Raw genomic sequence first — 72089 nt, forward strand, 5'->3', positions numbered from 1 at the left:
TCCCAATTTTGATTGGACAAGAGATGGGGAGAGGTCATCACACCATACTAAAATGACACTTTTACTTTTGAATATTAATGTTTGCGTTACCGCCCATCCATTTATTTTCCCATGTAAGTTTTATTCCACCCAACAATGAATGTTCCAATATTGCTTACATTTTAGTTCATGAGAATTCTGCTTCCTCCGTAGAGTTCAGGAGGTGAAGTTCCCAGGCGAATCTTGGTCGAGTCATGGCACTCTTTCAATGCCATGACTCAATGGTTTTCAGACTCTGGTGTGCAGGCTCAAAAGTTTCAATATGGAGTGCAGTGGGTTTCAAAATGGAGTCACAGATACATTTCAGGCCCAAACACGAGCTGATAGTAAAGCAGAAAAGAAACAGTTTTAGAACAAAGAATAAATGAATGTACTGTATACCACTTATCTCTACTCTATTCCCATTACTTTATTTTAACTATTGCATTAGAAATGAGGCAAAACAAACAGCTTAGCAAAAGCAGCAGTGCAAGCTTCTTGCATGTCAGGACATAGAGCAGCCATCTTAGTTCTAGTGCGCAGAAGCAGAAGATTCCCTATAAACGCAGAAAGTACGTCATATCACGTGAGTGTGACAGATGCATGCGCAGTAAGAAATCCCACGAAGCAGCGGCCATATTTAGTGCAAGCGGTTTATCGTTAGTAGAAATACAAATGCAAGCTTCTTCTAGATACCCAATGTGTCGTGAAATGCAATATTAATAAGACAAACATGTTCATTAGTGCGTTAACGTTATGTCGCGAAGACTGAATACAAGCAAGTCGCATTACGTGCAAATCCTTGCTCCATCACCAGCACAAGTAATTTTATCAGCCTGCAATTTTACTGTGGGTCTCCAGGCTTAATGGTGGTCAGCACTGCCTGTCTCCGGGTGCAGATCTCTCTGTAGTTGAAATGAATTTTGAGCAGCTCAGACCTTTTCCCCATCAGGTCTTTACAAATACATGGCAAGTGCGCCAATCCTCTATTCCTTTGCCGCACAGGCAGCAGGAGAACGAGGTTCCCTCCCTCTGCCAGGGTGGAAGATGCTGAGCAGATAGGAGTATTCCCAGGTGGTGTTTTATATATTTTTCTTTTGTGATTCTGGAGCAGCCTAGGCCATAATATTTGAGGGGCTAGTGTGCAGTCGAGATTTATTATCATCCAGGCATTGCTACTACCTGGGAACGTGGCCTTGTCTTCAACCACCGAGATCCTTTTTATTGATTTCCAAACCAGTTTTTTAAAGGCTGCATGGCTGGTTCCAAAGCTGGACCAGCGTGGTTTTTACAAAAGATTCCTAAAGATAGCTTCTGGCGGGCGATGTATTCCTGTTATGCATTTCTTGCCAGAGGAGATGGTTTAAGGTTCTTGGGACGGCATTTCTGATCTTATGTCAGCAGATAATAAAGGATCCCAGCCTTGCCAGAGACTGTTTTATTAGGATGGACTCCAGCTAAATATGTGCCACAGAAGAATAATTTGGACAATTAACCAAGATTCTGTATGCCTTGACCAGCGCGCAATCCAATATTTTGGCATCTGTGCCTCTCAGGGATTTGCTGCCATAAGTGATTGTGGGTAGTATTTTAGCTTGTGCCTCCCAAAAGAGAAGGAGCAGCGTCGGTCCTGTCTGTTTTAATTTGATATTTTTCAGTGTCACTGCTAACGCCAACCCTTTCCTTTTAATCACAACTTTCTGGGAGGCGAATGCGCCTTCTTTGTCCATGTTTATGCCTGGGTATTTGTAATCGGCTGCAGTCTGGATTTGTTTGCTCCCCAGGTACCAGGTTAAAGGCTTTTTCCTTTTGTTGTTTTAGACATTGTTCATGTCTTCATGAGGTTCGGCATAGAAAAAGCTGGATAGTGTTGTGCTCCACAACCTATGAGCATGCAAGCTGCAGGTATTGAGTGCCTGCATCATATCCGCCTTGTAAAGAATGGATATTGTAGGGGAGAGCACACACCCTTGTTTTAGCCCTTTAGTAGTTGGAACTCACCTGGAGACATGTGTGCCCGTGCCCAGTTTAACCTGCACCCATGTGTTTGTGTGAAGTAGGATCAGTATGTCCATCAGAGCCCTTGAAATGTTCCAACAGGTCAGCTTCTTCTAAAGTCTTCCATTGTCTATATTGTCAAAGGCTGCCATAGAATTAATAAAAGTGGTGGAGAGGTAGCTTGGAGGACTTTGCCATGTCTATAATTAGTGACATGGCTGAATGTTTGTTGTTATACCAGTTGTTTTGGAGAACCCTGTCTGATTGAGTGAGATGATTACATTCACCGATGCCCAAGATGTAAGTTCCTCTAGCAGTGTTCCTGCAAAGTATTGTACCTCATTGTCAATCAGGGCAACGTATAGGAGAGATTATTTAGCCTTTCCAGGAATCTGAAAGCTTTCCAGAGATCTTATTTAGAGGAAACGAGGGTGTAGGGCTGATGCCCAATATTCAGTCCTTTGTTTGAAGTGTCTTGATGGGATAACATTGGGTCCCGGGCACCTTCTCTCATTCCTTTAGCTATTTGTCACTTGATTAGGGTTGTAAGGGAGATCCTGAAGCTAAGCTGAGAATCGTCAGCTGATTAAGGCAAAAATATTGTGGGGCTGCCTTGCATGAATGGTTTATATTTGTGGGGCCTTCTGATGCTGCGCTATTTGATCGGTTCATAGTGGTTATAGTGCCTTGATAATTGAAATGGGTCCTCAGATAGTCTGCCCAGGTCTCCCCAGGGATGTAGGATGCAACTCCCCCATGGAGTGAGTGCATTATTTTGTTATAGTTGGAATAATAAGTGGAAATACCTGGGTGATAGTACAATTCTAGGATTCCTCTATCACTGTACCAACCCTCCTGCATAGCATTCTGGGACAAACCAATATGGTGAATTCAAGTTGTCTGTGGAAAGAGCACCACTGAGAGCCTCAGTTCCGCCCCTTAATGACACATATACTTGATCCCTTTCCACCAAAACTGCAAAGCTGAGCCCCTCCTGTGTACAGGCCCTGGAGGTCTCAGCAACATAAAACTGTTTTGTGAAGCAGATTGTGTCTATAATGTTTAAAATCTGGAGGCACCATAGACTTTTAGTAGGTGCTACAGGCCTACACTCGGGACATAAGTTGTAAAACATTGTGCACCAGTGCAGAAAGCGCTGCTAAGAAGCTTGTGGATGGCATGGAGTAGCGAATACCAAAGCTGCATAGTCTGGAATCCTTATCGGGCCTCTTTAATCCATTGTCAGATACTCCCTGCCCCTTTACATCACTCTTACAAGTTCCTGCTTTCACTCTTGTAATTGTAATTGTCATTTGTAGAGCGCATAATCACCGTCAGGTCTCTAAGCGCTGAGAGAGAGAGCCTTACCCTAACACGTGGAGGGGTGCAGATGGTAAGGTTGTGCCCCAGGCTTCCGCAAAGAGTAGCGTTTTTTAACTTCTTACTAAATGGGAGTAGGGCATGCTCCTTACGCAGATTCTCTGGCAGCTTGTTCCATTGCACAGGGATTGAAGTTGAGAAGTCTCTGCCTCCTTTTGAGGTCATGCTAAAGCGGGGGCAGGCCAGCAGGCCGGCCTCCGAGGACTGTTGTATCCTGCTAGGAGTGTAGGTTGCTAAGCGTTCTTTAATGTGCGCTGGGGCTTGGCCATAAATGGCTTTGTGCGCGATGCAAAGACCCTTAAACTTAGTTCTCTGCCTGATCGGGAGCCAGTGTAGCTGGCATAGGAGGGGGCTAGCATGGGCCCTCCTGGGCAGTCTAAAAATGAGTCTGGCAGCATCATTCAGGATGATCTGCAATCTAGTAAGCAACTTTTCTGGGAGGCCGATATACAGGGAGTTCCCGTAGTCTAGTCCTGACACTATCAAGGCCGATACTGCTGTTCTAAGTGTTGAAAACGTGAGAAGGGGGGCAAGTTTCCGTAGCTGTCTAAGCAGGCCAACACATGTTCCTACTACGGCCGATACCTGCTGGGTCCTAGACAGCTTGGCATCGATTTTGAGGCCCAGGCTTTTTACGGCCTGGGCTGGTACAGGGTTTGCGCCCAGCTCTTGTGGTCAAAAGAGGTCGCTCCAGGGAGTAGAGTCTCTGCTGATGGCCAATACCTCAGTCTTATCAGGATTGATTTTGATGGAGTTGTCCGTCATCCAATTGGCTATATATTTTAGACTGTTTTGCATTCGTGAGTATGCAGCCTGGGTGTTGTCTATCTGGATAATGATTTGGGTGTCGTCAGCGTAGTTATAGATCTGGCACTCCATAAGATTTAGTACGGCTATCAGGGGCTGGAGGTAGGCATTGAATAGGAGGGGAGACAATGCCGAGCCCTGTGACACCCCGCACAAGAGTTTGCCGGAATCAGACATATAGTCACCCAGCTGTACTCTCTGTAATTGTTCAGTGAGGAAGGACGTGAGCCATTTGAGGGCCGTACCCTGGATGCCTAACTCCGAGATCCGCAACAGAAGTTGGTCATGATCGACCGTGTCAAATGCCACGGATAGGTCTAGCAGGACCAGGGCACATGTTTTTTTCTTATAGGCCTAAGCCTCAGTTCATCCACCACTGCCAGCATAACCATTGCCGTGCTGTGATGGGTTTTCCGTCTTTCTCATCATCCTTTTTCCCCGTCTGTGTGTTTACCCTTTGTCCTTCTCAGGAAATGTTTGATTCCGAAAAATAAGTGCTAGAGCCCACAAATGAGTGCTGATGGCCCCCACTGGTAATCACTGGTTCAAATTAAGTACTACCTACACCTGAAGTATGAATGCTTACTCACATTACAAGGGCTACCCCAGATCAGTCTCAATCCCTGAAGAGTCCTTTCTGTGGCAGAGTACCTGTGTGCAAATACCATACTGTGGAAGATGGCAGTCTCACACGTGCAGCCTGCAACAAGTTTGCACGCGTGTGTGCAAAACACCATGAAACCTGCGCTATCTCTTAAAAAAATGAAACTCTTCCCTTCAAGACTCACCTCAGGGAAAGAGAAAAAGCCCTTGTATATTACCTTAAGATAGAGGCAACGCTCTGCTTAACCCCCTCCCCAACTCTACACAAGCATCCCTTGAAAGCATCCTACAAACTAAAGCACACTTCATCAAAGGTCAAAGTCAGCGCAACCACAACACCGCAATTCTAAAGTATCTACACTGCTTCCTACAGTTACACATTGAAGCAAATTGGTTACATCCTTGTAGTTTCTCAAGATGTTTCACTTTTGACTAACAGGTTCTTGAACTTTATTGTGAGTAAGTCTCACTATCCTAGACTCACTCATGGAAAATCAATGCTAATTGAATGGAGATTGCATTTAGGGAATCGCAAATTGTGTTTCCCTAACTGCATTCACAAAATAGGTAATTGCAAATTTTGCCATTACCTATATTGCGAATGGCTTTGGGCTTGATGCATCCCAAAAGGCTAATAACCTGTCGCAAAGGGGCTGATTCCGCGAATCGGCCCGTTTGCAACTGGCAATTAGCTTGATGCATGTGCCTAATGTTAGTAATCATAAAACAAAATAAAAGATCACCAAAGTTATGAAAACAAGAAACAATTCATGAAATTCGTCTGAAGTTTGCTTTCTCTGACTATGAACTTTCTCAAAGATGATCAATGGATCCTCCCTTGGAGCATACCGATGCTCCTCACAGTGGTCCTTATGGCTTTGAAAGTCCCATGAGATCGGCACTATTTGGAATGAAGCTGAGTTTCACTAATGTCAATACGAAATTCAATGCTAAATCCAAAAAGACAAATAAAAGGAAAAGCACAGAGGGGTCTACCAGAGGTTACTGCTTTGCAGGAAGCTGCCAAAATTGGGAACACTGCAGTGCAAGTGTGGCTACCAGTTATAGTACTAATAGTCGTAATGGTTGCAGTGTAACGCCTCCTTGGGCTTGTATCCCCATTTTTGAAGGTCTCCTGATCCCAGCTTTGCAAATTCTAAAAAATCACCTAGTGCTGTTTCAGAAAATGTTCCAGTTTTGTAGGAAGGCAACAGAGGTAAAAAAAGAGTGGACTATAGGAGTACATAAACTGTACAGATGTGGATGAGCACACAGCTCCGGGATAGATTGCACATCCAGCTCAAACTGCTGCCATACTTCAATCTGGGGAGGTAGAAATCTGACACTGTCTATTTTAGAAAGTGGGTAGTAAGAGTGGCACTATTCATATCATATGAGTTGGCAAACATATGTATTATCCCTAGTATGGGATTAAAGAAGTTGCTGCAGTCTTTATGTCAAGCACAAATAGTCATATCCATAAAACACTTATTTACTCCCATAAACGTACACTTATGCTGGTGCAACTGTTGCACTTTTTTGGAATCACAATTTCATGAGTAGCACTGGAAAGCTACAACTGTCTGTATGGAATTGGGTCATTAGTAAGGAAGGTGTTGACATCTTAAATAATAAAGACAATATTTGTGAGGGTGAACAACTAAAGTCATTGAATTAATCTGAACCTAATCCCCTTATAGCCATGGCACAGAGCCGGCAGACTTAATTTAGAGGCACTGTGTAGTGTATTTATGTAGTACCAAAACAGTAATATACTGTAATAAACACAACATAAGAAAAATCCCAAACAAATTAAGAAAGGTATTATTATTTTTAATAAATACATTGACACCAAAATGCCAAAAATCCAATAAGGGGTAGTGGAGATATGCATTTTTAAAGTCTTAAATAAAAATAGTGCAAAAAAGTTAGTCGCCAATCACAGTTAACTGGTCATGTTAGATTGAGACCGAAGTGCAATTTTAGGTCGAATATGATGGAGTCTGGTTTGGATATGATCCAGCGCTCTCACCAAAATATTGCACAAATGACACTATCTATTACCACAAAACTTACATTACAACACTAGGCCCATAACAACAATAGAGCGCTTGAATCATGAGGCGATAAGATCTAAATATAGTTGTTTAAACTATCTGCAATAATCAAGACCAGCTTGTCATTTTAGAAAGTTTATTTTAACACATCTATAAAAACTTAGGTTTTGGTATTTTATTAAACAAGCATTAGAAAATGTCATAAAGAAAGATTTATTCAGTATTAATAAAAAGAGCATAAATCAAGAATTATTATTCATTAGCAGGAATAAGTAAAATTAAGCATTTTCCAAAATCCTATCTATATTTCTGTCTCTACCCTCATCACCTAGTAATAAAGTAATTAATAAAAACTCCTGTCCTCACGTGTAAAGTCCATCAGCATAACATCGTCCTCCAGATTTCTCGAGCGTAAGCCAACTATGTGTTCTCTGAACCTATTGTTATACCCTAATTTTAGCTGAGCTAACTATTTTTCACATTCCAGCAGACGAATTCTAGTTCTTCATTGGCTGAGCCACCTCGTACCACAGTAAACTGTGACACCTCCTTCTTACATGCCCGGGCAAATTCACTAGTCCATTGTTCATTTAGAAGTCTTGGCAGCTTCTCCTTAGGCTGCTACATTTTGTAGCGACAGCTTCCTTTTAACCTTGAGCCTGTCAGCTCTGAACTCCCGTGGCACGTTAGCAAACGTTAGCAAATTTCTCCAAAAAGTCATCTTTTTAGCAGTTCAATCCAAAACCTTTCAAAATAAAAGCTCAGAGGCCTTTTCCATCCTTCTTGGAATTATTTTCACTTGAGCCATTTTCATCATTAGGCCTCTTTTCAAAGAGCGTCAATTTTCTGCGTCACCTTCCCTGCGCCACTTTTAAAAGTGTACTATTTTCCTGCAGCCATCTCTAAGCTTCATTTGTAAAACTATTATATAAACAAACACAAAGAATAATTAATGAAAGAAATACAGTTTGTTCTGTTGCCTCCCATCATTGCTAATAATTAACCCATTAGTCTAAATTACCTAGCAGTAAAGCACAAATAAAGCAGCATTTTATATCTACCAGTCTTCATAAATCCATAAAACCTTATGTGCACCTAGAATAGTAGAAATGACATCACATAGACAAGGGAAGCAAAATAAGCACATGCCATTATTTTAAAAACACAGCTGCTATTAGTTATGACATGACAATAGACAAGATTAATTCATTATTTTCTACATACATGAGAATGCAACATAATGCACATTTATGAGCACACATGTTAGTTTCCCACGTGTTCTGTAATGTAATGTAACTTTAAACTAGGTTGAATTAGCACACACAGCACAAATTGTTAGCATTATTAATTTATTTATGGAAGTGTGACTTCACGGGTTTAAACAGATTTCTGTTTTCTATCCCGCTCCATCAACTCCCTCATCTGGTGATTAACAAATCACCACACCACCACCCAATATTTTAGCAAAGATTTTATCTAAGATGAACATGATTCAATTTCACCTGTGTTAGTATTTCTAAAGACTTATCTCATCAGTTTATCTACAATTCTCATATTGAGTTTTAAGAAACCCTTCTAGTTCTATTTCTTTCTCTTGTGTAACATACAACTAAACTTCAATAAATGTGTTGCAAAAACTATAACTAATAAAAATGTCAGTATCTTGCTTGTCATATTGACCTAAAACTTCTCCTTGTTAATTTCTAAAAGAACAATAACCTAAATTAACCAAAGCAGAATTATATTTTCATTAAGCTTGCAAAGAAAAATAAAACAAAAATGTTAAAAATTTTACCTAAATTTTCTAAAAATTTCTAACACCCCCCTTTTTCAAATTTTTTTAATTTTTTTTTTTTATACTCTTTAAACCTCCTAACAGTTTTTCTTCGACCTAATGTCACAAATTAATTTTTCAGCTAACAGAATTTCTTCGACCTTGTGTCATCTAACAAGATTTCTTCAGCCTTATGCCAAAAACAAAAAACCTAAAATTTAACAGGTATGTACTTCAATCATTGTCACTATTCTCTTTAATCTTTTCCTTACTGCAATCCATTACAGGTATCACTTCCATTCTCTTTCCTGTCTCACTTTTCTTTACAGAATCTCTTTGACTTGATATCTCATCAATCTGTTTCTTTGATCTGTATCTCAATTTGAATTTTAGGCCTTCATTTTCTTCTGGCCAGTTATCACTTTTTCTTAGTAATTTCTTCTTTTGCTTGGTCACATTACATTCTGTTCTCCAAGCTCCTTTTCTGAATTTTCTTATTTGAGAATCTTCATCATTCTCATCAGTTTCAGTGTCAGAAATTTCAACTTCAGACTCAGGTACTTCTTTACTCGGCAGCTTCACTCCGTTAGGAACGTCATCTTTGTAGCTGGTACTTGGCAATTCATCTTCTTCATTTTCAATTACCTTCAACTTCCCAGTTTCAGAATTCCTGTTCCTGCTTTCAGAGCTACTCTTCTGCTTTTCAATACTCTCCTGGTCTTGAATTACAATCTGATCACATTCTTCTTCTGCTTCTTTTTCTGGCAGATTTCCATCATTTTCTGAGTCTTCAGTTATAACTTTCAAGTCTTCTTCAATCAAGGCTTGTTTTCTATTTATGTTCTCCAGATGTCGACCAACTTGTCGATCTTCAAGATCTGGATTCTCTTCAGGCTCTTCTTCAGAATCTGAATCATCAATTGTGACACTATCCTCATCAGGATTTTCAGGTGTAGATACACTAAAAGTATGGCCAGTGTCAATCCACTTCTTCAGTCTTTTGCACTTCTCTGCATTTGTTGTGACAAGACTGATTGGCCTCCTTTTCTGCCACCTTGGCACTAGAGAATTTCCTTTTAGACGAACCTTTTTCCTGATTCTTTTTCCTGGTAACAATTCAAGTGCTTGCTCTTTTTCTCTTGTTTGCACTTCAGTTTCATCTTCATCAAACACAGAAATCATTTCATCTGATAAATTCCTGCAATTCTCCAAATTGATGCTATCATTGATAGGCATCATGTTTTTCTCTGGCATGAATGTCTGTCTCATGACCTTGTCCATCATAATATCACGTGGACTTAAATCTGTCTTTTTATCAGTAGTGTTTCTCAGAAACATCAAAACAAGTGGAAGAATATCTGTCCACTTTGTACCTGTAGCTAGGCACATTTTTGCATCTCTGTCTTTTATAGTAACATTCTCATGCTCATCAACATCTGAAATTTCTAGTCTATCTGTACAATGGAGCAGTTTATTTTCAATATGTCTCCTGCCATCTGATAAATTTTCAGCAGTAATTTTATCATTATGTCGCATCCGAAATGTTTCAACCCATTTTGTAATCAAATAGATAATCACAAAAATGTAGCACAGTTTTTCATGCAGTGACATCTCACAGAAATCTATTTGTAATTTGGTCAATGAACTACTCTCCTGTAATTCTGTTCCCAATCTCATAATTGTTCTCTTAATTGTGTTCACTTGCTGATATGTCAGACACCTCTGGTAAAGAAATTCTGCAATTTTATGATATATTCTGTCCATATCAGTAATCATGCTATTTAGCAAAACTACTCTGTCATTTCTGTATATCCAAATATCATTCTCATCTCGCTGTCTAAAATCTGTTCTCAACCATGTGTTATTCTCCTCATGTGATGCATCATCTTGTAAGTCTTTAACTACCTGCCATGTTTCAACTACAGATGTTAGTATTAGTGAACTCAAAGCATGTTCATCATTCATTTTGTATGCTGTACACATCACGACAGCAAACCTTTCTGCCAATTGGATATCCTCAATCAATCTTTTAATTAAATTTGCATTTCTGAAAAGCAAACCTGTAAAAGTCAATGTTTTAATCTGTTGATCAATTGTGTCCTTTACTTTGATGTCTTCACTCAAAAGAACATTATTTTTATTCCAAAATTCTGGAAGTGCATCTATTCTTTTTAGACTGTTTTCTTGTTCATTAATTAATCCTGTATCTTTTTTCTCTGTCTGTTTATTAACAAAAATTTGTAATGGCAATGAAGCCGTGTCATTCTGCTGAACCATTACCTGTCGCTGTATTTGTAGCTGTTCATTTATCTCATTTATTTCAGTTTCCTTTTTAATTGACCAGAATTTTGACTCGTCTGACTGTGTCAATTCAATTAGGTTAATGTCAGACTTCTCACTTACCAGAACTGAAGTTATCTCTGTTCCTTGCTCGGTTGCAATCCCTACTAATTCAATCTCAAATACAATAGAATAAACTTTTTCAGTTAATGGGACCTTTAAATTTGTGCAACTAATTTCATCCTTTCCCAGCACATGGACTATCTCTGTTTCCATAATTTTCATGGACTCCTTTAAATCATTTGGTGAATTCACATGATCAGGAATATTAATTCCAGATGTACCAATCATTTCATCATGTTTTTCAATTGCATTAATTTTAGTAAAATTCTGAACTGGCACTTTATCAATCTGATCTGACACTTTTGGCGTTACATTAACCTGTTCTGGGGATCTTCTTGAATTTCTGTTCTGGTCCATATTTACAATGTCCATTTTACACTGATCAACATTTTCTACTCTGACACTTTTATTATTTACTTTCGCTAATTTGGGAATCTTTAATTTGCTCTCGCATTTGGCAACAACCTTTTTCATTTTCTTGTACAAGGAAGACATTTTATTTAATTAATTTGGTAAACGTACTCTCTTAATTTGCCTTGCAGCGTTTGCTGATCAATTAATTAATTAAATACTATCAGGTGTAGAATAATCTTATAATTTGGTCAATTTAATATTTCTCCTAATTTACCTGTATTACTAAATTTAATTAACCTGTAAAGAAAAATATCAATTTGCAAAAACAGTAGCAACGCAAAATTTTTATTTATAACAGTAAATATCAACATATAATCACATGTGTTTTAAATGTACTTAATTTTCACTTACACACCTTCTGCAACGTATACCTGTGAAAAAAGAAAACCTATCTGTTTTGCCTTAATTTACATATAATTTATTTATTTATTTGCACTTGTACACCTTCATGTATCAACAGTTGTGGGGAAAAGAAAGCTTGATGTTGTTTTTCTTTTTATTTAATTTTAATCACACTGTTGGAAAGTTTTCAGACCTCCCCCTGCAATAACCAGCTCTAAATCTGCCTCCTTCGTTGCAAACACACTCTCAAAAGAGTCTCCCAATCCTCTTATTCATTCACTATCTGCAACCCTATGTCTCCTTAGCCTTTCAATGCCCCCACAGATATTAACAGACACTAACGCGATCACAGCGCTTTAATTTCCCACTCCTCGGCAGACAGGCAACTCCTTAACATTTAATTACAATGCCCACCAATCCGGTTGCCTCACAAAGCCTCAACCAATCCGGTCGCGGCTTTTCCTGTGACACCACACGTCACCGTGACACTCAGGACCCAGCAATACTTAATGGGAGACCTCGCCTCGCCTCCTCAACCAATAAGATCTCTCCCTTCAATGCCTCCTCCAATCAGAGCGTTGTTTACGAGCCTCGCCCAATCAGAGCTTACTTTCTACCAATCGGGGCATAGCGGTTCTAACACACCCTCTCTCTGTAGCTCCAAGCTCTCTCCCCTCGCGTTCTACTTTCAGAAGTATGTTAATACAACACACAGTCTCTCCTCTAAACAGTTCCTCCAAGAAATCAGAGCACAGCTTACTTCACGCTCAATCAATCACAGCGTTGCTATTATTATAACATTCATACTGTATTTTGCAAACTCATTCCTACGCGCTCTAACTAATCTCTTCCTTTTAAGAGCTTGTCAAATAACAAACATACAGTAATGAAACTTTAATCAATTTACTTTTATAATGTATGAGGTTCGCTAACCACTATAAAGCAGGAAGGAAATTTAAAGCGGCAATATTTATTATAATTTATTCTGTAATTGTTTTAAAACATTAGCGCGCCACAGCCAATCATAAGGCTGCTTGTATTGTTTTAATCAATCATAGCCCTTCTCTTGTTAAGACGCGCGGTTCCCTTGTGACGCTACGCATCATCAGCCAATCGGTGTGCGACTGTTGTATGACGCGACGCAATCTCTATCAGTCACAGCGCGGCCCCTTCGTAACTTCTTCAATCTCGAGGCTCACGAAGCCTCAACCAATGAGGTCGCGGCCTTTGTGTGACGCTACGCGTCAACAACCAATGGGTGCACAACCTCCTAAGGCTGCACCGGGAACTAGGGGTGTGTGCTTCACCATCCAATGGGTGCACGACTTTGCTATGACACGACGGGACCTCATCCAATGGGAGCGCGGCGGCTGACGCAAGCAGCCGCTGCAGCTGGCAGCTCTCCCCTTCGCTCCTCTCTCTCGGCAAACAGCCCCTCCCTCACAAAATTTGATTTTTAACAGCGCGCTATGCTTTTCACACGCACCAGCTTTACCAGCATTAATATTCCTCTTTTAACAACGATATTATTATAGCGAGGGAAACCCTTCCATCACAGTCTGTCTCCTCACGCTCATGTGACACGCTTCGTTTTTATCAAAATCCCAATCCAAGGCAGAAATTAAATCAAGGGCAATTTATTTTATAAATTATTAGAAAATTTGTGGTGACATATATCAACTATTTCACTGAATTATAACTCGACGCTCTAGCCCAATCAGAGCGCGGCTTTGCTCAGACAGTCCTGACGTCTTTGGCCAATCAGGACGTCTTCTCCCTATGACGAGCCTTAAGTTTCAGCGAATCAGAGCGCGGTTGTTCTGACGTAAGCAGCTGCTGCAGCTTCAGTCTCTCCCCACACGGTTTCACTCGCAAAACCAGCCCCTCCCTTACAATTTTCGATCGGGGCACATTTTAATGGTTTTAAACTACGGAGAACAATATAATACTATATTTAAAGCGAGGAATGTTTATAAAATTAATACTAATCGCTTTTTACTTATTTAAAATTGTTTAACAACGTTGAATACCTTAATTATAGCCTAATTAACACAGAACATTCTAAAAATGCTCCTGAATGTTTTAAAATAGCACAGTTCACCTTTTTATACTTTTCAACTATGCTGAACACTTTTGAATTGAATTTTATTAACGTGCAGAGCTTTTAAATGTATTTAAACACTGCACAACATCATAAAAAGTCTTAGAATGGTACAGACTTTATCCTGAACTTTCCTAAGTACCTTAAAATTACTTTTGGTACATTTTAGTGAATACATAAAACGAAACTCATCTGTCTGCTTCTCTAATTAGGATAGTTTACATACATTCAAGTATCCACACTTCGGAATAGTCGGCGCTATTCACACTAAGGATAATTTCCATTTGCCAGTAGAGCAACTCTTACCCTACCCTTCTAACACGTAAGAATATGAACTCATTTTCCTCTGAACGCACCGCGAAGTGACAGTATCTAAGAGTTCCACTTGAACATACCTTACAAAACAATCACACACTTTCACACTGAAAATTCCCTAACTTCAGACACACATGAAATCCGTACAGGACTCTCACCTGTTTATAGAAATCATGCACCGTTAGCAAAATAACACCGTTATCCGTACAGGACTCTCACCTGTTTATAGATATAAAACATGTACCCGTACAGGACTCTCACCTGTTTATAGATAATCATGCACCGACATTACTCTGCCCTTCACTCAAGCTTGAATATAACTAATACTCTTATCACAGTGAGTTTTATGGAAGGCGCTTTGTCCCTATTCTCATGCTGCTCTAATTTCTTAGAAAACCCTCACTATTACAAGATTCACACCTAGCCCTAAAACTGTGTTGCACGGCGACAACACTGTATTGCACGGCGACAATACTTCTGGTACACGGCGATACCAACAGTGATACTCGGCGATATCACAGAAACAGATCAGATATTCTGCATGACTACATTCTCATCACACAGTTTTTGTACCGGTACACACATAGCACAAAATAAACAAACTCAACATGTGTTAAAACTTAATCCTATGAATTTACCAACATATATGTATCATGCATGTAACATGTATGTCAAAAACAACATATATAAACCGTCCGATGGCTACCAGAAATTGATCCAGCGCTCTCACCAAAATATTGCACAAATGACACTATCTACTACCACAAAACTTACATTACAACACTAGGCCCATAACAACAATAGAGCGCTTGAATCATGAGGCGATAAGATCTAAATATAGTTGTTTAAACTATCTGCAATAATCAAGACCAGCTTGTCATTTTAGAAAGTTTATTTTAACACATCTATAAAAACTTAGGTTTTGGTATTTTATTAAACAAGCATTAGAAAATGTCATAAAGAAAGATTTATTCAGTATTAATAAAAAGAGCATAAATCAAGAATTATTATTCATTAGCAGGAATAAGTAAAATTAAGCATTTTCCAAAATCCTATCTATATTTCTGTCTCTACCCTCATCACCTAGTAATAAAGTAATTAATAAAAACTCCTGTCCTCACGTGTAAAGTCCATCAGCATAACATCGTCCTCCAGATTTCTCGAGCGTAAGCCAACTATGTGTTCTCTGAACCTATTCTTATACCCTAATTTTAGCTGAGCTAACTATTTTTCACATTCCAGCAGACGAATTCTAGTTCTTCATTGGCTGAGCCACCTCGTACCACAGTAAACTGTGACACCTCCTTCTTACATGCCCGGGCAAATTCACTAGTCCATTGTTCATTTAGAAGTCTTGGCAGCTTCTCCTTAGGCTGCTACATTTTGTAGCGACAGCTTCCTTTTAACCTTGAGCCTGTCAGCTCTGAACTCCCGTGGCACGTTAGCAAACGTTAGCAAATTTCTCCAAAAAGTCATCTTTTTAGCAGTTCAATCCAAAACCTTTCAAAATAAAAGCTCAGAGGCCTTTTCCATCCTTCTTGGAATTATTTTCACTTGAGCCATTTTCATCATTAGGCCTCTTTTCAAAGAGCGTCAATTTTCTGCGTCACCTTCCCTGCGCCACTTTTAAAAGTGTACTATTTTCCTGCAGCCATCTCTAAGCTTCATTTGTAAAACTATTATATAAACAAACACAAAGAATAATTAATGAAAGAAATACAGTTTGTTCTGTTGCCTCCCATCATTGCTAATAATTAACCCATTAGTCTAAATTACCTAGCAGTAAAGCACAAATAAAGCAGCATTTTATATCTACCAGTCTTCATAAATCCATAAAACCTTATGTGCACCTAGAATAGTAGAAATGACATCACATAGACAAGGGAAGCAAAATAAGCACATGCCATTATTTTAAAAACACAGCTGCTATTAGTTATGACATGACAATAGACAAGATTAATTCATTATTTTCTACATACATGAGAATGCAACATAATGCACATTTATGAGCACACATGTTAGTTTCCCACGTGTTCTGTAATGTAATGTAACTTTAAACTAGGTTGAATTAGCACACACAGCACAAATTGTTAGCATTATTAATTTATTTATGGAAGTGTGACTTCACGGGTTTAAACAGATTTCTGTTTTCTATCCCGCTCCATCAGATACAGAAACCAAGCTAGACTCTGTCATAAGTGTTCCCTGGGGACTTAGGGGTCGATTATGATGGCAGCGAGATCGCCACCGACAGCCTGCATGTTTTCCGTCTGCCGTATTAGGATGGCAGGCGAAAGGATGGAGGTCGGAAAGCCTGACCACCAGGTATCTGACAGGCTCCTTGAGCCAGCCAGTGCAGTGGAGGGCCTCACTTTACTCTACAATGGTGAGGGTCCCTACCCTGGCTGGCCATAGGGATTACGATGTCCCTCCCCACCATTTGTATCACGGCGGCTTACCCGCCATAGAAAGGCTGGATGAAAGGGACATTGGGGGCCTGTAGCAGTCCCTCTTTCACCCCTGGCTCCTTGATTTTGGGTTCATATCTTTGCACCATGTGGCAGGCACCGCATTGTGGCTGCCATGTAGTGCAGGGATATGTTCCCTATCTGTTTGTTGTACTGCCGCGTGGGCAGCAGCATGCAGCACCTGCCGCAATACAAGAGATAGGCATCGTGACCACCTTGGAGGCGGTCGCATTGTAATAAGGTTGACTGGACCGCCGAAAGCAAGTCGGGCAGTCCCATTGTCCTAATCACCCCCTTAGTCTAAAAAATGGAAGTCCATGAACTTCAGAGGTCCAAAGCTGTCCCTGAGGAGGGCTCCACAAAGTCAGATAGGATAAGATGAGGTCCTGGTGAAACTGTTGATTTGGGGCAGGAAATCCCTGAATTCCAATGCACCGTGTTGGATCAGCTTGGCACGTTTGTCCCACCCCTCTGGAGCTCTTTGGAGCCAACAAGTTTTTAAGTTCCAAGTTTTCAGGGATGGTAGAAGAAGGCAAACACAGCCAAGCGATCCATGATCTCATGAAAAGCACTTGAGGGTGATGACTCACTCCAGCGGAGGCTAACAGCAGGGTCCTGTGTAGGTACAGTTGCAACTGATCAGCTGTGCAGTTGCAGGAAAAGCCTATTGTAGCTTGTTATGTTTCTGTAGCTTGAACAGGAGGCTAGCCTTCTGACCCTTAGAGTCCAGTTCTATGTCCTGGGCACAAGAGATTGCAGGTTGGGTTCTTCAAAACTCTTTGCAGGTAACAGCGAAGCAGATTCAGTCTTCTTATGATCTTCTTCAGGTGTTCTGAGGAGGGTACTGGGGATGTCAGAATAATGCCAGACACCAGTTTGTGTATGCGGATGGTTCTTGGCTCCTCTGTAACCAATGTGGTAAATCCTTTCAGGGATTATTACCTTACTAACTTTTGCAACATTTCTTATATGCCCTACTGTCACCAATCACTTAGTGCCCCTCTCTACCAAAATCAAAGGTTGTGGAATCCTTCTCCCTTTGTGCAGAGTCTGTGCCCAAGAAAGTCTCCTTCCTCTTTATTGCTGTTTTATAGACTACAGCGCTGCCTTTGGTGAGGTGGCCCGCAATACTCTTTGGTGGAAATTAGGCGCCAGAGACTTGCTTGGAGGTCTTATTTCTCTGTACTAGAATACATGAGTGCGAGTGAGAACAGGCCCGTCGACCGTTTCTACAAAAATTCCCACCACAGACGGCCTAAAACATGGATGCGTTCTTACACCCCTCCTGTTCAATCTCAACACTGCCGACCTGTTGAGATCCCTGGAGCACAGCAGCCTGCTTCCTCCACAACTGAGCCACTTGAAACTGCTCATCCTACAATATGCTGAAGACATTGCTATAATGGACCATGCCAAATCTGGTCTCCAGCGTGCCCTGAGCAGTCTCGAGGATTATAAAAAAGTCAACTCCCTCAAAATAATCAGAATAAGACCAAGGTCCTGATTTTTGGACACTTCCGAAAGAAGACCTTTTTAACCTGGAGCATTGAGCCTGGAAAAATCAGACCAAACCTAAGTCCAACTACCTGAGGGTATGGTTCAGCTAGTCCTCTAGACCATTAGTCCACCTAGCCACCCTGAAAAAAAAGAGCCAGAGTGATAACACACAGCCTGACAAGTCTTTATCAGACTCTCTGCAGCGCCTCTGTCATTCCTATATTAAAGGTGATAAAAGCCACTCTTTTTCCCACCCTAACCTACAGGCATGAGGTATTCATAGAGGCGAGTGCGGCCAGTTTAGACATCGCCCAATGTATGACTCACAAACTAGTTCTTCATCTCCCCAAATATAGATGTAGGGCAAGGCTATGACTGAAGTTGGGTCTTTTGAGACAATCACTTACTTGCGAGGCCAACACCCTGAAATTATATATTAGGGTATTAAAAGCCCCCGATAACATCCTCAAAGCTCACCTAAGAGCAACCTTCGAGAGTTCTTGGAACCCTTGGAACTGACAAATACAAAAGGCTATAAGATCTCTACAAATAGATAAACCAGCTGTAAAATTGAACACCATCTCCTATGCAGCCTGGAAAAGGGTTATAAACAAGCAGGTGAGACAAACCTCATATTAGCAGGACAGTCGGTCATTAAAAACGTCAACTATTTTGTCTGCTCTGAACGACTCTTATCTCCCAGGGATACCGCAACCATACCTTTCAGACAGCTTAAAAACATTGGCTTGTAGGAGTATTATGTCTATTCGCCTCCTCCTAGACCTGGGTACCATCGACTTAACCAATGGGCCCCACGAGGAAAGGAGAGGGCCTGCAGACTATCCAACCATAGGATCACATCATGGCCCCACCTCTTGTGTTGCTGTCCTTCTCTTGCCACCCCCAGGAGATCACTTCTGAAGCCACTCTATCTTACAATGGGCATCCACAGATGCCTGGAGGTGTCAACACTTTGTTTCTCTCAAACAGACCCTCAAATATTTGCAAGGTGTGGAATATATGTGAGAAACCTGGAAGATCTACTATTCCCTCGCCCAGCACTTTCCAAACCGACTATCGCTCGTCAAAACTGATAATTGATTATTTTATGGTGCGTCCCAGAGTTTTATTAACACACTAAATCCCTTTATACATTTTAATCTTGATTCAATGGTTTTATTCTCAGTAGAAATATTGTGCAAGAATGCGTTTCATGAGTAACAATTTTATCCTAAATGTGATGTCTAGTATGAGTATAGTTCTTAAGGTTGTACCGACTGTACTATCATTGCAATGATTTTAAGTAACTGTGCAAAGAAATTAATACATTTCAAATTTACGGAGTCTGTGTACTCACCATAGAGGTTTGGTCAGGAAAACAACCAACCATTCTTCTCTGGTCACGTCAAACCGTTTCCGGGGGCAGCTCCCTCCCCACTGGTATTGGACCCTGGCTCACTTGGGAAACAAAGGAAGGAGCCTACATAACTGTCATCTGACAACTGCCTCTGACAGGGGAGGCCACTTTGAAGTAAATTAAGTTCCTGGGAACTAGCAAAATTGTCATACTGCCAAAGGAATGGAAAAGACCTCCCACGCCCATGCTTTTGTCTTTCCTCTGGGAGAAGTTTACACTCCTCATTAAGAGCTTGACCACTTAGAGAGCTGTAGCTGAAGACTAATGCAAACTAGTCTCTAGTGGCTTCAAGCAGGGAAAATGTAACTTTCCAATGTTTATTATTAATCTGTTGTCACCAGTGAGCAGGGCATTTAATGTATATTACAAAGAGTCCAAGAATTACATTTCTTAAGATGTCCTTAGCCAAAGATAGCATTATTATTTTTTATATTGCATCCCAGTGTTTCTGTATGAAGCAGCATGGGGGTAGCTTGCTCAGAAAGTTTGGGTGGGTGAGATTCGTTTTTTATAACAATCACGTTGGGATATAATGTTAAAATATATTTTATAATAACCAGAGTGCATGAGAGAGGATTAAGGGGCAGTGGAAAGGGAGAGGAGTGTGGATTGGTAGGAAGAATGAATGAGAGAAAAACACAATATTTTGCAAAATGACCAACATTTTTGTGGGAATTCAAAACAGAGAGAGGAAGAGAGTGTATGTCTGTTTTTGTCTGTGTATGCAAAAATTCCACATGCAATCCGGAAGACACCTCACCATACCGGCTTGAAAGCACCTGTACCCAACTGTTCATCAGAAAATACATTTATTAGGGGGGTTTAGCACCCCGAACACTGCACCCCGGAAGCTACTTGCTGTGGAGCAGCCAGCCATGTTACAGTCAAACGAACGTTCAGGAGATAATTACTTTAAGGACAAGTTTAACATTACATTTCCTCATGTTGAACTTTTAAATACCATGCACTCTGCCCTATTGCCTCTAAGGCCTACTTAGGGAAACAACACCTTGGGGACCACATATATCAAATGTATTAAATATCTTGAAATTAAAACAAATGTCTCTATATCTAGCATCTTGTGAATTGACACAAAAATAAGAAGTTATTGGGTGTTAGGTTGGATGGGGTTGCATTAAAGTGGGCTAAGTCTAACCCTGGGCACTCCTGTACCCCACTGCACCCTGCCTGCACCCCCACCCGCTTAGTAAGGCCTGACCTTACCTGGGCCTCCTCCTGTCCTTGGTGGGTGGGCGGGTATGGTGGCGCTGGCTTCCTTCAGGTTCCTTCCTGTCTTCTCCCCTGCTGCTGGCTGCACTCGTCTTCTGCAGCTCCGGCTGGCTCTGAGAATTTAATTAACAGGAAGAACTACAGTGTGCATGCATGAAGACATGACTGACCTCTAGCAAGGTCAGGCATGCCTTCACCCATGTGCACTACAGCTGAAGACAAAACATGCTCCACCATACATCACAGGAATGGAAATCACCAACTTAGTTATAGGCACCAATATGCTTGTGGTTTTATCATGCCTGATAAGGTAATTCCCAGCACTTGGGTGGCAGGAACCTCTGCCCACATCTCACATGAGTTATGGTAGTTTTCCCAGTGCTGTGAAAGCACTCATGTATGTTTTCATCAATGGCCCCTCTGGACTGAGAAGGCAGGGCAATAAAGGGAGAGGATGTATGACATTACAACGCATGCTTTTACCACGCATGCTTTTACATCGCAACTTTTACAACGCATGCCTTTGGGGTGCTGGATAGTAAATAGTTTAATTTACTATTCCAACTCCAGTCCCTGTGGATAGTAGGGAAGGTGTTGGATAGTAAATTAAATCTATTCCCTATCCTAGAGCGCCCCCCAGTGCAATACGTTGTCATGGTTTGCATTGTAAAAGTTGCGATGTAAAAGCATTGCGTGGTAAAAGTTGCGTTGTAAAGGATGTTTCCCAAGGGAGAGCCCAAGGTAGGCCAACTGCCTCCCTGCAAAACCTTTGAGTCCAGTGCACCACTACTCGATTGAGGATCAATCCTCTGGGTTAGCAAGACACACCCCACCCATGGACAACTTTCCTCCGAGTGCCCCTGCTGAGGACTTACCGGAATGCCAAAACTTGGGGCAGATGCCCCCGCGTATGTGGGACCTCAAAAACCCACCAGCCTTCTTAAGAAAGAGCCCAAAACCTGCTGGGGCCTGCCAAGCAGTGCAACGCAGCCTGAGCTGGGACTCATGTCTCTCGCACTGGCCAAGCGGACTTGCAAGCCCCAACCTGTGTTTCCACAAAGGGGGCTCCTATTGAGGAGAACACTTTTGCTGGAGCCGGCTGAGGTGGGCTGAGTCTCCATCTGTCCACTCTCCTCGACTCTAAGCGGACTGGTGTTGCATGTTGTCCCCTGCCTCTGTTGGCTGCTGCCAGCTCCCCCTTGCTGGGGGGGTGAGGTTGGCCCTGTAGCAGCTGGTTGCTACAGCAGCTTTCTCTTCCTTCCCTCACGCCACCCACATCCCTTCCAAAAGGGATAGGGCTGTGCTGAAGGGGGAATTCATTCTGTGGCACTTTGAAAACCAGCCCACACACTGTTGCATAAGGAGCCCATGCCTCAGACCACAGAATTTAAAGAGCTCACCACATGCTTTCTGCTGGTTTCCGTTTCTTTTCAAAAACAGAGAATGAAAGCACTACACGCGCACTTTCTGCGATTAGAACACACTTTTGCCATGCTTCATTTTTAGAGCATGCTGCTGCCAGATTCACTAGGAGCAGAGTCTTCTGGCAGAGATGCTCAGGGGCTATCATTTCTGGCCCTGAGATTGCAGGAGAACAGAGGGGCAGCCAATAAGCTCTGGGAAAACGCTGGGGGCACCAACATCAGGGCTTTAGTTAGGCAGGCCAGCACAACGGTCTCTATTGCCAAAGTGGCGGTCCTTCTCTCAAAACAGCAGGCAGGAAATCAGGACTCCAAGAAATCATGTACAATGACGGTTCCTCCTGGCAGTCCTCTGGCAAGGTGCAGTCTGTAGAGCCAGCAGCGCCTGGTAAACATTTGATGAGAGTCCCTGTAGTTATGCTCCAAAATTCATTGTTCTGGGGGCACTTCAAACAACCTCTAGAAAGTCACAACACTCCCATTCAATCCCCATCACTGGCTCCAGACACACTACAGGGGGCGGAGACCTGATTGTGAAAGGCAGGCACAGTCCTATTCTGGTGCCAACTACTCCCACCACTCTAAATGCAGACCAGGCCTTTTCAAACCAACTGTGAGTCACCCAGGAAAGGCAAGACACACCTCAACCCCCGTGACTGACAAGAATAAATGTACATCTACAGCTCCTGTCTGTTGAAACCAGAAGTTGAATACACAACCAGACAGGGCACAAGGAGACATGAGTACATAAAAATTGTCCACTTCTACAGTGGCATTTCAAAAATAGTAATAACAAATCCGCTTCCACCAATAAGCAGGATTTATCGCTACTATTCCAAACAAGGCCAAGCTACCACTTTCATATGGGAAATTATCACTGAAACATATATAAGGAAATCCCCAATGCAAACCTATGAGAGGAGCAGCCTCAAATCACTGAGAAACCAAATAGACTATTTTTCACTACCAGGAAATACCACACAACAAAAGCACATGTCATACCTTTTATCTGCACAGCACCCTTCCCATAGGGCTACCTAGGGCCTACTTTAAGGGTGACCTATAAGTAGTAAATTGGGAGATTCAGACGTGGCAAACACATCAAATTCCATGTCAGAGTGGCAGTAAACTATGAACCTATGCCCGGCAGGGGCAGAGGCCTGAGACAAGTTTGAAAGGCAACTTCGGTTGGTGGCAAAAGCAGCGCTGCAGGCCTACTATTAGTACTTAGTTTACAGGCCCTGGATATATGGAATCCACGGTACAAGGGATGTACAGGTAAATTTAATATGCCAAACAGGTGTAGACCAATTTTACCAAGTTTACAAGAGGGAGCACATGCAGTTTAGCACTGATCAGCAAGGGTAAAGTTCCCAGAGTCATAAAACTAATAAAAACAGGTCAGAACAAATAAAAGAGCTAGGCAAACATTTTGAGGATAACCCTGAAAAAGGGCCAGTTCCAACACAACCCCCTTCCAGCCTAAAGCCAGGGTAGACTAATCAATACCATGATCGACTTCCCTGCTTGTGGAGACAGCACATGGACCCTGTTCTTCAACTGCAGAGGCATGTTCCCATTATAAGCCAATCTGAGCGCATGTGGATCTCCCTGTCTATGCTCTCAGGACCAACTAATCTAACCCATGGAGACTCATTAACTGTACATGGCCAGAACCAGGTCCGAGGTAATCCAGTGTTTTTGGTCCCATCCATCTCGCAGAGTGGGGGGGGGCGACAGCCCCAGATTCATAGCATCCTTGCTTCACTCTACCTCTTACCAGTGCAGTGGTTCTACTTTGCCATTGATCCCTCAGCCTAGGGTCTGCACCCCCTCAGGCTGACCAGGGGTCATGGGCGATGCTCTCCTTGCCCTACCTCACCCTCTGGGGTTTCTCACCCTCCTCCTATGAGTTGCACCTCCAAAATCTAGAACTGTCAGAGGGCTGCTGTGAGCCATCCCAAACAATTCTCCCACCAGTTCAGGGGTTCTATCCTGCAACTGGTCTCCCAACCAAGGGACCACACCCTTGAGTTGAACCAGAGCCAGGGGTGAATTGTCCCTCCTCCTGCATCCTTATCCAGAGTTCTGCACCATTCCACCTGGAGTCGCACCCCCAGAAGACAACATGGTAGGGACACTGCTAGTAGTTGTCCCTTCCTCGAGGTCTGGAGTTACAATCTGAACCTGGCCTCCCAACCCAGGGACTACACCCTGTAGCTGAACCTGTGCCTAGCAAGCCGGAACGTCCTGGGGTCATGTATATGAAAAACAAGGGCCACCCTAGTCACATGGAACCAGGGCATCTATTATATAACAAGGAACCGTGGTTCCTGTGGATAATGTTTGCAATATCTGGTAATATTTAGCTCAATGGCAACGTATCTTGGAGAAGAGATGTCAGATAAAGAAAGAGAACCATATGCAACAAGAGATTTAAGAATACTTGTTTTTTATATAAATAAGTAATCAATTCAATCAAACAAAGTCCCAAGTGAACATAGGACCTACATATCAAATGTGTGACAGTTTGTTACATAAAAGGTTGTTTTAAAAATACAAAAAGAACCATATCCTTCATTAATAAATCACAGCCATCTAGAACAGTGGTAGGGGCTGGGAAATGGTTAGTTTCGGGATTGTGTGGACAGCATTTTGACCCCAGCTTCAGGAGGGGTCTCTTCAGGACCTAGCACAGAAGGACACCTGAAATGAATGAATAAACTGTCAGAGTGTCATGTGCACACCAAAGGGAAATGTGTAGTAAGGGAGGTACATACATTGGGTCCAGCCGGGCACCCAGTGAGGGGAAGAGAACTGACTGTTCCGATGGTGTGTTTCCTGGTGTGCAACGTCTGTAACTGCGTAGTGAATAAATATGGTGATCATTGTTTAACAAAGGTTATCCGATATTAGCAGTGTATGAGGAGTCTCAAGTGAACGCTCCAGGCGCGGCCGCTGTAGTCAGCCTGTACGCTGTTCCAGCTTGAAAGATGGATGGGGGAAGACCGCCGAGGTTCGTCTCCGTGCGATAAATTTCATGTAGATATTGCACACATTGTCCACAGGGTAACACATTCGTCATGTGTTGCGTGACAGACTGCCTAGCACTGATCTACCAAACCCTGCCCATCCTACAATGAATGATGTCCCCCCAAACCAGAAGTGGTGTCATCAAGGTCATTCCTGGGGAGCTCTGACCTTAGAGTTGGCCCTTGGCCCACTGGTTCTCCCACTGGGGACCGCCTCCCCATCTCAACCCTCCATCTGGGCTTCTGCACCTCCACTCAGGATTGGTGCAAACAAACACCATTACTGGTAGGACGCTCGTGGCTGCCACCCCCCAAGTTCTCTTCACACTATGGGATCCCCCTCCATGGATAACATACCATTACAGACTAGGTACCCCTACTTGCGTTCACTCATGGAATCATCCACGTCCTGGGACTGTGCTTGGGGCAACCGGGGACTCAGCCCATCCCCTCCCCTCCTCCTTACCTGAGAAGGGACTTTGGACCCTCTACTCATCCCACTTCATTGGTACCTATCTCGGCTACCATGAACCTTTCCCACCACCTTCAGTCAGGAAAAACATAAGCTGCTCCCTTTAGGATCACACCCAAATGCCTTTCCAGACCCTCTGGCACTCCACCACAGGTCTGCCTCCTGTGCACGTTTCCCGGGATCAGAGAACTTACACTCCAACAGGTTTTGGCATAGCCGTGGAAAACAACAATGGAACATGTGCTCGCTGACAATCAGATTGAAAAGCCCTTCAAAATTGTTTGATGTGCTACCCTTCAACAAACCGTCAGTGCATAATAACAATCTTCTACAAACTACCCCAAAGACTGATGATACAGTTTCCTATTGCCCCTGAACCTCAACATAAAATCAACAGAGGTGACACCCTCCTCCTGGGAACTAGCTACCACGTTCTGGGATCTGGAAGTGGAAGTTTCTACACTCAACACAACCTTGCTGCCACCACTGGACTCTATTGTCATCACTAGTGAGTCCAGAACACTGAAACTACACTCAGGGGACAACCTATCTTCAAGAACTAGTTTCTCTCTGCCAAAGGCCCTCTCTGCCTCCTCCATCCTCTATTGCACTAAGGCTCTCTCAGTATCAGCCTATCTCTCCTCTAGAACCAGCTGCACTAACTCCTTGACATGCTTCAATTTGAGCCTTTCCAACACCAGCTGGTGCCCCCTTTCCTCCCGGCAGTATACCAACTCCTCTGTGGACAGAGAAAGGGAGGTGACACTACTTCTGGCACTGGACCCCTCTCCACAGGGTCCTCTCTACCTACTGGTATCCCTGCCCAGTCATTTTCCCCCTACTGTACAGACTCTTCAGGGCCATAGCCCTCCAGGGCTGTGGACTTGGGACCCTCCCACTCAGAATCCTCCCTGATCTCATGGTCCTCCTCAGGGTCTCTCTCAGAACCTTCACCCTCCTGGATCGCTTTTGACACCTCTTCAGGAACTTTTCAGCATTGTCCATGGACCTTCAATAGTCCTCACATTCCTATTGGTCATCTTGCCACCTGATCATTACTGTCTCGAGGTCTTGCTGGGTGTCTACCCAGCTGCTATTTTCCTCTCCCCGCAGACCCCTTTGAACTCCTCCAGGTTGTAGTCCATCAGGTTATGAATGCTAAAGATAGATTCAATTTTTGCCAAGTACTAACACACAAGTGCAACACAAGATTCCTCAGTGTAAGAGCTGAAGCTGGAGTACTCAATAATAAGAAATGACTGAGGAGAGAAAATCAGGAGAAAACCAAAACACATGATTTTCTAAGCGCAGAGTTTGTAGTGTAACCATCAGTCACTGTGGTACTGTGCAAATGCAGGTCCTATCCTCACCTCTGCCAACCACTGTTAGAATTTGGGTTTCTGGTTAGCTAGGCTATACGTGATACATTAATATAGCGAAAGAGGATACTCTCACTATTTGAAGGGCCGATAGAAACTCTGAAGGAGCAGTACACCCTCCTGTGTTATAACACTGATCCACAAAAAAGTACTCCCAAACTATCCTAACCATGTAAATCGGTTGTTAATATAGCTAGGCTATACACCTAAGTCTGGAAGAACCCATCACTCTAGTCATGGTAAAGAAGATACACACACAAGACAACCCCTGCTGACCCCCTTGGTATCTTGGCAGAGCAGTCAAGCTTATCCCAGAGGCAACATGACACACTAGGCACACCACAGAAAGAGACTTAACACAAGGTTTTATAAAATATCCTTTGTATTTTACATAAAACACGTTAGACCATAATCACACAAATCACTGTGCCACTAGGCACTTGTCATTAAGCAACATAGATTATAAAATTGTTTTGCCACTAGGCAATGTTCATAACAGCATAGATAGTTTAAATTCGTAAATGCTCATAGCTTGCACACATTAAAAAACATCATTGCACATATAAGGCGAATTCTGAAGTAATGCCTGTGATCCTGAGAAATGCAAGGTATACTGACGTAAATCATCACATCAGGGATTGAAATGTAGTCAGGTAAGGAAGAGAAAATATGCACCACCATACATTACTGGAATAGTAAACACCCACTCGATTATAGGGCGCCAATATGCTTGCGCTCCTACTAGGACTAATATGGGAATCCCCAATAGTTGGGTTGCAGGAACTTCTGCCCAACTCTCTGTAATGATTTCCAGGCAGGTTCCGCAGGAGCGTCAGGATCCGAAGAATATTCCACAGCCTTCCCCTACGGCCTTCCGACTCTATCAAACACTAGAGTATCGAGAGGCTCGCCAGGGGAAAACAGGGAGACAAAACAAGGAAAGGTTGGGGGAGAAATAAAGAGCTTGACTGTAGTCTTCAGAGAGGATGCGTAGCAACTCAGAATGGACTTCTGGTAGACGTGGGGCTGTAAAGAAATATACAATATTTCTAAATACAGATACAAAAACTGCTTCATACATATAGCAGAGGGGACGGAGTCAAATTACCAAGAGTTACAGTGAAAGCTGAACATTTGAAAACCATAATACTGAGTACTTCAATAAGAATCACGAGATCCGAATAAGGTCCCCAAACAGAACCCCTTGAGGGTTGGAATTATCACCTCAACTACTAAACAACAATATAAAGAAGACTAGCCTTGAGAAAGTCGTGGGTTACATTCCCCTAACGACGAAACACGTGTTGGCTGTGACGTCTCCTGAAATAAAACAACACCAAAGAATACCTTGACTAATAAGGATCTATTTATTTAAGAATGCATTTCTTTGTATGGTGAAATACATGTATATCATTTGAATTATCAAACGTGTGCTAAGGAGTTTATAAGTTTTGTGTGGCCCTAGCCTACTTTAGAAGAGGGAGAGTGGTTCTCTTCTCCTTATAGCACCGTCCTAAGAATTATTAATTTAGAACAACATAGGTGGACTTTCCTGTGTGGCGCCAGTACCTAGAATCAATACCACCAATTGCGATCAAACAGATACAAAAACACATTTACACACTGTCTATATTCTGTAGATGACCACTACATACCACAATTGTTTTGTCTATGTCGTAGAATGGATATGCGGGAGTTGTAGGAGTTCGTCTTGAGCTGTTACCAGTGTGACAAACAAAGAATAGTAACCACTCTCTTCCTACCTTGAACATATGAGTGTCAATGTCCTAAAGTATAAAACTCTCACTCTGTGTAATGTAGAAGGCTTCTGGAAACATCCGCTATTCAGACGAATATGACAATAACCTGATGTCAACACCACTGCCTTGCATGGAATTCTATAAATACAGAACATACGTTTAGGATTCTATAGTGTTGTATCAGTAACCAAAATATAAATGTAGCGCACAGCGCTGTTACCGTGATTCTAAGTTGTGTAGATTGACTTCTGCACCCCACTCGAGTCCACGCAAGAATCCCCAAACACACTGAGGCTGGCCAAGGAATGAGTAAAAATGATGTTGGGGTCAGCAGGTATACAGCTAAGAAACATATGAAGGGAAAAACAGGGAGGGGCACTGCCGGATGGTGGAGAACAAGCCCGGCTGCCGGGCAGGGCACCAAGGTAAGGGAAAATGCATCAGAAGAGGAAAAAACCCCTAACTAGCTAAATGGGCCAAAGTGCTGCCCAGCCGGACGGCGGAGACCAAGCCCGGCCATCGGGCGAAGCAACTCCCGTGAAGGGGGAAGGTTACAGAGACACCCAGCCGGACAGCGGAGACCAAGCCCGGCCGTCGGGCGAAGCAACTCACGTGAAGGGGGAAGGTGACAGAGACACCCAGCCGGATGGCGGAGACCAAGCCCGGCCGTCGGGAGAGGCGCCAAGAAGAAACAGGAACTGCAGCTGAGCCCAGCCGGATGGCGGGGAAGAACCCGGCCGCCGGGCGGGACTCCAGAATAAGGGTGGTTCTGGCTAAGGAAACACCAACAACGGAACATAAGCGGACGTATAGAGCAGAAGACGCCCGCTACTCACAAGAACTCTGTGGGGGGAGAAGGAAAGCCGAGGCTCGCACGGAAGCACGAAGGTCGGCGGACTCCCGCAAACAAACTGAACCGGAAGAACAAATCATGAAGTCAGGCAAACCGTAACAGGACACCAAAGCAACGGAGCTAGATGCAAGAACGTAAAGCGTCGTCCCAGGGCTCTAGTAACTTATATAGTGGTCTCACTTAAAGGGACAGTGTGTAGGGAATCCCGGGGCATGACACTCTCATGGGAGTTGCAATAGATTTCCCGGTGCTTTGAAAGCACCCATGTATGTTTTTCAGCAATAGCCCCTTGGGACTGAGAAGGCAGGGCGGTAAAGGGAGAGCCCTGGTGCACCAGTGAGGCTGAATCCTTTGGGCTCATGGCACGTACCCCGCCCATGACCAACTCCCCTCCAGTACCTAAACTGAGAACTTACACAGAATGCCATAACTCAGGGGTAGGTGACCCCGTGTACATGGGACCTCACCCACACGCCCGCTCAACAAAGAGCCAAAATGCTGCTGGGGACTTCCAAACCGGTCAACACAGTCCGAGGTGGGATCCGTGTCTCCTGCACTGGACCACCAGACTTTCTGACCCCATCTGGGCTTCTACCAAGGAACCTCCTGTCGGAGAGAACACCTTCGCTGTGGCTGACCAGGTGGGGTGGAGTCTCCATCTGTCCACTCTCCTGAATACCAGGGGATTAGCATTGATTGCTGTCTGTGTCCTTCATTTGCTGCTGCAGGTTTTTTCACCCTGTGCTGAAACCCTGTTGCTATGGCAAATTTGGCTTTTGTCGCTCACGCTGCCTACATCGTGGTCCCTTCCAAAAGGGAGGGGGCAGTGCTAAAAGGAGGATTCTGGCATGCGGCGCTGCAGCAAGCAGTCCACGCTCTGTTGCAGAAAGACCCCACACCTTGGGACACAGAATTTAAAGTACTCACCACTCGTTTTCTGCTGGTTTCCTTTTCTTTTCAAAAACAGTGAACCAAAGTGCTCCACAAACACTTTCTGCAGGTTGAAAGCACTTTTGCTAGCTTCCTTTTTAGAGCACACTGCTGCCAGACTCACTTGAAGTGGAGTCCCATGTCACAGGTGCTCGGGCAGTCCTTTCTGGCCCTGAGATGTAGCCTGATTAAAGGGGGGCAGCCAACAAACCCTGGGAGAACATTGAAGGTACCAACAACAGGGCTTTGTGATGCAGGCCAGCACAATGGTCTCTATAGCCAAGGCGGCATTCATTCTCTCAACTCAGCAGCCAGGAAGTCAGGACTCGAAGCTATTGAGTCCAAAGACTGTTCTTCCTGTCAGTCCTCTGGCAAAGTGTAGTCTGTCAAGCCAGCAGTGTCAGAAAAAAGTTAGACCACAGCACCTGTAGTTATACTCCTAATTTCATTTTTCTCGGGGCACTTCAACTTCAAACAACCTTTAGAAGTGCACAACACCCTCATTCAATCACCCTCTACTGGCTCCAGACAAGCTACAGGGAGCAGAGACACCATTGTGAAAGGCAGGCACAGCCCTAATCAGGTGTTGGTGACAACTCCTCTCACCACTCGAATTACAGACCAGGCCTATTCAGCCCAAATATGAGTCACCCATGAAAGGCAGGACACACCTCAACCCCCCTTGTGACTGTCTACAGTGAATGCACAGCCCCAGCTCCTGTCAGTCTAAACAAGATGTTGAATATACAACCAGGCAGAGCAAAAAGAGTCATAAGCACACAGAAATGTCCACTTCTAAAGGTGGCATTTAAAAAATAATAATAACAAATCTGCTTTCACCAACAAGCAGGATTAATCGGTACTATTACACAAACATACTAAACATGGCCTTGCAACCCCGTTCATATGAGAAATTACCCCTGAAGCATATTTCAGGAAATCCCGAATGCAAACCTATGGGAGGACAGCCTCACAGCAGCGAGAAACCAATTAGGCTGTTTGTCACTACCAGGATGTATCACACAACAAAGGCACATGTCCTACCTTTTACCTACACAGCACCCTGCCCATAGGAGTAAAAAGGGCATACCTTAGGGACAACCTATATGTAGTAAAAGGGGAGTTTCAGACATGGCAAACACTTTAAATGCCACATCACTCCACAGCCTGGCACAACTAATCAACTTCCCAAGGTTGTCTGGCTTATCCTTCCCACTAGACAGGTGGGAGAAGGCCTCGATGTAACAGAAAAGGCATGCGTTAATGAGCAAGACTGCAGCATTTGAGAAACAAAACTTACCAAGGATCATTTCTTGTAAATGATCAAATAACAGTTTCTATTATAATACAAAATGGCGTCTTCAAGAAATAAAATGGTAGCACAGATGTCAACCTAACTTCCATAACGGTCAATTGTATATGCATCTGGAGAATATACTATAAGATAGCCAACTAAATGCTAACATAATCATGCAAAATACAAGAAATATCTCAAAAATATGTTTCAGTTCTAACAGACCCTCCTTTTAGCATTCTTTAGCTAACACAAATGACTTTATTCTTGCTAACAGGTAAAGGTCTTTACAATTCTAAAAGTAAAGACAATTCGAGAAATACAGGCGATAACATGTCAAGTATGAATATATATTACCTACTGGCGATAGCCAGTAGGTATATATAGTGCATGGGGTTTTTTAGAAAAGTAGGACTACAGGGGCGCACTACCTGGGTTAAACGTTACAAAGTGTGTAAGGAACAAACGTGTCGTTGTGTAGTGCGTAAAGAGCAGACGGCAAAACGCCCTTAACCGTCTCAACAGGTCAAAAGACAAGACAATAGTACAACAAATAAGCTCTCGCAACTACAGGTGTGTATAACAAGACAGGGTACAATGACCAACAGTAAAAGGAAACGCAGATGCAGGTTCTTTGGTGTGAAGTTTCTTATTACAGCAAGACGTTGACTTTTCTCCAGACTTAAAAATGATATCAAACGCTTTTATTTGTTGTACAGTAGGTATATATAGTTAGGACCTAGCTACCATAGGAAATCCGCAACATTCTATTGGGTATAACTTTGGCACCGGTTGAGAAATTTGCGTGTAATTTTCCACAGTTTTGGCCAGCTCCGCTGCGCTCCTCCACTGAAAGTTTCGGGGAGATTCGTAAAGTGGGGGCTGAGAAAAAAGGGGAGTCCCAAAACGTGTTTTCCCCATGTTAATTTCCATAGGACGTTCTGACAAGGCTACAGCCCGAACCGCTGAACGGAATTACACCAAACTGGGCAAAATTGTAGGGACTGGTACGCAGAAGTGCCTTTGCTATATTTGGTGATATTTCAGTGATGTCATTTGAGATGTCATCAGTGATGTCACTGACCATGTCATGAATGTTGTAAAATGTGACATCATCAGCAGTGGATTGCAGGGTGCGTGAAATATAGTTAGTACAACTAACTATATAGGAGCAATTTCAATGGTTTTGTATGAGTGAAATGTCCAGCTAACTATAACACCCCTAAAACGTATCGTTTTTTGAGTGAATTTTAAAGGTTTTTTAAATGCTAATTCCTAACTATATAAGGCCTGAAACCTATGTTTTTTTCAGTGAATATATATATACATACATATATATATTGAAACTGACGAAGGCAAGAGCCGATACGTGTTTTTCCTTTTGTGTGCAATAAACCGAAGTGGTTTAACTCACTGGGAGTGCTGGTTTTCTGACTTTCTGTCAGGGGAGCTATTATACATATATATATATATATATATATATATATATATATATATTTATATATATATTCACTGAAAAAACCATAGGTTATAGACCATATATAGTTAGGAATTAGCATTTACAAAACCTTGAAAATTCACTGAAAAAACCATAGGTTATAGACCATATATAGTTAGGAATTAGCATTTAAAAAACCTTATTTTACTCACACAAAACCATTGAAATTCCATATATAGTTAGTTGCACTAACTATATATTGCGCACCCGCAATCCACTGCTGATCATGTCACATATTACATCATTCATGACATGGTCAGTGACATCACTGATGACATCACTGATGACATCTCAAATGACATCACTGATGACATCACTGATGACAACATCCAGTGACTGTATGTTTCTGTAAAGTTAAAATATGTCTTACATATTGAAGAATGAGTGGATGTATAAGTGTCTGGATGAAGGATTTAGTAGGTGCGTGACTGACTGTATGAGTGAGTGATTAAATGTGTCTCACTGAATGCATGGGTTAGTGACTAAACTGTCTTAATTTGTGCATCATTATGTCTGTTGTTCTGTAAACTGCTGCATGTGTTGATCATTAGCTATACGAGAGGCTATATGTGTTATTAATTGGTTGCCCAAGTATTTCTATGGGAGATTGAGTTTGTGTGGGGGTGGCTGGAAGGTGTGTGACTCTATGCATAGATGTGTGAGCAGTTTATTCACTAGGTGTATGAGTTCAAGAGTGCATGTGGAAACAGCTACATGGGCAGTTGACTGTGTGCATGAGTGTATTGATGAGTGAATGGATATCTCAATGCTACATGTCATAGTAAGTACATATGTAAAACACAGTACATGTGAGAGTTGGCATATATAAATAACTGTGCATGAGAGCCACTGAATGAGTGAGTGGTTGTATCGATCATTGTGAACTTGTATCAGGGATTGTATAAGAGAGTAAATATGTGTTAGTATATGTTTCAATAAGTAAGGTGTGTTTAACTGTATAGTTGAAGAAATGGAGGTGAGATTGTTTCTTTGCATGACTGACTGGGTGTGTGAGTAACTCCATGGATGAGTGGCAGTGTGTGAGTGTCTGTATACACTGAGTGTATCTAAGGTTATATTAGAGTCTGAAGAGGTTTATCGTATTAGCACAAGAATGATGTCAAATGAGATGTCATCAGTGATGTCATCAGTGATGTCCTTTGAGATGTCATCAGTGATGTCATCAGTGATGTCACTGACCATGTCATGAATGATGTAATATGTGACATGATCAGCAGTGGATTGCGGGTGCGCAATATATAGTTAGTGCAACTAACTATATATGGAATTTCAATGGTTTTGTGTGAGTAAAATAAGGTTTTTTAAATGCTAATTCCTAACTATATATGGTCTATAACCTATGGTTTTTTCAGTGAATTTTCAAGGTTTTGTAAATGCTAATTCCTAACTATATATGGTCTATAACCTATGTTTTTTTCAGTGAATTTCAATGGTTTTTTAATAGCAAATATCATAAGCTGTCGAATGTCAAGTACGTGGTAAGTGAAAACATTTTCGTGTTTATGCACACTGATCTGCTTTGAATGGTGCCCCCCCCCCTCATTTCTATTAGGAGTACTCTCTCTTTGCAGATAGTGAAAGGTAGTTAACGCAGGCCTTTGCCCCCGTTGTAATCCGTCGTGCCTGCTTCTCTCTCCATTTGATTGATTGTTATCCAAGTATTTACTGTTTTAGAATTAGTTCTCTTTGGTTCATTCTCTATTTACAAACAAACACAGAGTCGCAATACTCTGTTTAGTCTTTGCAGATAACGAAAAATCGTGTAAAAAAAAAGAAAAGGAATCGAGCAAAATCAGTAGGCCACTAATGGGATCTCTTTTTGACCTCGCTAAAATAGAAACATTAGGAACAACCCCTCATGACAAATACAAAACTAGTGAGATGAACTGAACTCCACACAATGATGGCTGCAAAACAGCTCGGCTCCGCCACCCACCCCGCCCAAAATAACGATAAAGAACGGCTGCCATGATTGGTTGCGGAATGACCACGACGGAGCTACGAAATGGTGCTGCTCTCATGCTAACCCGAGCTTCAGTCTGAAACATCCAGAAACACTGTAGACTACCAATTCGATCAGTTCCGGTAGCGCCCCAATGTAACCCGGTAGAGAAGAACTAGCCCTCCCCTCTTTGACTGATGGTTCTTGTTGCCTGTCCCTTCTGTTGTCATTTAACAGAACTATTTAGCCTGCTGAAAGGGGTTGTGTTCCGACCGCTGGTTGGTGGAGACATTTTGACTATATTCTGGACCTGCGTTGTCGTGTAATGCGTCATATGACGCGCCGCGTTAGCGCATCCGGAAGTCATCCGGGGCGCGCAGCGCGTAACGTAAGCATAACAAGTCATGTGACTTGTTAATAAAACTTTTCATTGGTTCATTTTACTTTTCTTATTGTAATGATGAAAGGCTTGGTCATATGACCTAAAAATTACGCTTTTCATTACTTCCGAACATTATTTTTTCTTAAATATATGTTATAATGTACAAGGCTAATGTACTTTCCCAGAAATTTTACAACTGTCCTGCAAGTAAAATATATTCTTTTTTCGAGAAAAAGAGCGTTTCTTCGTCCCATGACGGAGCCGTTGAGCAAAAGAGGGTCGACCTGCTGTCTTAGTCGCCGATACGCCTGAATATGAGATTCTTATCGATCACTTTATGTTGCAGGAATAGAAAACACAACAGCCCTTGACCATTTATCTTTACTGCGTTCCTTCGTATTATACCTTTTACCCTTCATGTAATTGGTCTGCTTTATTTCACTTGCCTTTTAATGATTCTAAAACAGTCACTATTATTAAAAACTTTACCAATGTATATACTACTACCATGTTTTCTTTTAAAAACCTTTATTGTGAAAATTTCATTATACAAATACGAGCCTATAACCACGTGGGCCTGCCACAGAACAAACTGTAATCGTATATGATGAATAGACATTTACACTGTAGAGGAACGTAACGGGCGGGCCATTAGGTTGCAAGAACTAAGGTGTCTAACAGTTACGGAATCGGTGGACGTACATTTTATAATTAAAATACGACAGGGCCAGTTACAATAAAATTATCTAGATATACATTTGCGGGCAAGTACCATGGGTGACGTTAATTCGAACTTTCAACAGTACAGTAATCAATAACACATCAGAACTTAATATCAATAGGGATGTCGAAATAGTCAATCAATTCTCGTCCCCGCCCGCCATGTGCTTCAAAACTGCATACGTATCTCGTGATTTCAAGGTTCTGCAACCAGTACACAACAAGGAGTTATGAGTCCCATTTATTCCGGCGCCATTTTGGGCGAGGACGGGCAGGTCCAGGATATAGTCAAAATGTCTCTACCAACCATCGACTATGATGATGTTCATATGCTGTATTTATTAGAGTAACACTCATCTGTCCACATGAAATTAATTTGCCACAATCTAAACATGTCATTTTAATCTTTCCAAAGTTCTTCTAAATATTTGGGACCGTTTCCCTTGCCTCTGAAGCTCTCAGTGCCACTTCTTTGATGAATGTACTAGCAGGTCAGGGGTTCTCCTCCAAATCTCTCTTTTATGCAGCACTATAATTAATTGGTGCCACCTCTCCATATGACGATGCATGGTATAGTTACCACAACTATATTTTTTTTCGGTTCCTCTGGAGAGTTCATCGTGGCAGATGAAGCGTGTAACGTACCGGGCATTTACCTTTTTTTGCATGTACAGGAAAGGAAAAAAAAATCGAGCGTCCGAGTTCTAAGGTGTCCCAGGGCCATTTTAGTGGACCAGGCCCAAATCCAAAGAACAGGCCGCCATTTTGAGAGTCCTCTTGCAGCCGCCTGTCACTGTAGCATCAAGAGCAGCCGAAACTCAGCTGAATGGCAACTGAAACGGTAAAGGGGCCCCCTACTACAGCAGACGAGCCTCCACCTAGGAAGGCCCATTCACGCCGGCTCCCCCCCCCTTCGGGCACCCCACGCCGTTATTCGGAGCAGTATTGTAGGATGGCCACACCAGTGCGGCAACTTGCTAGACATCACCTCGGTGGTAACCGAATCTCAACGCCTTGTGGTGTCTTCTATTCAAAAAACATTGTTATGCTGCCTTCGACCTATTCGCCGCAAGTGCGCACACAACTCAACTGCATAGCTTGCTAGACACCACCTCGGTGCCATCCGGATCTTGGAATCTCAGCACCTTTTGGTGTCTTCTCTTCAGAAAATATTGTTGCGCTGCCTTTGGCCCCATTCGCACATCAGTCCGCTACTGACGCCATCTCACAGGCTAATGGGGCGCCCCACGCCGACTTTCAGCATTGTAGAATGACCACACCAGTACAGCAACTTGCTAGACATCACCTCGGTGCCATCCGGATCTCGGCGCCCCACTGCAGATGAAGTGCCTCTCAACTATGAAACCACCACGGTGACATCCGGATCTTGGCGCGTTGTGCTGCCTTCGGCCTATTCGCACATCGGTCCGCTACTGACGCCATCTCACAGGCTAATGGGGCGACCCACGCCGAGTTTCAGCATTGTAGGATGACCACACCAGTACAGCAACTTGCTAGACATCACCTCGGTGCCATCCGAATCTTGGCATCTCAACGCCTAGTGGTATCTTCCATACAAAAAATATTGTTACGCTGCCTTTGGCCCCATTCGCACATCAGTCCGCAACTTAGACATCACCTCTGTGCCATCCGGATCTTGGCATCTCAGCGCCTTGTGGTGTCAGTCAGAAAATATTGTTGCGCTGCCTTTGGCCCCATTCGCACATCGGTCCGCTACTGACGCCATCTCACAGGCCAACGGGGCGCCCCACGCCGACTTTCAACATTGTAGGATGGCCACAGAAGTGCGACAACTTACTAGACACCACCTCGGTGCCATCCGGATCTTGGCGCGTTGTGCTGCCTTCGGCCTATTCGCACATCGGTCCGCTACTGACGCCATCTCACAGGCCAACGGGGCGCCCCACGCCGACTTTCAGCATTGTTGGATGGCCACACCAGTGCGGCAACTTACTAGACACCACCTCGGTGCCATCCGGATCTTGGCGCGTTGTGCTGCCTTCGGCCTATTCGCACATCGGTCCGCTACTGACGCAAACTCACAGGCCAACGGGGCGCCCCACGCCGACTTTCAGCATTGTAGGATGGCCACACCAGTGCTGAAACTTGCTGGACACCACCTCGGTGCCATCCGGATCTTGGCGCGTTGTATTGCCTTCGGCCTATTCGCACATCGGTCCGCTACTGACGCCGCCTCACGTGCCAACGTATTTTCTCCGCATTTTATACCCTATGCCGCATAACAGGTCATGTGACTTGTTTATAAAACTTTTCATTGGTTCATTTTACTTTTGGTTTCCTAATGATGGAAGGCTTGATCATATGACCAAAAAACAACACTTTTCATTGGATGAAAACTTTTTTTTTTTTCCCAAACGATGAAAGCCCCACCTTGTTTCTGGATGTTTCAGACTAAACTGGCGTCAGCATGAGAGCACCACCATCTCGTAGCTCCGTCGTGGTCATTCCGCGAGCAATCATGGCAGCCGCTCCCCACCAGAAGCCTGCAGGAGTCGGGGCCCCCAAAACTTTTGATAAATTCTCAAGGCGGAGGGGACGCTTTCGAGAATGGGGTCCAAGACCTAGCAGACAAGCGTCCGATTTCCAAGGTGTCCCAGGGCCATTTCAGTGGACCAGGCCCAAAAAGGAAAGAGCCTGCCGCCATTTTGAGAGTCCTGTGACAGCCGCCTATCGCTGCACCGCAAGAGTGGGCGCAACTCAGCTGAATTGCGGCTTTTGACACAGTGGACCAAAAACGGACGGAATGGCAACTGAAACGGTAAAGGGGCGCCCCACTACAACAGATGACACTCCACCTGGAGAGGCCCGTTCACGCCGCCTCCCCCGGGGCGCCCCACGCCGTTATTCGGAGCAGCATTGTAGGATACCAAAACCAGTGCGGCAACTTACTGGACATCACCTTGGTGCCATCGTTCTGCTGCCTTGGAACTATTCGCACAACAGTTTGCTACTGATGACCCACCCCCCGCGACGCCCCACGCCGTTATTTGCTGGGTGGCAACTTACTAGACATCACTTTCGTGTCATCTAGATTTCGGCGCGTTCTGCTGCCTTGGAACTATTTGCACAACAGTTTGCTACTGATGACCCACCCCCCGCGACGCCCCACGCCGGAAATCTGGACGTTGTGCTGCATTGGGACTATTCGCACAGCCGACCGCTACTTCGTTGTTTTTCCCTAAAAATGTTTATATGTTATTACTATTTTTGTTTTCTTGTATATATTTATAAATTATTAAAGTTTTATAATCTTACTACTTTGTCGGAGTGCTATATATTTTTAATGTGACACATAATTGTAAAAACTTTGATGTACAAAGAGTCATCCCTGGAATCTTCCGCTTCACGCTCGGTCCCCTCCCCAATCACAATACAGGATGGTTTTCAGATAATAGCAACGCTTCTGCTGTGACGGATCTCATCGAGTGTGGGCCTTGATCTACTATAACTCCTTTGAAGAGGGGTGATTCTTTACAGCTGTGGCCATAAACTACATCTGCAGGGCTAGCTGATAGCCTAGGACCGGCCTGGACAATCGGACACAGAGGAAAAGGAGTGTCAGAGGGTGCGGTAGTGAATAGGGCGAAAGGGAGGTGTCGGGCGGGCACAGGGTGTGATTCTCAGGGAAGAGCAGCGCAGATGGGGGGAGGTTTATTACCCATGCATAAGACAGAGAGCGGGGGTGACCACTGCCTGGGTGAGATGCTTGCGAGGGTGGGGAGCCATGCTAAGGATCGACAGCGTGCACAGAGTGGGTCTGGTCAAGGCATCTAAAATGGCTGCCGTGCACGACAAAAGTGTGGCATTTGAAAAAAGACAAGATGGCGCAGACAATGTTTTTCAACACTTCCTGATTTCCTTCGAATCGAACGTTAACAGACGTTGGGGCATATTACCAAAGTTAAGCGATATTTATCCCTAACGATGCATTGCAAAGATTTTTTTACCGTCAGAAATTATCGCAGATAAACCTTGCTATTATCAAGGTTTATCGCAAATACGATAAAAAACTACCGCAATGCATTAATATCGCTGAAAACTCAGCGATATTCATGCATTACCGAGCTAATGCTCTTAGCCATGTTATCCACCTCCCATTGCATAACATGGCTAAGAACTGCTCAGGGCAGCTGTTACTTTTTGGAGATATTCGCGCTTATCTCGAATATTTCCAAAAGTTGATAATAGGAGATAGCGATGTTAGCGACTGTTTCCAGTCGCTAACATCTTGGCATGCCCACTTTGCATGTCATTAGTGATAAATATCACTCACATGCAAAGTGGGGCCCAAGATGGTCGCTATCTCCTACTAGCCGTCGCTAACTGGTGTTAGCAACAGCTAGGTAATACAGATATAATTTTATCTCCGCGAAGCGGAGCGCTGTTACAGATATATATCTTGTTTTTGAACGTTAATTTCTCAAAATGCACTGAAGCACATATATTGAGACCTAGCAAAGGCACATCGGGCTACCAGTCCCTAATATTTTACCAAGTTTCGTGCAAATCCATTCAGCCGTTCGATTATTATTATTATTTTTTTTTTTTGCCCCGCGGGGCCCTTTTTAAACCTCCACATCAAACCTAGGGGGTCAGCGAGGATCTACTATGCCCCCTTATGGTCATTTGCCCCTTCGCTTTGGCCTCCTCTTGTCTCTCGATCCTACCGAGAGACAAGATGGCGGCCGCTACGTACTGTTTGGAATGTTTACAGACACCGGAGAGCCAATCAGCTTCGCTTCGCAAAGCTCCGTAACGCGAAAAGTACGCGAAGCGGTGCGCTGTTACAGATATATATCTTTTTTTGAACGTTAATTTCTCAAAATCCACTGAAGCACATATATTGAGACCTAGCAAAGGCACATCGGGCTACCAGTCCCTACAATTTTGCCAAGTTTCGTGCAAATCCATTCAGCCGTTCGATTATTATTATTATTTATTTTTTTTGCCCCGCGGGGCCCTTTTAAAACCTCCACATCAAACCTAGGGGGTCAGCGAGGATCTACTATTCCCCCTTATGGTCATTTGCCCCTTCGCTTTGGCCTCCTCTTGTCTCTCGATCCTACCGAGAGACAAGATGGCGGCCGCTACGGACTGTTTGGAATGTTGACAGACGCCGGAGAACCAATCAGCTTCGCTTCACAAAGCTCCGTTGCGCGAAAAGTACGCGTCGTGGAGCGCTGCCCGGTCCGCTGTTACAGATATATATCTTTTTTTAAACGTTAATTTCTCAAAATCCACTGTAGCACATATATTGAGACCTACAAAAGGCACATCGGGCTACCAGTCCCTACAATTTTGCCAAGTTTCGTGCAAATCCATTCAGCCGTTCGGGCTAAAAGTGAGGCCAACCGCCCTATGGAAAACTCAATGTTAAAAACACGTTTTGGGACCCCCCTTTTTTCTCAACCCCCCCTGGACGAACCCCCCCCCAATTTTCAGGGGCTGCTCAGAAACAAAATGTGCCATTTTCCTGAAAATTTCAGCCAATTCCGTCCACAAACGCCAAAGTTATTAGACATAGAATTTTCAAAAAACCCATAGAGAAAAAATCCTAACTATATATACCTACTGGCGACCGCCAGTAGGTAATATATATATATATATATATATATATATATATATATATATATATATATATATATATATATATATAACCGCTCCGATTATCTTCTCTTGAAAGTAAAGGAAATCCGGACCTCGTAGGAGAAGTATTAGGTTCGTTCTTTATTCACAAACACTAAGCAGACAAACGCGTTTCCGTTTTCCTTCGTCAGTGTCTACCATTGACACGGAAGGAAGCAGATTTAAAAAAACATTTCATCATTTCAGGCATGTGTATAGAAAGAGGACTTGGGTTCAAACCCTGTGAGCAGTCAATTTCACATTGTATATTACAGTCTGAATGTTTTATAAACCTTCCCATCGACGATACACATTGAAATTCATTCATATAGAATTTGCATTTGCTCCTGGTCATTTTAAATAATTAAATAAAAGCCAGGTTCGTAATTCATTTTCGAAATTTACAGTGCCCTAATGTCAGTGCATGAGGCCATCCTATTTTCCTAAACGCATTATATTTTTGTACACTATTGTTCCAGAACAATTTAGATACAAATAAGCATCAGTACTATTTATTGTTGGATAACACGCAGGATAAAAACTTGCCTCTTGAGTGACTGTCAGGTCTTGATAATGCCAACCTGTCAAAGGGCGATTTTGTTAATCAATATATAGATTATCACAATACATTTCAGGCATAGAACCTAGGTATTCTGTCCCTCCGGGTTTTTTATGATATAAACAAGGACCAGGATATACCTTAAAAAATTCACCCTTTGCCACTACGTAACGGGGAGGATGAACAAAGGTATAATTTACCAGCGATAATGGATAAGCAGTCCATAAGCCTGTAACAGAATCAGTGGGATAACAAGCTGTGCTATCTCCAAAAAACTTCATGTGCGTATCTAGGAAAACATTACATCGCATAGCTCTTTTACTATGATCTGAAGAAATAATCCGATATAAAGCACATGTTGGAGTACCACCAAGACCCAAAACACTCCCCCCTCCCACCAAAAAGAACAGTATTATGAAAACAATGCAGAACACCTTTTTTCTAAGTAACCAATTGAAACTGAGCTGCCCCTGTCACAGGGCAACAACAGGCTGTTCATCTTCTACAATGGGACGACCAAACAGATATGTTTTTACTATGTATTTATGAATAGAATCACCAGAGATGGAAAGGACACAAAAAAAAGGAAAAAAGAAAAACGTTGAAAAGATCAGGGTCTATTACAAGCCTCTCTGGCAGGCTCTATTGTTCAATCATCTGTGGTGCTATTGAGCACTTCACTGTGGAGCCACACTGCTGCAGCCCATCAGCAAATGTTCACTGTTCTCAGGATAGGGCACCCTCCCTCCTTGGAAAATACCCTCAGCTTATCCTATCCTGTGTCATAGACAGTGCACCAATCTTCTGATCCCTAGTCTAATGAGAAGAAGCAGAAACAAGGGGTATTTTCACTAATCTTATCCACAAATTGTATCCCTACTACACTAACTTCTCTATTGGTGCACTATCCTTCCGTCGGGGATGCAAATTTTACCTCGCTACTCCAGGAACTGTCTCATCACGAAGAAGAATCTGAAATTCAGGGGGTGTCAGAGACTGAGACTCAGGCTCCTGCGCATCTGATGAAGAAGAAGCATGGGCAGCCCTAAGTTCTGCGGGAACTGCCACTTTCAGAACTGCGTATAGGAATAACAGGAGAAAACCCATAAACCTCGTTGGGATGGGTGTATCGTGTAGGCAAAAACAGTTCCCAACAGGTATTATGTAGAGACAATTTCAAAGGTGTATGCAACAAGCATTACAAAGAAGGCAGAGACAAGGAGTCAATTGATTTTTTAGAAGAGGTAGTATTATTTACCAAGAAGCAAAGGGAAAGATCTTTCATATGCAAATACAGTTAAAGCAGCACTGTACAGAACGGATCTTGTGACAACCCAGTGACACTTGGTGCGAGGTGCTATATACAATTGGTGATAGTGAATGTGCAAGTGCTTAAAAACAACAGCATTGGCGACGCATTGACCAAAGTATGTACATCAATTAGAGGCTCCGAAAGACAAGTTACAGTCACTTGGAAGACAATTATTTATACAGGAGCACAAGACGTGATATGCGTCGTGTAATTCAAGCTGTACAGTCGACGGCGTTTCGATCCCCTTTAGTCGGGATCGTCATCAGGACAGGGTTGTCGATAGAAACAGTGAGTTTAGCCAGGCAGACAAGCGAGGCTAGAGGAATTCCGAATGGTCATTCAATGGTCGGAAGCTGATCGTGGCTTGAGTCGGAACAGCGGGCGGGATTTGCTGCGCCTGATTTAAGCAGGGCGGCAGAAGGCAATTGGGGCTCTTCTAGTGAGTGGGCTGCCGGCAGTAAATGCGGGAGCTCACTAGTTCTGTACAGTGCTGCTTTAACTGTATTTGCATATGAAAGATCTTTCCCTTTGCTTCTTGGTAAATAATACTACCTCTTCTAAAAAATCAATTGACTCCTTGTCTCTGCCTTCTTTGTAATGCTTGTTGCATACACCTTTGAAATTGTCTCTACATAATACCTGTTGGGAACTGTTTTTGCCTACACTTTCAGAACTGCCTCACTCTTTTCCTCTGTCTGTACCCAAATCAGCTGGGCGTCTGAAAAAGGGACAAAACGTGGCACCTTCTCCGTCTCATGATCCCCTATCCCCTCGCAAACCTAACCATCATAGGGGAGGGGGAGCGGTACTCACTTACAATGAGAGGTATGGATCCAATACTTCTGGCCATCCACTCTCACTGCCGTCCTTGTTGTGATGAGGACAACATATGGTCCTTTACATCTGGGTTCCAAGCTGCCTCGCCTCTGGAAATTTTGAATGAGAACAAAATCACCAGGTTATAGGGGGTACGTGGGCCACTCTGGTGCTGGAGGCAAAGCTTTATGTATCTGTTGATGAATAGAACGTAAACTTTTAGTAAGATCATATAAATAATCGACCAACAGGGGATAATCAATTTTTGGTCTAGGGACACCCCACACATTTGCGGGACGGTCAAAAACCACTTCGTAAGGCGATAATCCAGTTCTAGAATGTGCTGTAATTCTGGTGGACAATAGAGAAAGGGGTAATGCATCTGACTATTGCAACCCAGTCTTTGCCAATTTTAGCTTGAGAGTACCATTGTACTTCTCAACTAAACCTGTTGACTGATGATGATTTGCTGCATGAAATTTTTGCTTGATCTGCGGACCATCGCACACCAATTGGATCACTTTTGCATTAAAGAGACTTCCATTGTCACTCCAAATCAAATGGGGCAAACCATAGCACGGAAAAACTCCTTAATAAGAGCCTTCGCCGTCACCATCATCAATCAATCATCAACCATGGCTGTGTGTTCTTTCATTGGGTAGGCCTCAATCCACTTACTTAAATGCACAAACAACCACTACCACATATTTCAAATCATTAACTTGTTGCATCTCTATGTAATCCATTTGGAGTACCTCGAAAGGGAGGGAAGGTGGCGCAAAATTACCACAAGGTGTAGGGGTACATTTTGCAGGATTGTACTTCAAACAAATCATACAGTGTTTAACTATATGAGCAGCAAACTTTGGGATATTGTCATTTTGTCACACAGGATCCAATAACCTACATATTCCCCTCGCGCTAATATGAGCTGGACCATGTGCCATTGTAACTACAGGAACTACATATGCATCGGGCAACATCCATCTCTGCTTCTTGGATTTATCAGTCCAGCACCCTTCGTCATCTAAACGCCCCGTACTCTCCCTCCACACTGCCAACTCCTCAACTGTGACCTCACTCAGTATTTCTCTAACACTTTCCAACAAATTCTCAAACATGGTAACATCTGGTACCCATCTAGCAGGTCCTGCCACAAACATTTTCGTCATCTTTGGCCTGGCCGTCTCTTTTGCTATCAGATTTGCAGAGGCATTTCCCCTTCCTACATCATCAGCAATTGCTTTATGGACACTACACTTCACTATTGCCATACTTTTGGGAAGGGTCAGGGCTGTCAATAGCCTCTCTATCAACAAACCATTCCGAATCTTGGTGCCATGTGAAGTCAAGAATACTCTCTCTGCCAAGAGGCGTCAAAAATTATGGGCCACCTGAAGGCATACTGGCTGTCAGTGTAAATATTGACAGTCAGTCCTTGACTCAATTCACATGCTCACAAAAGGGCTATCAGCTCCGCAGCTTGCACGGATTGGTACGGAAAATGTAATGTCTCAACTGTGTAATAGAATACGCCGCTGTAGTGGTGTCATCTGACAATTTGAAACAAGAGCTATCGACATATAACTCCCCTTGCGGGTCGGATAAGGGAACATAAGTCTATTTTTCCCACCCCTTCGTCTCTTCCTCTGTAGGAAACAGACAATCATGGTCATCTATGTCTTCATTTTCTGAAGGGAGGGGTAGTAACGTGGCTGGGTTCAGAACGGCACATCTTTTTATAGTATTATGAGGTGCAAATAGTGTTAATTCATAACCAGTCAGAAGAGCACTGGTATGGTGCTGCGTCTTTGTCTTGTCCAAAAGTATATCCACAGCATGGGGTACCATTACTGTGAGATCATGATAAAGGATGAGCCCTGCCAATTGCCGAATAGAGACTACCACAGCCACCACAGCTCTTAAACAACTCGGGAGGGCTCTGGCGACAGGGTCAATCGTAGCAGAAAAATAATCACACAGCCTCTGCTTACCTCCAAAGGCTTGTGCTAACACAGAAAGTGCATATCCAGCCGCTTTTTGTACGTACAACACGAAAGGCTTCTTATAATCGGGTGACCAAGCACAGGTGCAGAGCAAAGCACAACTTTTAATTGTTCAAAAGCATGCTGACATTCATTGCGTTCAAGGCAAGGGTTCATGTACATCTTTAGTTGTTAGACGAAGAAATGTCTGTATTAATAAAGAATAAATGGGTATCCAATGTCAACAATACGAGGTGATGCCTATGAAAGCACAGACATCCCTCTGAGTCACAGGGACAGGCATCTTACCAATGGCAGGTTACTAGGATGGGTGGAGAAACCTGGGCTTTTGTGCAATGGCATCAACTTGTTCAGGTGTCAGCCTCTGAATCTTCTTCGACAGCAGGTGATCAAAATAGGTGACCTGCTGTTGACAATATTGGAACTTGGAAAGGGACACTTTTAAGTCCTTTATTCGCCAAACAGATTAATAATTTTACCGTGGCATACCTACAACCCTCTTCGGTATCGGAGGCTATCAAAATGTCATCCACGTATTGCAATAATACATTACCTGCGGGAAGATAGAGAGAGAGCCCAACTGACTTTTCAATGCCTGGCTATAATTACTGGGACTTTCAGTATACCCCCGAGGAGCTCGACAGAATTGGAAGCTACTACGGCCAAAGTGAAACCAGAAAGGTATCTGCTGTCTGGATGAATAGGACTACTCATGAAAGCATTTTTCAAACCAATCTCAGAAAAGCCTGTTCCCCAGCTTGTGATATTTTGTAATGGGGAATACGAGGGTACACAACATTATCCTTGACCTTTATTGAAACTGGTGGTATCTACAACAACCCCACATCCATATACCCTGTGGCCCACAATGAGGACATCACATTTTTAAATTCAACAGGAAGCGGCACATCCTTTGCCAAAAACTGTTTTGCACTAACCACATTAGGTCCAAGAGTCATGTAAATACCATCTGGGGAACAATAAATGGTTGCATGCAACTTTTTCAACACATCCAACCCTAATAAATTTTCCCCACAATTCGCAGTCAACAAAAATGGGGAGTCCACAGTGAAAGGACCAACAGGCAAAGCAACAGGTTTGGAAATGGGGCTCACAACCGGTATGCCTGAAAAACCTACTGTAACATTATTACGGCCAGACAGGGCTATCCTGGGGACCGGTGAATGAGAAACAGAGCTATTCATTGCACCTGTATCCACCCAAAATGTCTGTGCCGAACCATGCAAATCTGCTGTGACATAAGGACCACGCAGATCTACAGGAATTTGGACTGGTCCTTTGCCCTGTCCCTGGTTGTCCTAACCATAGGACATTCCTGCAGCTTCCTTCATATCATAATCATCATGATAGTACTGCCTTCCCCAGGGATCATCTAAATAGTTCTGATTAGAACAACCTCCCGTGGATGCACCTGCTTTAACCTCATCCTGATCAACACATCTGGACAGTCGCTTCGCCAATTTCCTCCTTTTTGCAATACACACACTGATTCGTCCCTAAGGGTGCACCACCTCTACCGGCACTCCGCAATCTCTGAGCCAGACCAGTGCCTCATCCCCTTCTGAATCCTCCTGCAACCTACTGCAGCAACACCCTTGGTTTCAAATCCTTACTCTTCTTTTCCACCTTGTCCTTTTCCTCCTTTTCCCAATGCTCAAAGTACTGGGCCATACTCAATATCACAGAAGGAGAGGAGGGAGTCCAAGTACACTCCGAGGCTTGCAACCGAGCCACAATCCCTGGATGAAAATTTGCGACAAACCTGTTAACAACAAATGAACACCACCTTCAACTGACAAATCCTGCCCACTGAAATCCAAGAACACCCCTTCAAAACGGGGTAAAACAATCGGACACACTCTCCTCTTTCTTTTAAGGACATGCCGTCAACTTATCCAAATCGACTCATCTGGGTGGGATAAGACAATGCATGCAAGTGAAAATACGACTTGGCAAAGGCAGAATCTCAGCCCTAGGTTTTTCACCGGGCTTTCGCTCCTTATCCCATGCCTTAATCTCATCCCATGTTCCACCCAATTCTACCCTGTGATCCTGTGTATGCACCTGCCTCCATACTTCCATCGGCACGAACAGCCCAAAAAACATCTCAATATCTGCTAAGGGCATAACTGACGAGGAGGTGGCCTCCGTTAACACTTTATAATACACCGTATGATTGTTCCTAGGATCCAGTAACTGACTCTTAAGGGCTAGCACCTCACTTCTGTTCCATGGGGTATAGACCCACTCTTCCTGAAAATGAGCAGCTACCCGTTGTTAAACCACATCTCCTCTCCGGTTACGCTGCTCTGGATTCTCAGGAAGAAAAATAGGATGCACCACCCTCATCGGAAATTGGGACACACTAGAGAACGATGATGTAATCTTTCTGGATAACTGAGTAACATCGCAACATTACCAAGAACTTCTACAGGGGCCATACCAGCTGAATATACACAATCTTGAATGTCATAAATGATTTGAGGAGCTGTATCTCCAATACACTGTTCCCACAAACCAATCAATGTAGCCGACATATGCTGAAGGGCATGCTGTTGTACAAATGGCTCTAAATCTTTCACCAGACTCCATATATCCTCTACACTATACATTGGACTCCGAGCCTATTGTGCTGCCTGATTTACAACCATCTATTTCTCCTCTTCACCCACATCAGATTGAATCAATACCGGCTCCATTCGCTCCAGTGCGGCCGCCCAATTACCTCCATCTGACCCTTGCAACGGTGTCTCAACACTACACAACACTGTGGATAAAAGTTCTGGGGAAGACACGAGAGATACAGACACAGGTGACAGTGTCAGCAGTGGCTGTGTGGTAGGTGTAAGAGAAGGAGGAGAAACATGTGTGGAAACAGCAGACACTGTGTGGTGCCTGCAGTCACCACACTCGCAGGCTGTGAAACTGGAAGGGAGACAGATAGGGCTGGAGTAGAAGCTGTTAAGTCTGCAGAAAAACCAGGGGAAGGCGAGGGGCAACAGAGGACTGAGATGACGGAACAGCAGGATATATTATTTGTGGGGCCTAGGGAGGTGGGGACGAGTTTCCAGAAGATCCTCCACAAAACGATCCTCATCCACTCGAACAACATAGGACTTATTACATTGCAATTGAAACTTCCTACCTGCACATTCAATACCCTTTTTGTTTTTTCTCTCTCATAAGCTACAGTCTTCTGAACCACTGTTTGCATTGCTTTCTTCCTAGACTCCTTCTTGGCTCGTGTATACCTCTGCTTAGCTTCCTTCTATCATACCTGCAAAGTATCTAACATCGACTGCCTACTTCTTCTAACAAATAATTTGCCCTGTAAATAATTCAATTTTTGTTCATCAAAGGTACCATCCAGGGGCCTCTGAAGCTCAGTATATTCCCTCGTATACTTATGCCATAATGTACAAAACATAATAGGGCCAATATCGTGCTTCACATACATCTCAAAATTCGGAGTGCCTTCTGAAGGCGTGTGCTGCCATTCCTCCAACCGATGCTCAACAGAGCAACTGTGGCACCCCAAGCACCACACTTTACTTCAACAAGGCACCCTAGCATCAGACACATTCACTATCCACTCAATCAACACACATACACGCACAATAGAAAGACACAAAAACAAAACAGCTCTTAAAAGAAGTCCTCAGACTGCGCCAAAACCAGTCAGTCCTCAGACTGCACCAAGACAACATAGGCTCTAGCACCAGGCCTTTTCAGAATAAGCCAAATTCAACAAGTGGCCTGACAAAACGTTCAAAAACGCTCCGTATCACAAGGATCTACAGGCCCACCAACTTAATCAAGACGGTACCGCTCTTACAAAGAATCAATATGAACTCACCTGGTGCAAGATTATTCTCCTCTGCTGACTCTTCAGACTAAACGGACAGATCCAAGGGTTTCACTTTTTCAGGACCCCAGCCGATGTTACCACTAGACGAGGAGCCGCCTGATCAGGCAGGCGGGGCAGCCAAGAGAACCAGGCTCTATCATATGGGGATTCCCGATCCTTCCATCTGAATGGACGCAACCCCGACCCCACAGCCCAATTACGGGCGGGGAGGGCTACCTGGTGGAGTCCCTGTTGGGGCGCCAACTGAAGGAAGTGACCCAACTAGGGTCACCCGGCTCACTTTCAAACTCCTCTTGCCTTCCCAAAAATGAAGAGTTGATGACGCAGTAGAAAATACAAGCAAAGTAGTTTATTTACAAAGTACACTGCAGTTGAGTCCAATCTGATCCGCCTCCTATGATGACTGAAGTTACATTATGTATGTTGCGGAGCCCACAAAGACCCGCCTACTTTGGAAAAAACACTTGGAGCTATCGTAATACAATCGGGATGCAGAACATACGTTTCTATTCCACAGCCTGGCACAAATTATCTACTGCCCAAGGTCGTCTGGCTTATCCTCCCCACTAGACAGGTGGGAGAAAGCATCAGTGTAACAGAAAAGGCATGCGTTAATGAGCACGATTTCAGCACCTAAGAAACAAAACTTACGAAGGACAATTTCTTGTAAATGATCAAATAACAGTTTTGATTATAATACAAAAGGACATCTTTGAGGGATAAAATGGTGGCACAAATGCTAACCTAACTTCCATAACGGTCAATTGTATATGCATGCGGAGAATATACTATAAGATAGCTAAATAAATGCTAACATAATCATGTAAAATACAAGCAATATGTCGATAATACGTTCCAGTTCTAACACCTGCAGAAAGGGTCATTTCCAACAGCAAGATTACACATGACAGTGGGTTGCACCAACATAGCAGCTTTACCTCACATGGTTCCCATCTCAATAGCATTGATGATTTCCACAAACAAGTAAGATATCTTTACCTTCTAGAAGACAAACTACATTTATCCCCCCAAAAATTATATACTGGTAACTTATTCAAATAGGAAAGAGAAGCTCAAATCAGCCTAGGAGTAAATACCACATTGGTGATTAGGAAGGTTGACAGGGGAGGGTGGAAGTTGTCGTAATTATAAGTGTTGACTACAGGGAAAGGATTTTCAGACAACTGAACATGCTATCAAAAGTTGCAGACAAATCCCTGTACGGCTGCTAAAATACTTTTCAATGAAAAGCTGACATATTGGAGAGCTTGTGATCTATTATCAGATTCATATTCCAGTCCTTGAAGGTGGAGCCTCCCATGTTTCCTTGCCTCTATCTTCTACCCAAGGTTCGTAAGATAGGTAAGTTCCCACAAGGACATCCTATAATTTCAGGAATAGGTCCCTGACAGAACATATGTCTCAATTTGTGGACTCCTTCTTGACACCACTGGTAGTCAATCTTCCCTCCTTTGTTAGGGACACCACAGACATTCTAACCAAACTTGTAGACATGGAATGGGATGATTCCATGTGGTTGGTAACCCTCAAAATGGAATCACTGTACACATGCATAAAGAAGGATTATTGATGTATGGCTGTTGAGTTTTTTCTTTCAAAGAGGTGGGCAAACTATCTTGAGGACAATCTAATTCTCCTTGAAATGGTTGAACTGATTTTTACTGTGAAAGTTCAACCTCTGTAATAGGGAATGGTTCCAACAGCTCCAAGGCATGGCCATGGGCTTTACATTTGCACCTTCCTATGCAAACTTGTTCATGGGTTGGGTCGAAGATATAATATATATATATATATATATATATATATATATATATAAATATATATATTACCTACTGGCGGTCGCCAGTAGGTATATATAGTTAGGATTTTTTCTCTATGGGTTTTTTGAAAATACTATGTCTAATAACTTTGGCGTTTGTGGACGGAATTGGCTGAAATTTTCAGGAAAATGGCACATTTTGTTTCTGAGCAGCCCTTGAAAATTTGGGGGGGGGTTCGTCCAGTGGGGGCCGAGAAAAAAGGGGGGTCCCAAAACGTGTTTTTAACATTGAGTTTTCCATAGGGCGGTTGGCCTCACTTTTAGCCCGAACGGCTGAATGGATTTGCACGAAACTTGGCAAAATTGTAGGGACTGGTAGCCCGATGTGCCTTTTGTAGGTCTCAATATATGTGCTCCAGTGGATTTTGAGAAATTAACGTTTAAAAAAAGATATATATCTGTAACAGCGGACCGGGCAGCGGCCCAGGACGCGTACTTTTCGCGCAACGGAGCTTTGTGAAGCGAAGCTGATTGGTTCTCTGGCGTCTGTCAACATTCCAAACAGTCCGTAGCGGCCGCCATCTTGTCTCTCGGTAGGATCGAGAGACAAGAGGAGGCCAAAGCGAAGGGGCAAATGACCATAAGGGGGAATAGTAGATCCTCGCTGACCCCCTAGGTTTGATGTGGAGGTTTTAAAAGGGCCCCGCGGGGCAAAAAAAAAAAAATAATAATAATAATCGAACGGCTGAATGGATTTGCACGAAACTTGGCAAAATTGTAGGGACTGGTAGCCCGATGTGCCTTTGCTAGGTCTCAATATATGTGCTTCAGTGGATTTTGAGAAATTAACGTTCAAAAAAAGATATATATCTGTAACAGCGCACCGCTTCGCGTACTTTTCGCGTTACGGAGCTTTGCGAAGCGAAGCTGATTGGCTCTCCGGTGTCTGTAAACATTCCAAACAGTACGTAGCGGCCGCCATCTTGTCTCTCGGTAGGATCGAGAGACAAGAGGAGGCCAAAGCGAAGGGGCAAATGACCATAAGGGGGCATAGTAGATCCTCGCTGACCCCCTAGGTTTGATGTGGAGGTTTTAAAAGGGCCCCGCGGGGCAAAAAAAAAAAATAATAATAATAATCGAACGGCTGAATGGATTTGCACGAAACTTGGTAAAATATTAGGGACTGGTAGCCCGATGTGCCTTTGCTATGTCTCAATATATGTGCTTCAGTGCATTTTGAGAAATTAACGTTCAAAAACAAGCTATATATCTGTAACAGCGCTCCGCTTCGCGGAGATAAAATTATATCTGTATTACCTAGCTGTTGCTAACACCAGTTAGCGACGGCTAGTAGGAGATAGCGACCATCTTGGGTCCCACTTTGCATGTGAGTGATATTTATCACTAATGACATGCAAAGTGGGCATGCCAAGATGTTAGCGACTGGAAACAGTCGCTAACATCGCTATCTCCTAGGGACTGGTAGCCCGATGTGCCTTTGCTATGTCTCAATATATGTGCTTCAGTGCATTTTGAGAAATTAACGTTCAAAAACAAGATATATATCTGTAACAGCGCTCCGCTTCGCGGAGATAAAATTATATCTGTATTACCTAGCTGTTGCTAACACCAGTTAGCGACGGCTAGTAGGAGATAGCGACCATCTTGGGTCCCACTTTGCATGTGAGTGATATTTATCACTAATGACATGCAAAGTGGGCATGCCAAGATGTTAGCGACTGGAAACAGTCGCTAACATCGCTATCTCCTATTATCAACTTTTGGAAATATTCGAGATAAGCGCGAATATCTCCAAAAAGTAACAGCTGCCCTGAGCAGTTCTTAGCCATGTTATCCAATGGGAGGTGGATAACATGGCTAAGAGCATTAGCTCGGTAATGCATGAATATCGCGGAGTTTTCAGCGATATTAATGCATTGCGCTCGTTTTTTTATCGTATTTGCGATAAACCTTGATAATAGCAAGGTTTATCTGCGATAATTTCTGACGGTAAAAAAATCTTTGCAATGCATCGTTAGGGATAAATATCGCTTAACTTTGGTAATATGCCCCAACGTCTGTTAACGTTCGATTCGAAGGAAATCAGGAATTGTTGAAAAACATTGTGTGCGCCATCTTGTCTTTTTTCAAATGCCACACTTTTGTCGTGCACGGCAGCCATTTTAGATGCCTTGACCAGACCCACTCTGTGCAGGCTGTCGATCCTTAGCATGGCTCCCCACCCTCGCAAGCATCTCACCCAGGCAGTGGTCACCCCCGCTCTCTGTCTTATGCATGGGTAATAAACCTCCCCCCATCTGCGCTGCTCTTCCCTGAGAATCACACCCTGTGCCCGCCCGACACCTCCCTTTCGCCCTATTCACTACCGCACCCTCTGACACTCCTTTTCCTCTGTGTCCGATTGTCCAGGCCGGTCCTAGGCTATCAGCTAGCCCTGCAGATGTAGTTTATGGCCACAGCTGTAAAGAATCACCCCTCTTCAAAGGAGTTATAGTAGATCAAGGCCCACACTCGATGAGATCCGTCACAGCAGAAGCGTTGCTATTATCTGAAAACCATCCTGTATTGTGATTGGGGAGGGGACCGAGCGTGAAGCGGAAGATTCCAGGGATGACTCTTTGTACATCAAAGTTTTTACAATTATGTGTCACATTAAAAATATATAGCACTCCGACAAAGTAGTAAGATTATAAAACTTTAATAATTTATAAATATATACAAGAAAACAAAAATAGTAATAACATATAAACATTTTTAGGGAAAAACAACGAAGTAGCGGTCGGCTGTGCGAATAGTCCCAACGCAGCACAACGTCCAGATTTCCGGCGTGGGGCGTCGCGGGGGTGGGTCATCAGTAGCAAACTGTTGTGCGAATAGTTCCAAGGCAGCAGGACGCGCCGAAATCTAGATGACACGAAAGTGATGTCTAGTAAGTTGCCACCCAGCAAATAACGGCGTGGGGCGTCGCGGGGGGTGGGTCATCAGTAGCAAACTGTTGTGCGAATAGTTCCAAGGCAGCAGAACGATGGCACCAAGGTGATGTCCAGTAAGTTGCCGCACTGGTTTTGGTATCCTACAATGCTGCTCCGAATAACGGCGTGGGGCGCCCCGGGGGAGGCGGCGTGAACGGGCCTCTCCAGGTGGAGTCTCATCTGTTTTAGTGGGGCGCCCCTTTACCGTTTCAGTTGCCATTCCGTCCGCTTTTGGTCCACTGTGTCAAAATCCGCCATTCAGCTGAGTTGCGCCCACTCTTGCGGTGCAGCGATAGGCGGCTGCCACAGGACTCTCAAAATGGCGGCAGGCTCTTTCCTTTTTGGGCGTGGTCCACTGAAATGGCCCTGGGACACCTTGGAAATCGGACGCTTGTCTGCTAGGTCTTGGACCCCATTCTCGAAAGCGTCCCCTCCGCCTTGAGAATTCATCAAAAGTTTTGGGGGCCCCGACTCCTGCAGGCTTCTGGTGGGGAGCGGCTGCCATGATTGCTCGCGGAATGACCACGACGGAGCTACGAGATGGTGGTGCTCTCATGCTGACGCCAGTTTAGTCTGAAACATCCAGAAACAAGGTGGGGCTTTCATCGTTTGGGGGGAAAAAAAAGTTTTCATCCAATGAAAAGTGTTGTTTTTAGGTCATATGATCAAGCCTTCCATCATTCGGAAACCAAAAGTAAAATGAACCAATGAAAAGTTTTATAAACAAGTCACATGACCTGTTATGCGGCATAGGGTATAAAATGCGGAGAAAATACATTGGCACGTGAGGCGGCGTCAGTAGCGGACCGATGTGCGAATAGGCCGAAGGCAATACAACGCGCCAAGATCCGGATGGCACCGAGGTGGTGTCCAGCAAGTTGCAGCACTGGTGTGGCCATCCTACAATGCTGAAAGTCGGCGTGGGGCGCCCCGTTGGCCTGTGAGTTTGCGTCAGTAGCGGACCGATGTGCGAATAGGCCGAAGGCAGCACAACGCGCCAAGATCCGGATGGCACCGAGGTGGTGTCTAGTAAGTTGTCGCACTTCTGTGGCCATCCTACAATGTTGAAAGTCGGCGTGGGGCGCCCCGTTGGCCTGTGAGATGGCGTCAGTAGCGGACCGATGTGCGAATGGGGCCAAAGGCAGCGCAACAATATTTTCTGACTGACACCACAAGGCGCTGAGATGCCAAGATCCGGATGGCACCGAGGTGATGTCTAAGTTGCGGACTGATGTGCGAATGGGGCCAAAGGCAGCGTAACAATATTTTTTGTATGGAAGATACCACTAGGCGTTGAGATGCCAAGATTCGGATGGCACTGAGGTGATGTCTAGCAAGTTGGTGTGGTCATCCTACAATGCTGAAACTCGGCGTGGGTCGCCCCATTAGCCTGTGAGATGGCGTCAGTAGCGGACCGATGTGCGAATAGGCCGAAGGCAGCACAACGCGCCAAGATCCGGATGTCACCGTGGTGGTTTCATAGTTGAGAGGCACTTCATCTGCAGTGGGGCGCCGAGATCCGGATGGCACCGAGGTGATGTCTAGCAAGTTGCTGTACTGGTGTGGTCATCCTACAATGCTGAAACTCGGCGTGGGTCGCCCCATTAGCCTGTGAGATGGCGTCAGTAGCGGACCGATGTGCGAATAGGCCGAAGGCAGCACAACGCGCCAAGATCCGGATGTCACCGTGGTGGTTTCATAGTTGAGAGGCACTTCATCTGCAGTGGGGCGCCGAGATCCGGATGGCACCGAGGTGATGTCTAGCAAGTTGCTGTACTGGTGTGGTTATTCTACAATGCTGAAACTCGGCGTGGGGCGCCCCATTAGCCTGTGAGATGGCGTCAGTAGCGGACCGATGTGCGAATGGGGCCAAAGGCAGCGCAACAATATTTTCTGAAGAGAAGACACCAAAAGGTGCTGACATTCCAAGATCCGGATGGCACCGAGGTGGTGTCTAGCAAGCTATGCAGTTGAGTTGTGTGCGCACTTGCGGCGAATAGGTCGAAGGCAGCATAACAATGTTTTCTGAATAGGAGACACCACAAGGCGTTGAGATTCGGTTACCACCGAGGTGATGTCTAGCAAGTTGCCGCACTGGTGTGGCCATCCTACAATACTGCTCCGAATAACGGCGTGGGGTGCCCGAAGGGGGGGGGAGCCGGCGTGAATGGGCCTTCCTAGGTGGAGGCTCGTCTGCTGTAGTGGAGCGCCCCTTTACCGTTTCAGTTGCCATTCAGCTGAGTTTCGGCTGCTCTTGATGCTACAGCGACAGGCGGCTGCAAGAGGACTCTCAAAATGGCGGCCTGTTCTTTGGATTTGGGCCTGGTCCACTAAAATGGCCCTGGGACACCTTAGAACTCGGACGCTCGATTTTCTTTTCCTTTCCTGTACATGCAAAAAAAGGTAAATGCCCGGTACGTTACACGCTTCATCTGCCACGATGAACTCTCCAGAGGAACCGAAAAAAAATATAGTTGTGGTAACTATACCATGCATCGTCATATGGAGAGGTGGCACCAATTAATTATAGTGCTGCATAAAAGAGAGATTTGGAGGAGAACCCCTGACCTGCTAGTACATTCATCAAAGAAGTGGCACTGAGAGCTTCAGAGGCAAGGGAAACGGTCCCAAATATTTAGAAGAACTTTGGAAAGATTAAAATGACATGTTTAGATTGTGGCAAATTAATTTCATGTGGACAGATGAGTGTTACTCTAATAAATACAGCATATGAACATCATCATAGTCGATTGTTGGTAGAGACATTTTGACTATATCCTGGACCTGCCCGTCCTCGCCCAAAATGGCGCCGGAATAAATGGGACTCGTAACTCCTTGTTGTGTACTGGTTGCAGAACCTTGAAATCACGAGATACGTATGCAGTTTTGAAGCACATGGCGGGCGGGGACGAGAATTGATTGAATATTTCGACATCCCTATTGATATTAAGTTCTGATGTGTTATTGATTACTGTACTGTTGAAAGTTCGAATTAACGTCACCCATGGTACTTGCCCGCAAATGTATATCTAGATAATTTTATTGTAACTGGCCCTGTCGTATTTTAATTATAAAATGTACGTCCACCGATTCCGTAACTGTTAGACACCTTAGTTCTTGCAACCTAATGGCCCGCCCGTTACGTTCCTCTACAGTGTAAATGTCTATTCATCATATACGATTACAGTTTGCTCTGTGGCAGGCCCACGTGGTTATAGGCTCGTATTTGTATAATGAAATTTTCACAATAAAGGTTTTTAAAAGAAAACATGGTAGTAGTATATACATTGGTAAAGTTTTTAATAATAGTGACTGTTTTAGAATCATTAAAAGGCAAGTGAAATAAAGCAGACCAATTACATGAAGGGTAAAAGGTATAATACGAAGGAACGCAGTAAAGATAAATGGTCAAGGGCTGTTGTGTTTTCTATTCCTGCAACATAAAGTGATCGATAAGAATCTCATATTCAGGCCTATCGGCGACTAAGACAGCAGGTCGACCCTCTTTTGCTCAACGGCTCCGTCATGGGACGAAGAAACGCTCTTTTTCTCGAAAAAAGAATATATTTTACTTGCAGGACAGTTGTAAAATTTCCGGGAAAGTACATTAGCCTGGAACATTATAACATATATTTAAGAAAAAATAATGTTCGGAAGTAATGAAAAGCGTAATTTTTAGGTCATATGACCAAGCCTTTCATCATTACAATAAGAAAAGTAAAATGAACCAATGAAAAGTTTTATTAACAAGTCACATGACTTGTTATGCTTACGTTACGCGCTGCGCGCCCCGGATGACTTCCGGATGCGCTAACGCGGCGCGTCATATGACGCATTACGCGACAACGCAGGTACAGAATATAGTCAAAATGTCTCCACCAACCAGCGGTCGGAACACAACCCCTTTCAGCAGGCTAAATAGTTCTGTTAAATGCCAACAGAAGGGACAGGCAACAAGAACCATCAGTCAAAGAGGGGAGAGCTAGTTCTTCTCTACCGGGTTACATTGGGGCGCTACCGGAACTGATCGAATTGGTAGTCTACAGTGTTTCTGGATGTTTCAGACTGAAGCTGGGGTTAGCATGAGAGCAGCACCATTTCGTAGCTCCGTCGTGGTCATTCCGCAACCAATCATGGCAGCCGTTCTTTATCGTTATTTTGGGCGGGGTGGGTGGCGGAGCCGAGCTGTTTTGCAGCCATCATTGTGTGGAGTTCAGTTCATCTCACTAGTTTTGTATTTGTCATGAGGGGTTGTTCCTAATGTTTCTATTTTAGCGAGGTCAAAAAGAGATCCCATTAGTGGCCTACTGATTTTGCTCGATTCCTTTTCTTTTTTTTTTACACGATTTTTCGTTATCTGCAAAGACTAAACAGAGTATTGCGACTCTGTGTTTGTTTGTAAATAGAGAATGAACCAAAGAGAACTAATTCTAAAACAGTAAATACTTGGATAACAATCAATCAAATGGAGAGAGAAGCAGGCACGACGGATTACAATGGGGGCAAAGACCTGCGTTAACTACCTTTCACTATCTGCAAAGAGAGAGTACTCCTAATAGAAATGAGGGGGGGGGGGCACCATTCAAAGCAGATCAGTGTGCATAAACACGAAAATGTTTTCACTTACCACGTACTTGACATTCGACAGCTTATGATATTTGCTATTAAAAAACCATTGAAATTCACTGAAAAAACCATAGGTTATAGACCATATATAGTTAGGAATTAGCATTTACAAAACCTTGAAAATTCACTGAAAAAACCATAGGTTATAGACCATATATAGTTAGGAATTAGCATTTAAAAAACCTTATTTTACTCACACAAAACCATTGAAATTCCATATATAGTTAGTTGCACTAACTATATATCGCGCACCCGCAATCCACTGCTGATCATGTCACATATTACATCATTCATGACATGGTCAGTGACATCACTGATGACATCACTGATGACATCTCAAATGACATCACTGATGACATCTCACATGACATCACTGATGACATCATCTAGTGTCTGTGTGTTTTTGTAAAGTTTAAATATGTTTTACATATTGAAGAATGAGTGGATGTATAAGTGTCTGGATGAAGGATTTAGTAGGTGCGTGACTGACTGTATGAGTGAGTGATTAAATGTGTCTCACTGAATGCATGGGTTAGTGACTAAACTGTCTTAATTTGTGCATCATTGTGTCTGTTGTTCTGTAAACTGCTGCATGTGTTGATCATTAGCTATACGAGAGGCTATATGTGTTATTAATTGGTTGCCCAAGTATTTCTATGGGAGATTGAGTTTGTGTAGGGGTGGCTGGAAGGTGTGTGACTCTATGCATAGATGTGTGAGCAGTTTATTCACTAGGTGTATGAGTTCAAGAGTGCATGTGGAAACAGCTACATGGGCAGTTGACTGTGTGCATGAGTGTATTGATGAGTGAATGGATATCTCAATGCTACATGTCATAGTAAGTACATATGTAAAACACAGTACATGTGAGAGTTGGCATATATAAATAACTGTGCATGAGAGCCACTGAATGAGTGAGTAGTTGTATCGATCATTGTGAACTTGTATCAGGGATTGTATAAGAGAGTAAATATGTGTTAGTATATGTTTCAATAAGTAAGGTGTGTTTAACTGTATAGTTGAAGAAATGGAGGTGAGATTGTTTCTTTGCATGACTGACTGGGTGTGTGAGTAACTCCATGGATGAGTGGCAGTGTGTGAGTGTCTGTATACACTGAGTGTATCTAAGGTTATATTAGAGTCTGAAGAGGTTTATCGTATTAGCACAAGAATGATGTCAAATGAGATGTCATCAGTGATGTCATCAGTGATGTCATTTGAGATGTCATCAGTGATGTCATCAGTGATGTCACTGACCATGTCATGAATGATGTAATATGTGACATGATCAGCAGTGGATTGCGGGTGCGCGATATATAGTTAGTGCAACTAACTATATATGGAATTTCAATGGTTTTGTGTGAGTAAAATAAGGTTTTTTAAATGCTAATTCCTAACTATATATGGTCTATAACCTATGGTTTTTTCAGTGAATATATATATATATATATATATATATATATATATGTATATATATATATATATATGTATATTTATATATTCACTGAAAAAAACATAGGTTTCACACACGTTATAGTTAGGAATTAGCACTTAAAAAACCCTAGAAATTCACTGAAAAAAACAGGTTTCACACATGTTATAGTTAGCTGGGCATTACACTCATGCAAAAACATTGGAATTCCCCCATTATAGTTAGTTCAGCTAACTATAACTCGCTTGCCCGCAATGCATTGCTGATGACGTCACATATAACATCACTCATGACATGGTCAGTGACATCACTCATGACATCCCTGATGACGGGCCCCTCGAGGCGGGCCCCTCAATGCGGCCCTTCCATCTTTCTGTTGTAGATTCCTACTTCACAGCCGGTGGGCGCTTCCAAACTGGATACTGTCCATTTTTAAAGATCCTGAAACGAAGTGCCTCAACCAAGCGAGTCGGGCCGATCCATCCAAGGTGTGTCAGACACCTTACAAATTATCACCATATACAAGCTACAGTAAGTAACTCACAAACGGCCACTCCAATCGTGCTGTTTAATTTCTTTAATGGAGACAGTTTTGCATGACGCGTTTCACCTCCCACGAGGCTTAATCATACGCAGCATTGTTTGGGATGGGTTAGTTAGCTTTAAAAAACGTAACTCTGAACATTGAATTTGCATGTGTGAGTATGTGTGTTTGTAAGTCTATGGATGAGTGTTGGTGTGTAACAGGATGTATAAGTGTATGAGTACATATGATGAGTGAGTACATGTATAAGTGACTATATAGAACTGTTGGTGAATGAGTGGATGTGTATATATATGGCGGAATTACTGAATAGCTTGTTGGTAAGTGGTATTGGTATCTCCATTTTTTTATATTGTTACTTTTTATTTTTGAAGGTGTGTATCAAAGGTCATATTACGCTGAGAAGAGGTCTGCCACTCTTTCACAAGGATGATATCATCAGTGATGTCATTTGAGATGTCATCAGTGATGTCATGAGTGATGTCACTGACCATGTCATGAGTGATGTTATATGTGACGTCATCAGCAGAGCATTGCGGGCACGCAACTTATAATTAGCTGAGCTAACTATAACTGGGGAATTTCAATGGTTTTGTATGAGTGTAATGTCCAGCTAACTATAACATGTGTGAAACCTATGTTTTTTTCAGTGAATTTCTAAGGTTTTTTAAATGCTAATTCCTAACTATAACGTTTGTGAAACCTATGGTTTTTACAGTGAATTTCTAAGGTTTTTTAAATGCTAATTCCTAACTATACCGTATGTGAAACCTTTGTTTTTTTCAGTGTATATATATATAAGGCAATCTGCCGAAACGCGAGGGCGTCTGACACTGCAATAAAGCAACTGTCTGAGAAACTACCCCGGAGTGCGGAGAATTCTTTGTCCTTAGACGGAGGAGTTGGAGCAGCAATATATATATATATATATATATACTGGGTGCTCCCTTGTGTCGGGACAAAGCTATACCTCTCTGAAGAGCTCTAGTTAGAGCGAAACACTGTGTCAGGGGTTGATTTTACTCATTTCAGGTTGGCTTGAGTTGGTATTTTACCAATTCAAACTGTAATATTGTGCCTGGAGTGATAAATGGCTTTAGTCATTTTACAGCTCGGCAAGGACAGCACTGTACTAGTCCTATGCTTAAAGACTTTGCTGTATAAATGGCAAAAGACTTTGTCATTTTCTATCTCGGCGTGGACAGCACTGTGCTAATCCTATGCTTAAAAACTTTGATAGAATAACAGACATTTGAGGTGAGCAGATCTAGAGTGTCGCTGGTGTTGAGAGTGCTCTAACAGGAGCTGCTTTCCACCTAAACTTGAGAACTACCCAGAGTTCTCTCCTTCTTTTTTGCATAATTTATGCGTCACTCTATGCCTGAAAGGGTTTTGTTTTGACTTAATACTGGGTGCTCCCTTGTGTCTGGACAAAGCTATACCTCTCTGAAGAGCTCTAATTAGAGCAAAACACTGTGTCAGGGGTTTCGTTTACTCATTTCAGGTTGGCTTGAGTTGGTATTTTACCAATTCAAAGCTGTAATACTGTGCCTGGAGTGATAAATGGCTTTTGTCATTTTACAGCTCGGTAAGGACAGCACTGTACTATTCCTTTGCTTAAAGCCTTTGCTGTATAAATGGCAAAAGACTTTGTCATTTTCTATATCGGCGTGGATAGCACTGTGCAAATCCTATGCTTAAAAACTTTGATAGAAAAACAGACATTTGAGGTGAGCAGATCTAGAGTGTCTCTGGTGTTGAGAGTGCTCTAACAGGAGCTGCTTTCCACCTAAACTTGAGAACTACTCAGAGTTCTCTCCTTATTTTTTGCATATATATATACATATATATATATATATTACCTACTGGCGGTCGCCAGTAGATAGTTATAGTTAGGACCTAGTTTCCATAGGAAATCCGTAACATTCTATTGGGAATAACTTTGGCCCTGGTGGACGAATGTTTGCGAATTTCTCAAAGAAAATGGCTCGGTCCGCTGCGCTCATTCTGTGAAAGTTTTGGGGGGATTCGTGAAGTGGGGTCCCAAAACGTGTTTTTCCCATTTTATTTTCCATAGGACGTTTAGACACGGCTACAGCTCGAAGGGCTGAATGGATTTATAGGAAATTTGGTAGAAAGGTAGAGTGTGGGTAGCAGATCACGCTTTTGTTTAAATGGTGTAAATCTGTTCAGTAGTTGCTGAGAAAATTAAAGTTGAAATCAGTTATATAGCTGTAAGCGCGCACCTATGCGGGTGTGCGCGAGCGGCATTGTGATTTGCTGTTTAACGTCTGTCAACATTCGATTCGGAGGAAATCAGGAAGTGTTGTCCGCCATTTTGTTAGTGCGAGTGAATATATATTACAGAACAAAGGGTTAGAACATGGAAAGGGGAGAAGGTAGAGATTGTGTGGCCGGGTAGGTTTTTTCAGGGGGTGCAGTATGGACTCTGAACGCAAAAAGAACATTTTTTTTTGTGAAAAAAGTTGTGTGGTGCGCGCACTCGGTCGCATACCCCTATTTACAAGACTGTGAAAAACTATAGTGGAGAGAATGGAAAGGGAGCAGGGTGGAGACTGTTTGATTTCGTAGGTTTCTTTGAGGGGTTTATTAAGGATGCCGAAAGTCTAAAAGTAGCTTTTTTTTTGCAAAAAAGTTACGTGGTGCGCGCACCCGGTCACGCACGGCGAAAACAAAACATAAAGAAAGATGGAGATAAATTACAAGTTTGAGTGTTTAGATCTAAGGTGGCTCTTAAAAGAGCCCTTGTGTTAATTGAGTTTTTTCTGCACTTATAAGTAAGTTCCGATGCAGAGTCTCATGTTACAGAGGAAAATTCTATTTCCCTCATCCGTGAAATGAACACCATCTCTCCGATAGATGCCTTCCATGTTGAAACGCAAGTTGTTGTTGTATATAGAACCCATGTTATATTCTCTGAGGAAAGCAGAAACAGATTTATTTACATGTTTCCTTGCTTTCTCAATCTGTGGACAACGTTGATTGGACCAATTCCATTTTTGTCTTTGGCATATATTTGAATACACCAAGACAGTTCGAGGAAAAAGTGACATCAATTGACGAAAGGTGTCTTTTAGAAGCATTTCCAGACCTACCCCTGTTAATGTGCCTAGATCATTCCCACCACAGTGCACAATTATCAGGTTAGGTTCAGGGAGATGCATAAAAGTTTTCACCAATGGTATCAATTGGTGACATCTTAATCGTCTTTGGCCAATCCACGTAATTTGCACATTTGGTAAGTCAAGGTTAGAAATTTGTCTGTTTGCAGCATATTTTTCACTCCAGTGAATATAACTGTGTCCTACAAGCCAAACCTTCATTTTCACGGCAGATGCATTAGTACTCCGATGGGTTCTGGAAGTGGAATGGCAAGTAGATGGTGAAAGTCACGATAAAAAAGTGTGTAAGGTTTGGTGTTGATGAAAAACTGAACATGATTGGTTGATTGTTATACCTCAAGATTCAAGACTACGTTGTGTGTTACTGTTTTATTAAAACCAAATCTTCTATTGGTCATGGAAAAAAAAGAAATGTAAAAGAACAGTGGATAGGCAGGTGTGTTTGGAGGGAAATGACCCTTTTTGCTTTGATTTAGAACGTTGAGATATGAACTTTTGACCTGTGCCTTCAGCCAGGTGCAGAATGAGCTGTTTCCATGGTAACAGCCAGAGAAGGCAGAGGGTGAAGGGTGACCTTTATGCGACCTTGAAAAAATTGAAAGGGATAACCAACTGAAATGTTAATTTGATTATGAAATTGTGCGGGAACAAATATGATTGGTTGAAGAGACATATATGAGTGTGTATTGACAGAAAATCTATGCCATTATTCTTTGGTTGCAGTGATAGAAGCATTGTTGAGAGTTCCGTCAAACGGCTATCGTTTTGCTACTATCATTGTTCTACATCTTATAAAGCATTGGTAAAGGTGAGTGTCTAACTGTTTCTTTTGTGATGTACTGTAAAATGTGGTTTGGTCACTATATTTGATTATTTCCCTTACAGTCTCTGAGCAACCAAATTTTTGACTTTGTGACGGTTTTATATGTTTTCAACTACTGTTCCATTTCATTATATCACTCTTTTTAAACATTGTTTATTTGTAATTATTAGTTTTAAATTACGAATAATAAAATTGATTAAGGTCAGTGGACTTCAGTCATGTTTTTATGCTATCCTCTACTGTTAGTTCTTTTAATTAAATGTCAGTTAGAGACGGAACTGCAACGAAATTTGGGGGGGAGGAAATTTTTTTTATTGCTAGGGGGACATGAACGTTTAATCAGTAGGTAGAGTGAAGCTGGAGGGGCTGTTAGAATGGGTAAAACAAGTGCAAGGCCTAATTAACATTCAAATGGTTCTTTATAGAGATGTGAAACGTTCAGGTGCGGCTCTGTGTGTATCTGGGATGTATGTTATCTTGGGCTTCCACAGCAGACGGGAGGGGGGGAGGGGGCTGAAGTTGTGTGAAGTTAATAGGGGTTGTGCGCAGTTTCTTCACTTTGTTTCAAGTGTGAATTATAGTTTTGGATGTATTTGTGGTATACTGAATAAATGGAATATAAAATATGATAAAATAGACAGAAATTAATTGAGATTTGGGAGCGTTTTCACATAATCTGTAAAGTTGGTTACAGATCAAAAAAAGGAATTAGCAGAAACAGAGATAATGCAGGTAGAGAGAGAAATGGTAGATTAATTGTCATATTGTCGACAAAAAGTGCGAATGCTTTAGGTATTATAAACTTTAAGTTTGAGGAAAAAATTACAGTGTGGTTTGTGGCCGAGGTATTGCACTGGTGGGGGTGGGGTGAGAAGGTGAGGTGTCCCAATACAATCAAATAAAAACTTGTGACCATGAGGTTGTACACAGGTTCGTGGAGTATATGCCTTCATAAATTGATGTAGAAGACCGAATATACATAGAGGTTTCTGTGTTCCGCCGTGTGACTCTATTTTTATCTCCCTTCTGCTTTCAGTATTCGTTGCTCTGTGTTATCTTAGTGTGTGTTTGTCTGTCTGTGTCTGTGTTCAGTCTGGGCTGAGGAAGTTTGTTCTGCAGGCAGACACAGATAGTCGCATCAGAGTACTTGGCAGGTTTCGAAAATACTATTTATATAATTGAGATGGTTTTTGGAAGCGTTAGTCAGTGTATGTCGAGTTTCAGAATTACCGCTCGGTCGGCTCCACAGAGCAGAGAGTTTGTCGTATTTCACTTCTTGGTTCTTTTGGTTTTTGACTTTGTTCTCTGATGGCTGGCAAAGAAGTGTTTGTTATAGCGGAGATGAAAGGGTGATAAGTACTGAAATACGACATAGCGTGTGCTCTGTAGAAGCGGGGGAGCAGTGACTATCAGTCTGAGTGAAGTACAACTGCGGCGGTGCTTAGTTACAGTAATAAATTATTTTTTTCCCAGAGGTACGATTGATGCCAGGGTTCACAACCCGCAAAGAAAGGCTTGACTGGCCGTCGCAGCCCAGCGGGTTGCACTATGAATAATTCAGGTTGACAAAAGAAAAGATGAACTGAGTTCAGCTGAGATTACGTCAAACACATGAATACAGTTTTAGTATACATTAATTTCAGTTGTGAATATGGATTAAAAGAGGGAACGTATATATTTGAAATATTTATTCATTGATGCAGTGCTTTGAAGCGAAGTTTATTATCTAATACGAGTAAAGATATTGTAAAGAAAGTAATCGGCATAGTTACTAGTCCATACAACACAAATGATGGAACTGTAGTATGAAGCAAAATGCATAACGTTTAAAAAACATATTGTACAGCCTCGTAATAAAATATATTAAATTATATTGCATGTAAGAAGGTGTCTTTTGATTTTAAGTTCAGTAATCATATATGAAAATGCTAGTGGTTAAACATCACCGCATTACCAATTAGTTTTTGCATACGAAGCACTATCAAGCTTGTTGTATGGTATTGTGTAAGGAAATAAAAAACGCGCCAAAAGCGAGAACTTGGCTGGAGGTGCATGTATGTTATCTGCAGGGACGTTCGAAAATCAGTGTTCAGAACAACTACTGTATTGAGATAATTTTTTGAAAAGTTTCAGTACTGGATGTGACATACAGGTTGATAAGCAAGGGTAATTTCAGTGTAATCATTTACTTTTCAGTTATGAATCAAAAATGTTTCACTAGGCAGAAAACAAAAGCAGCACATATGTGTGTAAGGCGGAAATTGGAGTAGAAAGGGAAAATGGCGAAAAACGATATAAAAAGTCATTGTAACTATACACATTTATCAGGGCACATTTAACCATATTTTACCCAGCTTTGCTTCGAGAATATTTCAAATGAGATAAGATAACATAAGCTAGTGATTTGTTGAAATTAGAGCATCATGAAATGTTTTGAACAAAATCGAGTAGGTGAGGAAAAAAAATTAACTCTACATAAAACAAAAAAATCTCACCAACACAAAATTGCAATGTCCACTGTTAGTAAAGCCAATAGGTCTGTTTATATAAAAAATAAAAATACAAAAATAATAAGAAAAATAGGGAGGGAAAAAACAGTCAAGACGTCAATGGCTTGCATAACAGTCATCCTTCCATTGAGTAGGCAAAGTAAGTAGCAGCCGCTTCTAAAAGGAAGTCATTGTTATCGTCCGAAAACAAGTCAGCCATCCAATTGAAAAGAGGAAATGAACATACATGTTCTTTAATTACCGGAGCCTCTAGTACCATCAGAGGACAATTCGGTGAATTTTCAATGTAGCTGTGTGCCAAGAAATCTTGTGCCACTGCGAATATATTCCAATGACCCAGAACTCCATGTATCGCTGCAAAGGCCATAATCCCTCCGTCGGAACAAAGCTGTTCGTGATCAATTAACGGATTCATGAGATGATTGTAATTCAATTCAGGAGATACCGAGTTGCAGAGACATAAGTCCAGGGCCCACATGAAATCACAGCTCAGGCAATGAAATACAGGTTGCACACAGGTGAAATAGGAAAATCGAAATGATAATCCATATGATGCACTCAAAGTCGCGAGTGGTAGGATGCCATAGTACTCAAGCATCTTGTGGCGAAAGAGTTCTAAGTGCTCCAGCTCATTTGCGAAGACAGGACGGACCTCCATTTTGTAAGAATGAAAATAGGAACAGAAAAGTAGTAGCTGCTGGTAGTAGATGAGTAAGTTCGGAAACATAGGTCAGAGAATATGGAGTGAAGAGTAGCAGAATGCCTTTAAATAATTTGGTGGAAATCACCAAACCATTGGTTAGTAGTTGCAAAAAAAATAGGCCAGCTGGGAAGTGGAGGAGCATTAAAGATTATGAGAGTCACCTCAGGAAATTGTAAAGGAAGGTCACTATTTAATAAGGTATGCAGTTTTCTGCGAGTGATAGCTAAGTGAATGAGATATGTTTGTGAACAGATGCTCGGGTAGCTTGATTTTGTGACAATAAGGCTGTTGTTCAAGTCTTGGGATGGAACTTTGAGTTCAAGGCCGGATTTCGCGGCCAGATGGAAACATCAAGGTTCCCATGCGGGTGGATAAACTACATTTTTACAGAGGGGTATCTGCAGAGTGACTATTACAGAGAAGGCTTGTCATATAAAAACTCATAGTAATTCACATTGCTTGAAAATAAATAATCACTGCTGAGTGTTAAGGTAAAATTCGGCATTATAGGAGGTACCGGTGTACCTTTGAAAACACATGCAACATTACAGCGCTTCCTGTTAAATAAGTCATGCAATTGGTAGTGCCTGGATGTGAACGACTAATTCCATGTTTCAGTACGCTGATATCTATACAAATATATTTTTTTTGCCGTCTCTAAGGGATTAGTAAGTAAAAGGGAGCGACTTGGTTTCATGTTACTAAGAGTTACTGAGCCGGTGGTATGTATTTTTGTGAAAAAAATATGTGGAATTTAAACATTGAAAAAGCGCGAAAGATAGAGTAATTAGTTCAAGGATTAGGCATGTTGGAGGTGCAGCTTCTGACTAAAAAGGGTAAAGTGCCTAGGCGTTGAATGTGGAAAACCGAAAAAGAATCGTGTGTGATGAAACGGAAACGTGATTTGAATATAAAATTTAAAGTTAGAAAGGGACCGGAGACATGAAGATAGTTTCAGGGCTTTAAGTTTGTCGGGTGTTTTCGGGTGTCAGTAGAGGCAGTTTCTTAAAGTTAGGCTGGGTGTGTATCGAGGTGCACTTTTATGCTCTGGCATTGGTAGATTGTTTTTTTTGTCAGCCTATCATGACAGCATGGTGTTGCAGTACTTCGAGAAAAACTGGCAGAGTAAAAACATAGAGTGCAGTACAGACACGTTCAGAAAGTACATGTAGATTATGTGCGGTATTGATATTTTTGACACTGTGTACTTATGAGTAGTGGAGAAGTGACGCAATGAGATGATGCTAGGTGAGTGTAGTGTAGTAACGGAACGGAAAACCTTTAAAGAGAGTTACATTTAGTGTGGAATACTTTTTATTTTTTATGAAACTTAGGTATGAGAATATTGTTGTGGTGTCAGCCGGACTGTAAGTTGAAGTTTTGTAAACAATATTGAGAGGAGTAAATTAAGGTTTATTTAACTTGTGCAGCTATAAATGTGTGTGAAAGGCAATAGTCCACAGTCTTGTAAATAAGGGTGCGCGACCGAGTGCGAGCACCCCACAACTTTTTTCAAAGATTTTTTTTTTTTTCGCATTCAGGGTCTATACTGCACCCCCTGAGAAAACCTACCCGGTTAGACAATCTGTACCTTCTCCCCTTTCCATGTTCTAACCCTTTGTTTTGTACAATATATTCACTCGCACTAACAAAATGGCGGTCAACACTTCCTGATTTCCTCCTATTCGAATGTTGACAGACGTTAAACAGCAAATCACAATTCCGCAAACTGTACATTTTTGCAATTTTGAAGAATAGGCAAAATTACAAAACTTAAAGCCCTGAAACTATCTTCATGTCTCCTCTCCCTTTCCACCATTAAAATGTTATTCACTTTTGTGCTCTGGTATAGGTAGATTGTTTTTTTTGTCGGCCTATCCTGACAGCATGGTGTTGCAGAACTTCAAGAAAAACTGGCAGAGTAAAAACATAGAGTGCAGTACAGCAGAGACGTTCAGAAAGTACATGTAGATTATGTGCGGTATTGATATTTTTGACACTGTGTACTTATGAGTAGTGGAGAAGTGACGGAATGAGATGATGCTAGGTGAGTGTAGTGTAGTAACGGAACGTAAAACCTTTAAAGAGAGTTACATTTAGTGTGGAATACTTTTTATTTTTTATGAAACTTAGGTATGAGAATATTGTTGTGGTGTCAGCCGGACTGTAAGTTGAAGTTTTGTAAACATTATTGAGAGGAGTACATTAAGGTTTATTTAACTTGCGCAGCTATCAATCTGTTTGAAAGGCAATAGTCCACAGTCTTGTAAATAGGGGTGTGCACCCCGCAACTTTTTTCAAAGAAAAAAAAATTTCATTTCGCGTTCATAGTCTATACTGCACCCCCTGACAAAACCTACCCGGTTAGACAATCTGTAACTTCTCCCCTTTCCATGTTCTAACCCTTTGTTCTGTACAATATATTCACTCGCACTAACAAAATGGCGGTCAACACTTCCTAATTTCCTCCGATTCGAATGTTGACAGACGTTAAACAGCAAATCACAATTCCGCAAAATGTAAATTTTTGCAATTTTGAAAAATAGGCAAAATTACAATACTTAAAGCCCTGAAACTATCTTCATGTCTCCTCTCCCTTTCCACCATTAAAATTTAATTTACAAACCACGTTTCCTTTTCATCACATACGATTGTTTCTCGGTTTTCCACATTCAATGCGTAAACACTTTACCCTTTTTAGTCACTTATGCGGCTGTGCGCGAGCGGCATTGTGATTTGCTGTTTAACATCTGTAAAG

Source organism: Lissotriton helveticus, chromosome 11, assembly GCF_964261635.1.
Source record: "Lissotriton helveticus chromosome 11, aLisHel1.1, whole genome shotgun sequence".
NCBI lineage: Eukaryota > Metazoa > Chordata > Amphibia > Caudata > Salamandridae > Lissotriton > Lissotriton helveticus.